A 72089-nucleotide genomic window follows, 5' to 3' on the forward strand; every position below is an offset into this window, starting at 1 on the left:
AGCATCCCTGCCATGTCAGGCAAACTAACTGCAACTTAAAAAACATTTTCTGTAACTTGGATGGAAAACTGTCCTCGTGGTCTGCACAACGGTGCAACGAAATCCTAACAGTCCAGACCATCTCCTGATGGCCGGTAGCAAGGGGCCCCACCGCCGTGGAGCTCCTGGGATGCAGGGAGTGTCCACAACAGTCCTCTTTACAGGGGTTCACCTTCTTCGGGCTCCGCCAGTACTGCCACTGCATAATATCCGCGGGGGCAGTATTTTTTATTATAGGAAACTAAGTCCCCTTCCTTCAGAACCCGGCCATGTCGTATGGAGGCCACATTCACATACACCTTCTGGCCAGTCTTATCACGGATGAAACCATACCCCCTGTCGACGTTGGTGTATACCAGCCGTCTCCGTGATCTCTTCACCGCCATGCCAGCCTCCCCCTTTGAGTGGAGCAGGCTCCATACCTCCTGCTCCCGGACCTTCTTCTGCTTGATCACCTCCGCGACCCAAACGGAGGGTGCGCGCCAGTCCCAGAGATCAGGCGGGATGACTCAGGGATGGGGGCAGGGGCCTCGCTCAACTCCGCATAAACCATAGGACCCTCCGCGGCCAGACCTTCCGATACGCTGGCGGCTGCATGCCGCGGCAGAATTGTGGGGGCCGCTTGTGAAGCCGCCGGCAGGGCCGGGGGAACTCTCACCTTCCCCGGCGCCGCGGCCTCCGTCATGTCACCACGCGGCTCTTCCCGCAGTCTCCGCTCCTCAACTCGTTGTCCCGCGGGCCTAGCCTCCAGGCTCAGGGACTCCGTGGGGAAGTTCTCCGCCGGTATCTATGGTGGCCGCTCCGCACAGGCTCCGCTTCCTGCTCGTGGATCTGAAGATGACGTCTTCTGGCGCAGCTCAGTCTCCCGCCGCCATTGCCACTCCAGGCGGCCGATGCCCCGACACCCGCAGCGTCTCATACCGTCTGGTGGGCAGCAAGCGAATGCCACCAAGCAGCCGCACCCAAGCTTTTCTTCGGTGTCACTCCCTCTGTGGGGTGGGGCGCTGGCAGGCCTCTCCACCCACCTGTCAGGGTCCAAGACATGGAAGCGTCGGTCTCCGGGCACATACCGCTTCCCTTTGGGGTACGTTGGAGGGGGTCCCAGTCTATTCTGAACAACTGCGAACACCCGGACCTCTCCTCTACGCTGAAGCAATACTGCCATGTTGCACAGTACCTGGTACCACCCCGGATCCTCTGCTGGCCACACAGATCCGCCACAGCGCTCCCCATTTGTATTCCACATGTAGGTAATTTGTAGTCCACTGGTGATTGTAATCCAAGCAGAGTAGTCCAAGTCTTTTTCCATTCTTTGAGGCAGGTCTGCCTCAAGATGACGTATTAGCGGCGTTGATCCTGCCGACTACGCCAAGTGTAGGGTCGAGGGCCGGACTGGAGGGTGGTCCCTCTTTTTGCCGCTCAGAGACGAAACAGAGACAAGATGGAGGCAGGTTCTGGGTGCATCAGGTCCAAGTTTATTCCACTCGCCATCCGCCTGACGGCCTCTGAAGTACACCGCACTTCTCTTCACCTCACGGCCCTCCGTTTCTAGGGCCCATTCTACACACCGTACTTTCACACTAGGGACGTACATGCACATACCGCCCCTTCTTCACTTTTTGATGCTCGTGACAGGTCCGTCACTGTGGCCGCCTTAGGCCCGTAAACCAACAGCAATTTTACTGGTCAGGCGTCGTGTCAAATACGATGTCCCACACCCGGTGTCTCATCTCTTCTGCGGTTCTTCCTGTCAGGACCACCCCCCTGACGTTCTCTCTCCTCAGTCCCTCTGGTTCGGTTCTCCTCAGAGTGCACAAACTGTCATAGTCCTCCTGTCACCTGAGCTCCCCCTGGGGACTGGAACTTTCTGGAACCCTCCCTCAGTATTTGTACCTTTCCTGGTTCCCTGTAACTCCGCCCCCATGACCAGCGGTTTTCTAAGCCCTAAGCTGATGTCAAGTCCTTTGCTCACACTCCTCCCTGCCCTCTAATGATCAACCCAGGTACTGCACGTCCACTACACTTTCCTAGCTGTTTCCCCACTGTAGTAACTGACAACTATCTGAACTGTGCAAACCTTTCCTTCTCTATACTGACAGGCCCGTCCGTCCGTCAGGTCACCTTCCCTACACTGCTGAGCATCTACTACCCTGTGCTCTGACTGCCATGCAGTGCTAGCTCCATGTAGGCCCAGCAATCCTGCAGTTCTAGCGCCATCACGCTTGAGTTCCTTCCTAGGTCTGATGCCCAGCAGACACATGGGGTAGACAGGTCAAAGAAGAGAGCACAGACAAGAGAAGTCAGCACATGGGGTAAGAGAGAGTGGATAGGTGGGTGAGCACATGGGGGGAGAGATTCTCAACGCTGCAAAGCCTGCCCCCATCGTGACATTACCACCCCCCCACGTCGGGCCTCCATCTAGTCTATACATATTTTTCTCTAAAGACTGAAGTTTTAAAAAAAAAAAAAGGCTTATGTAAGTGATTGTCCACGGTCATGTTTCACAGGGTTAGTGACTGTGTGGGTGGTTTTACTAATTAGATAGAATCATAGAATCATAGAATCGAAGAGTTGGAAAGGACCTCCTGGGCCATCTGGTCCAACCCCCTGCTCATAGCAGGATTCGCTAAATCATCCCAGTCAGATGTCTGTCCAGCCTCTGTTTGAAGACTTCTATTGAAGGAGAACTCACCACTTCTCGTGGCAGCTTGTTCCACTCATTGATCACTCTAACTGTCAAAAAGTTTTTTCTAATATCTAATCTGTGTCTCCTCCCATTCAGTTTCATCCCATTTCTTCTAGTCTTTCCTTGTGCAAATGAGAATAAAGATGATCCTTCTACAATGTGACAGCCCTTTAGATATTTGTAGACAGCTATTAAGTCTCCTCTCAGTCTTCTCTTTTGCAAACTAAACATTCCCAAATCCTGCAACCTTTCCTCATAAGACAGGGTTTGCAGACCGGTCACCATTCTGGTTGCTCTTTTCTGAACTTACTCCAGTTTGTTGATGTCTTTTTTAAAATGTGGTGCCCAAAACTGGACACAATATTCCAGATGAGGTCTGACCAAAGAGGAGTAGAGGGCAATAATGACTTCACGTGATCTAGACTGTATGCTTCTGTTAATACATCCTAGAATTGCATTTGCCTTTTTTGCTGCTGCGTCACACTGTTGACTCATATTCAGTCTGTGATCTATTAGTATACCCAAGTCTTTTTCACATGTGCTGTTGCTTAGCCCTATTCCTCCCATTCTGTATATGCTTTTTTCATTTTTATTGTCCAGATGTAGTACTTTGCATTTTTCCCTGTTAAAAACCATTCTGTTAGTTGCTGCCCACTGCTCCAGTTTATTTATATCTTTTTGAATCCTCTCTCTCTCTTCTCTAGTATTAGCTATCCCTCCTAGCTTTGTGTCATCAGCAAATTTAATCAGTTTACCCTCAATTCCTTCATCTAAATTGTTGATAAAGATGTTGAACAATACAGGGCCCAGGACAGAGCCCTATGGTACCCCACTTGAGACATTCTTCCAACTGGATGTGCAGCCATTTACGACCACTCTTTGGATCCAATCACTAAGCCAGTTATGAAACCACCTAACAGTTGCCTTGTCCATTCCATACTTAGTCATTTTTTCAATAAGGATTGTATGAGATACTTTGTCAAATGCTTTGCTGAAGTCAAGATATACTATATCTACAGCATTTCCTTGATCCACCCAATCAGTGATTCCGTCATAGAAGGAAATTAAGTTAGTCTGACATGACTTATTAGTTACAAACCCATGCTGACTCTGTTTAATCATTTCATTCTTATCCAGGTACTGACATACATGTTGTTTAATAATTTGTTCAAAGATCTTTCCTGGTATAGAAGTCAGACTCACCGGCCTATAGTTGCCTGGGTCCACCTTCTTCCCCTTTTTGAAGATAGGAACAACATTTGCTCTTCTCCAGTATTCTGGGACTTCTCCTGTTCTCCAAGAACTTTCAAAGATTATGGAGAGGGGTTCAAAAATTTCTTCTGCTATCTCCTTCAGTACTCTTAGGTGTAATACATCTGGACCTGGAGACTTGAATTCATTTAGGTTAGCTAAGTGTATCCTCACTATCTTTCTGTTTATAGATATCCTGGATTCTTCTATTCCCTTAATAGGACAGTGAAGAACAGTTGATGTTACATTTCCTTTCTGAGAGAAAACAGATGCAAAATAGGAATTTAAAAGTTCGGCCTTCTCAACATCCTGTCTTACCATTTCATCATTTTCATCCTGTAAAAATCCTATAGCATCTTTGACTTTTCTTTTACTTTTGACATATCCCCAAAATCCTTTATTATTGCTTTTGACATCTCTTGCAAGTCTCAATTCATTGTCAGCTTTAGATAATCTGATTTGTGCACTGCAGGTTCTGCAGACATCATTATATTCTTCTTTAGATATGCCTCCCTTTTTCCATTTTATAAACATTTGTTTCTTCCTTTTTAGCATGTGCTTAAATTCTGTGTTCATCCATCCTGGTTTCCTTAAATGCTTCCTATTCTTCCCTCTCAGCCTGCCCTAAAAAATGGACATAGAGTAGTCTGTCATTCAATTATTTTCTCCCAACAGTCAAAAAGGTAGTCTGTCATTCAATTATTTTCTCCCAACAGTCAAAAAGGTGTGATACATACCATTCACTATGCCAGGGCTAGTTGTGACCATAAAAATACAATGAGGCCAAATAACAAACTGGATGGAAACTGGGTTGTCTTACAATACAATGGTGAAAACCAAAAAGTTTTTAGTCCAAACACAAATAGACGCTTGAAGACAACACAAAAACACATAGTCTACAAAAAAGTTTATTGAAGAAACATTATACAAGAATTACATTAGCTGTTTCTTTGCGGAGATGCAATGCCTCATATTTGTGTCTATAAAATTTAAGCCAAGGTGCAGTACCTCAAAGAGTTTGTCAAATGCTTGGGTTGAATTCTGACAGAAAACAACAGACTTCTCCGGGTGCTGGTGAAGGTCCATGCACAGACAATGAACATGCCAGGTACGTCTGCTGACTGGGGGGTGGTCCCTTTTCCGCCGCTGCAAACAGACTTGAGACAGAGACTGATGTGCGTTCAACAGGTCCTCTTTATTGGCCATCCTCTTGACGACCACAGCACCACACAGCAGCTGCAAGCAGCACCACACAGCAGCTGCACGACAACTTCCACGCACAGGCCTGGGTACCTTTCACTTTTCTTCTCTTTCCTCTTACAGTGACGTCACTTGCGGTTCTTTCACTGTGGCTGACATTAGGCCCACGGCCACAGCACTTCCCCTACCCGAGTCCGTCCGTCTGGTACCCACAGGGCTTTCTCTGTCCGCGGCTCTCCTGTCAGGGCCACCCCCCTGACCGTCTTTCTCCTTAGTCCCTTCCGCAGCTTCCTCTTATGTCAGTCTCTCTCTTCCATCTCTTCTTCTCCTGAGCTCCTCCTCCTGGACTGGCCTGCTTCTGGAACTCTCTACCACTATTTATTCCCCTCCCTGGGAATTCCCCTCTAGAGCTCCTGTAATTCCGCCCCCCACAACTCTGCGGTTTTGTAGCCTTAAGCTGTTGGTAAGCCCTCTCCTCACTGCTCCCTGCTTCCATCTTGTGGCCAAAGTACAGTACTGCACTGTCTTCTTTCCCTGCTGTTCTTCATTTCCCCCTAGTGGCCAAACCCAGTATCTTACCATCCTCTACTGTCTCCAGCTGTCTCCCCACATACATATACAGCAGTCCACATCAAGCACTTTTGTGACACATTGTACATTCACCTTCCTGCTGCAGACAGGTCTATAGGTCAGTCCACTTCCCTACACATGACTTTTCACGTGTGTCTTGGCTTGCAGACGATGCCAGGTGCTCTAAGCCTCAGTTCCTGCACTGACTGTGCTGCAATAGTTTCTGTGTGTGCTTAGGGCATGCGCGGCCACACCTCCCCTGCTTTTATCAGGGTTAGTGTGTGTACTTGAAATGCTGTCCCCAGTCAATTGCTGAGGGGCAGCTTCTATAAACTTCCCCTTCCCTGCTGGACATTGCGAGAGCTACTGACTACTCTCAGAGTTCCTGAACCTTGCCATGTGTGTTTTGTGTCTATGTTCCTGGATCCCTCCTGTCTATGTTTTGGTACCAAAGTTCTTGCCTTGATTCCTGCTTTGTCCTGTTACTGTACTCTGCCCTGGAGGCAGTATTTCCAGGCCTGAATCCTTGATCCTGTACCTGTCCTGTACCTGACCCTGTCTGAACTGTATCTGCTATGTTTTGGTACCAGAGTCCTTGCCTTGATTCCTGCTTTGTCCTGTTCTTGCACTCTGCCCTGGAGGCGGTATATTCAGGCCTGAATCGTTGATCCTGTATCTGTCCTGTACCTGACCCTGTCTGAACTGTGTCTGCTGTTATGTTCCTGGAATCCCTCTGTGTTTGGAGCCTTGCACCCTGTGACTCTGAGTCTCTTGTAACCAGTGTTCCTGCTGAGCATCTACTACCCTGTGCTCTGACTACCATGCAGTGCTAGCTCCATGTAGGCCCAGCAATCCTGCAGTTCTAGCTCCATCATGCTTGAGTTCCTTCCTAGGTCTGATGCCCAGCAGACAAGGGGGATAGCACATGGGGTAGACAGGTCAAAGAAGAGAGCACAGACGAGAGAAGTCAGCACATGGGGAAAGAGAGAGTGGATAGGTTGGTGAGCACATGGGGGGGAGAGATTCTCAACGTTGCAAAGCTTGCCCCCATCGTGACATTACCACCCCCCCGATGCGATAGCATCGGGCCTCCATCTAGTCTATACATATTTTTCTCTAAAGACTGAAGTTTTTTTAAAAAAAAGGCTTATGTAAGTGATTGTCCACGGTCATGTTTCACAGGGTTAGTAGCTGTGCGGGTGGTTTTACCAATTAGATACTCTCAGCCTGCTCTAAAAAATGGACATAGAGTAGTCTGTCATTCAATTATTTTCTCCCAACAGTCAAAAAGGTGTGATACATACCATTCACTATGTCAGGGCTAGTTGTGACCATAAAAATACAAAAAATGATGAATACTCATTGAGGCCAAATAACAAACTGGATGGAAACTGGGTTGTCTTACAATACAATGGTGAAAACCAAAAAGTTTTTAGTCCAAACACAAATAGACACTTGAAGACAACACAAATACACATAGTCTACAAAAAAGGTTATTGAAGAAACATTATACAAGAATTACATTAGCTGTTCCTTTGCGGAGATGCAGTGCCTCATATTTGTGTCTATAAAATTTAAGCCAAGGTGCAGTACCTCAAAGAGTTTGTCAAATGCTTGGGTTGAATTCGGACAGAAGACAACAGACTTCTCTGGGTGCTGGTGAAGGTCCATGCACAGACAATGAACATGCCATTTAGTAGCCCTTTGTGACACTATGGAATGAACTCAGAATCTATCTCCTCCTCCTATATTCTGCTGGCCTACGTCACTGGTTGCCAAACCATCTTGGCACCATGGGCACGGTCAGCAGGCATCATAGTGTAAATAGGAAGTTTTGCTTTAATTCTTTGTACATTTGGGTATGTACCCCCGTTTCCCCCCATTTGGGCTGTACACCTTGTCTACTTAACTCTCCGCATGCAAGTGTAAACACAGTCAAGCCAAGGTCCTGCTCTGCCCCCATCTATTTTGTGGCCTATTGTCGCATACTATAGATAGGGATCATCCTGACTGGATACACTTTGTCATGGTGAGATGGCTTTTCTGCTTTTTCTGACAAAAAAAGTCAACTAAGTACCTAATGTTTTACTTACTGTAGGGTATATATTCATTTTTTTAAGTTGTATTTGACTGAATAAATAATTGGCAAGATATAAGACTGCTTTCACACTCAAGTTTTAAGAACAAACAAAAGGTAATACATTTTAAGGTCAAGTTTTTATACATATTTTAGGAAAAATAGATAACACAAGCACATGGGATGATAAGCAGATAATAGGGAGCACAGGCAAAAACGGTTGGGTGACAAGCAAACAAAAGTATACAAACATCATGAATGGGAGTCAGACAACTGAGCAGCGTAACTCACATGATGAGAATAAGATGGCAGAGGACACTAGCACAGAGAGTGAGAAGCAGATGAGATCACTGAATGAAGAAGTAAACATACAATAATAATACAATAATGGACAATATAGCAGGTAATGAGAAGTTGGTAACAGAAGGCACTATTATAGAAACTATAGAAAGAGATGCTTAGCCAGCGCCCTTAAGACATTTGTCTGAGACTTCTTCTCCATCTTTTGTGGTAATTCCCATAAAAAATGTACTGTATATACTCCTGTATAAGCACAGTTTTTCAGCACTTTTTTTGTACTGAAAATGCCTCCCTTGGCTTATACATGAGTCATTGTCCTAGAAGCCAGTGGGGGAGGGGGAGCGGCGGAGCAGCGGGTTACAGAGGTAGGAGCCGACAGCTGAGGCTAAAGCCTGTGCCGCTGCTGTTAGGCTGTGTGCACACGCTGCGGATTTTGCTGCGGTTCCGCAGCGGTTTTGGCCGCTGCGGACCCGCAGCAGTTTTTGCTGCGGTGTACAGTAGCATGATTCCCTATGGGAATCAAAAACCGCAATGCAGATGGTGCGGAATTTTCCGCGCGGATTATCTGCGGTTTTCAATCCGCAGAAAGAATTGACATGTCAATTCTTTCTGCGGATTCTGCTGCGGTTTGCCATCTCCTCCATTGAGGAGATGAAAAACCGCAGGGCAAAACCGCAGAGCAATCCGCAGGTAAAACCGCAGGTATTTTGACCTGCGGATTTTACAAAATCCACGCGGATGAATCCGCACCTAATCCGCAGTGTGTGCACACAGCCTTATAGTGCACAGTGCCAGCTGCAGCCGCCGGCTTCCAGCACACATCCTACTCACCTACTTGCGCGCTCTCGCTGTCACTGCACCTCGTCCGTTCTGGCGCCAGGAGCTCTTCCGGCCTAGAGATCACATGGCCCCGCTCATTAAGGTAATGAATATGCATGCCTCTCCATTCCCATAGGTGTGGAGTGCATATGCATTACCATAATGAATGGGGCCATGTAATCGCTTGGCTGGAAGAGCTGCTGGAGCCAGAACGAGGTGCAGGGGCGTGCAGGCAGGTAAATAAGATGTTTTTGTTTTTTTGAAAAGAATCATGCATACAAGGATAGGGGTTAAAGAGCCATACATACAAGGATAGGGGATAAGGAGCCATGCATACCAGTGTAAGATGCTAGCAGGAACACGGGATGCAGTGACGAGCAGGAGGCAGAGCAAGAGTTAGCGGGTATTTTATAAGGAATAGCAATAACAGTGAATACTCCACGCAGGGAGAGATAATAAAGATTTACAAGGAATATACCATAATAGAGTAATAGTAAAGGTTAACTTATCAGTCTGTGCTTCCCAGACAGCGGAGGCTGGAAGATCCCATGGTGGCATCGTAGGTGACGCGTGAAGTTCCCGAACTGATCCCCAAGGAAAGTGAAGCACTGTCTCTTAACGGTGGTGACATATTCCGGTCTCCTCACACTTAGTCTTGTGGTCCTAGAACAAGGTCCTGCCCGAGTGGCAATCTGTGGCCCCGTGGTTGATGAGCTCAGTCCCGAAGTGGAGGCCGCGGTCACGCTTACGCCTTCAGCGTGCACTGTCTGTTGAGTCCCGTGTCGCAGGTCTGAAATAGTCAGCGGTGAGGAATGGTTTGGACTAGTCAAGTCAGAGATGACAGGAGTACAGGTCTCTGGAACTACACAGTCTGTATGCACGGGGAAATGCAAAGCAGAAAGCGGGCTTAAATGTTGACGTAGGTTTGCTGAGAGGGAGTCAACGTTCTCCTATCGCACACGCTGTCTTCCCGCCAAAAGCCCTGCACTCCCGTGCCCCATCCCTTTTATATCAGACCCGCCCCCTGCAGTCAGGTCCAAAGGTCTCTTCCAGTCAGAAAGTCCTTCCCCCGGCACCAATGGTGACAATCCCGACAGTTCTGGCCCTGGTACAAGAGGAACACCACCAGCCTGTTACATTCCCCTACATCTTAACAGTGGCGGGGGAGCCATGCACACAATGACAGGGACGGGTGAGCCATGTATACAATGACAGGGACGGGGGAGCCATGCATGCATTGATAGGGTCTGGGAGCTTATACTCGGGTCGGCGTATACTCAAATACTGTATATACGGTATATTTTTCAAAATCAGCAAAATCTTAATATACTATGTCTACCATACTGTCATCCACCAGCATCACAATTATAATAAACATGTAAAATGGCTGCTGCAGTTAAAGGTATCCCAATGATGTTATATAATTGAGTAAAATAAATATAATACTGGACAACCCCAGCTTCATCAATTCAGGACCTAAATAAAAATAAAAACAGTGTATATCCACGTGCTGCAGTAGCGTTGATCCAGCGAAGTCGGCGCCACTGTTCATGATCGGTGGACACCGCGTCTTGAGGAACGTTTTCCCTAAACATCTAAGCTGTCTAGCTTACTATTCCTTTTGAGAGACGGATCTCCCTAAGGTTTAAAAGCACAACAAAATTATTTGATAGATTTCTATCTGCTTGCTGCATACTATAAAGAGCACGTAACTGAAGAAGGTCACATCGACCGAAACGTCTTTTCCTTTACGTCAAATCAATAAATCTTCTTGCCAACGTAGTTAAGTTGAGTGCTAGGTTTATACTTATTGCTCATATGGTTTGGGAACCTAACCTTAGCACCATCTTATAGTTGTTCTCATGGTGTTTTTCTACGTGACAACCACTCATCAACAGCAGGTCAACCATATTCCATCAGAACGGATGTCTGCTCTGATGAAATTGAAAAAGCTGCAACTCATGAACAGATTTTTCAGACACAGAATGAACCAAAACCAGCAATTCAGTCACTGTTTTTAACTATTTATTTTTGCACCTTGACCTTGTGGTAAAAGCAATAAGACCACTTTGTTCTTCGGATTGGTACGATTCCAGTGACACCAGATTTAGGCTGGTTTCACATTTGCGTTTTTTAGCGCTGGAAAAAAACGCATATGTGCGCATGCGTTATTTCCCCTATATTTAACATGGGTGCGCATACCTGCGCGCTTGTAAGCGCATGTATGCGATTTTCATGCGCTGCGTTTTTTTGGGGTGTGCGTTTGTATTTTCCAGACGCAGAATGTTGCATTTTTTGGCCCTGCAAAAAAGCGCATGCGCACATATGCGCACGTTTTGCGCTAAAAATGGCCATTATAGCCTATGGATGCGCATATGTGCGCACTGGCATGCTCATGTATGCGTTTTTTTGCATATGCGTTTTTTTTTTTTAACCATGGAATTTAGGGGTTTGGGTTAGAGTTAGGGTTAGTTAAGGGGGTTTAGGGTTAGGGTTAGGGTCAGGGTCAGGGTTAGGGTTGGGGTTTGGGTCAGGGTTAGGGTTAAGTATGGTTTGGTTAAGGGTTAGGGTCAGGGTTAGGGTCAGGATTAGGGTTAAGTATGGTTTGGTTAAGGGTTAGGGTCAGGGTTAGGGTTAGGGTTAGGGTCAGGGTTAGGGTTAGGGTTAGGGTCAGGGTTAGGGTTAGGGTCAGGGTTAGGGTTAAGTATGGTTTTGTTAAGGATTAGGGTCAGGGTTAGGGTCAGGATTAGGGTTAAGTATGGTTTGGTTAAGGGTTAGGGTCAGGGTTAGGGTTAGGGTTAGGGTTAGGGTCAGGGTTAGGGTTAGGGTTAGGGTCAGGGTTAGGGTTAGGGTCAGGGTTAGGGTTAAGTATGGTTTTGTTAAGGGTTAGGGTCAGGGTTAGGGTCAGGATTAGGGTTAAGTATGGTTTTGTTAAGGGTTAGGGTCAGGGTTAGGGTTAGGGTTAGGGTTAGGGTCAGGGTTAGGGTCAGGATTAGGGTTAAGTATGGTTTGGTTAAGGGTTAGGGTCAGGGTTAGGGTTAGGGTTAGGGTCAGGGTTAGGGTTAAGTATGGTTTTGTTAAGGGTTAGGGTCAGGGTTAGGGTTAGGGTTAGGGTCAGGGTTAGGGTTAGGGTTAGGGTCAGGGTTAGGGTTAGGGTTAGGGTCAGGGTTAGGGTTAGGGTTAGTTAGGGTTTAGGGTTTGGGTTAGGGTTAAGTATGATTTGGTTAAGGGTTAGGGTCAGGGTTAGGGTTAGGGTTAGGGTCAGGGTTAGGGTTAGGGTCAGGGTTAGGGTTAGTAAAGTCATGGTTTGGGTTAGTGTGAGGGGCCACCTAAAAATGTTGGAAAAAAACGCAAACGCGGTAAAAACGCACTAAAAACGCATACAAACGCATAAAAACGCTGCGTTTTTTTCATGCATGCTCATAAAAATGCTTGAAAAAAACGCAGCAGTTGTATGCCTTTGTATGCGTTTTTTCAATGCGTTTTTTTGCGGGAAAAACGCGCTGCAAAAAAAAGCAAGTGTGAAACTAGCCTTATATAGTTTTTTTTATGTTTTTACACACTAAAAGCAATATTTTACAAAAATGAATTTGTTTTTGCATCATCATATTATGAGAGCTGTAACTTTTACATTTTTTCCTGATTGAGCCAAATTAGGGCTTCTTTTTTGCAATACTGTTTGGGATTTGTATTAACACCATTTTTTTTATTAAAATATTCAGAATTGAGAGTCCTCAGTGGTTGATACCTTTAAATGGCTAAGGCTGCAGTCACACACAAGGTAGAAAAATACGGACCGTATTTTACGTCTGTAATACACATAAATGGTCCCTAAATAGTGCTCCTTATGTCATCCGTTGTCAGGGTGTGCGTATTTTTCTCATGTAAGCATCCGTATGTAATCCGCATGTGATCCGTATACCGCTTGTTTCTCGCAACCTTGCAAAATGGACATTTAATTGTTTTGAGGCCTGCACATAATTTAAATCAACAGCACCAACCCTATTTATTGCCTCAACATTAGGTGGCAGCCTCCAATCTGCCCATTTTGGTGCTGTGCTTGTGTTGGTATCTTGCTGGTTGTTAGCAAACATGTCTGACACACTTCAGTTCACCCCAACTGACTGTGTTCTCTTCAACTGGGCTTTGTCCAGGCGCTTTGGCCAGCCATACCCACTGATTGTGGATCCGAGGAGGAGGAGACGCATGTGGGTCCATCCACTTTTGAGGCAACGACTCACAAGAGGTAATTTTCAGCCCCTCTATTCTTCTCTGCGGGATCATCCTGAAAAATTTTACAAATACTGTCGCATGAGCCTTGCAACATTTGATCTACTCTTGGAGACAGTGCACCCTGGGATCCTGGGATACCCTTTCAGGACACAAGGATTCGCAAAGCTATATCTGCAGAGGAGCGACTTCTGCTCACATTACGGTATGTACTACACAACCACATTCTCTATGTTCATGATGTGTTGCCCAAAGTATGTTTTTTATTTTGTCCTAAGTTTAATGCCATCATCTTATTCCAGATATATATATAAACTTACAGACAAGAATGTTATGTGTAATATGTACTGAACATCACGTAGTGATTGTGCGACCAAATATATGTGTTAGTAGATATGAATCACTAACAAGTTTGGTATGTATGTACCTGGTGTTTTGTTAATTTGTGCATTCTAAAATGTTCCATTTCTGTTATTCTTCAGCTTCCTGTCCACTGGCCTGTTTTATGCCGCCCTCCAGCATGAGTTTCTCATTGGAAGATCTACCATTTCTGGCATAGTCAGGTCGACATGTAGTCAAATATGGTCAAGACTACATCAACTCGTCATGCCCCAGCCCAGGATGGAAGACTGGTTGAGGATATCAAGGGACTTTGAGGAGGAATGCCAGTTTCCTAATTGTATTGGGGCCCTTGATGGCAAACATATCCGGGTGCGTAAGCTGCCAAACTCTGGCTCACATTTCTTCAATTATAAACAATACTTTCCTGTTGTATTGTTGGCTCTGGCCGACCCTCAATACAAGTTTATAATTGTTGACATTGGGACCTATGGAAGGACTGGAGACTCTAGAGTCTTCAATACTTCCATTATGGGTCGGCGGCTACGCACCAACCAGTTGGATCTACCACCACCACGCCAGCTACCAGGCTCCACTCAAGAATCAGTCCCTTATGTCCTTGTGGCAGATGAGGTGTTTCAGTTAACGCGCAATGTCATAAGGCCATATCCCCTGCGCAACCTGGACCACCCACGCTGAATTTGTAACTTGCGCCTATCACATGCTCGGCGACTGGTGGAGTGTTCCTTTGGCATTCATTGGGCCAAATGGCGGGTCCTACAGTCTGCCATTCAGCTGAGTGAACAAAATGTAAATGAAGTAATTAAAGCATGGGGCATTCGCCATAACTTCACCAGGATACATGATTGTTCCTCCTCTGCTGGTGTTGTGCGTGGGTCAGACAATGTATGTAGGGCGAGACCACCTATCAACCCTCAATGTAAACCGCTCTCTGGGCTCAAAGTGCGTGATATTTTCACAAATTACTTTATGTCACCTGAGGGGGAAAATTCTTGGCAAGAGCATGCTGTGTCTATGTTGTAAATTTTTCTTTTTTGCCTTTGGGAAACTATATATATTACAACCCCTTATGTCTTTTCTCTGCTTCTATATCAATGTGTAAGCATATGGCAGCATGTCGTGATGTAAGTGCATCATTGATAAAGACGACAACAATTGAAAGTTAAAACTTTTTATGTATCCTTTTTTTAAAGGCCTTGTGAAGCCATATGTTATTTAGCAAAATGGCCATAATTGGCCTTAGAACCCCCAAAAATTGTTAAAATGTTAAAATACAGCATTTAACCACAAAAAACACACAAACTTATAAATTGTAGTATGTAGGGGGGAGGCGGCAGCCCAGCCTGTGGTGCCTGATGGCTAGTTTGGCTTCCTTGGCCCTCGGCCTGTGTGGGGGCATACTCTTGCCTATGATGGAGGTAGTGGGCCGGCTCATGGGCTTGAGGTGGATACTGGGCACTATGATATTGGAGACTACTCTCCTGTTGAGGCTGGTAGGGCCGTGAGTCTAAACCACCAAAATGGCCATGTCGTCCCCAACCAGATTGGGACCAGCCTCCAACATTGGCTGGGAACAAGTGGCCATATTGGTGTGCTGGGTTATACCCTGACATTTGGGAATGATGTTGCCAATGTTGGGTAGGGGGGAAGGGTGTGAGGTGTAGGCCCACGTGTAGGAGGATCCTCAGACCCTGATTGAGCAAGCACTTGGGGGTGTGGGTTAAGATGCATGAGATTCCTGGGTGACAGCTGCCACCTCTCCAGAAACTCAAACACCTCATAAGGGGTATTGGGGGGGTGTGCTTGCATCAATTAGGATCTGAATGGATCCTCGCACATGTAGCCGCACCTCACGGGGAAGGGAACGAAGATAATGGGCAAGGTTGCGTGAGTACTCCTCCTCATCAGTGGCAACTCTGGTACGAGAATTTTGGTCCCCTGTATCCACATTGGTCCTGGTATCAGTGACAGGGATATGGCGCCTTCGTCTACATCGCCTGGATGGCACAGCAGGCTGGGGGGAGCCCTCTAGCCAAACAGTTGGGCTGCTGCTGTTGCCCTGTTCATCCTGGATGTCGGGTGGTGATGCAGCTGACGGTCCTTGAAGTGGCTCTGTTCCTGGTGGTGGTGTTTCTGGTGGCGGCCCAGGTTCTAGGGCAGGATCAGGTCGAGCAGGAGAAGTCACTTGGGCCTGGCTCCTTGGAAGGTCACAAGATGTGCCAGACACCTCAACCCCTCCACCTACAGGATCGATGATGGCCTCTGATTCAGACCCTGCCCCTTTCAGTGAAGTTAGACTGAGTTCTGTGATTAAATATAAAATGTAGAAAAAGGAAATTTTTGATCGGGCCCTATAAAGCATTTGTGTCATGTGGTGTTTTTGGTATACTTACGGTCTGAGATCCATAATTGGAGCGAGGAATGAGAGGCGGTCAAAATAAACATATTTCCAATTTGTGTGGGCCCCAGAACCACTTCTTGCCCACTGCTGGCGCTCACGGTGATACTGGTCACGGATGCTGCGCCAGCGTCTCATCACATCTTCGACTGCAATGTGACAAAAAGCAATGAAAAATTACAATTTGCCTAAAACAAGTTTTTGAACTAGTATCAAAGTCATGTGGCCTACAAGGGTGTGAGTTCTACCCAGGTTGGCATATAGCATTGGTGCAACCAGGCCAGATGCACTGGGTCACAGTAGCTCATGTGTCAATTAGCAACTCTTTAAACTGTTTTTGCTAGGCATTATGAGGAGCTTGGGGACAGGGTAACATTTTCTCTGGGTCAAACAGTGGGTCCAAAAATAATTTACAAGCCACAAGAGCCCAATATCAGAAGCACAGGATGTGGGAGGCCTACTTGTAAAATATTTTTTTGATGGCAGGTAATTTGACATACATAATTTATGTGCACGTACTTATGTGCTGCTGCTCCTCACGTGGCCGATCACCAAAATCAGGGAACATTTTGCGACATATGCGCCTCCATGCAGCCTCCTTTCTTGCCCGGTCGGCATAATGTGCATCCCGTTGGTCCCATAATTCCGGGTGATCCTGCACAAGAACAATTAGCAGCTCCACATTCAGATTATGGTAGGGTGCCATGTTGCTGTACTCCGTGGAGGCGTACTTCCTGGATGTCTGGAGCGCTTTTTGAGCTAATTTGCATGTCTTTGCTTCCTGATGATGGATTGGCCCATTTCCTGTCACCAGGAAAAGTCATGCGTATTTCTCGCAAGTCACACGGGTGGTCTGTGTGTAATGCGATTTTTTTGCGCACCCATAGACTTGCATTGGCGTACTACGGTCGTAATAGGCTGACAATCGCAGCATGCTGCGATTGGCACGGACCGTAGAAAATATGCGAGAAAAATACGGCTGATGGGAGCTACCCCATAGAGAATCATTGGGCCGTGTGCAATGTGTTTTTTTTAACGCCTCTCACTCGTCCATATTCCTCTCTAGTGTGACGCCGGCCTAACTGAAAAGATGGTAACAAATTGCAAGCTTTAGAGTCTACTCAGGTCTCTTCATCAGGCATTGACTAATACAAAATCTGAAGAATCACATATTTATGCACAACACAGCACAGATATAATGCAATAGATAAGACAAGTGACGTGGAGCAGACCTATCATTATGGGAGAGTGATAGACAGTTTTGGCCATAAATATTGGAACAGTTCATAGATAAGGAGTGTGAATGTTTTATTGTCCTCTGACTGAGATCTGGTTCTGTGTTGTGATGCCCCCACAAGGTCTGGCTAACACAGTACAAAGATATAAATCTTTCTTGTATCACTGTTTTTTTTTTGCATATGACTTTTTGATTGCTTTTTATTCTATTTTTTGCATGTCAGTATGATGAAGAAGCCTCATTTTTGGTGTGTTTTTTTACGGTGTTCGCTGTACGGAATAAATAATGTAACAATTTAATAGATTGTGTAATTCTGGACACTGCAATACCAATTATGTGCACTTTTCTTTTTTACAATCTGTGTTTTATCAAAAATGCATTTTCAGTGGCAAAACGATTTTTCATGATTTTTGTGTTTTTTTTTCTTACACATTTTTCCTTTTTTTTTTCACTTATTCACTAAGTTCTACTGTGGAACATGCATATTTCTTACCCTGTCCGATGGTCTCATGCATTGAAGTAATCATATACTGCAGTGCATGAGACCTGTCATAGTCTCACGGACTGTGCCTGTGAGACCCTGCTTATAGCTGGATTTCACTGACAACTGTACCCTGGGGTCGTCAGATGACCTCAGGATAACATCGCAATAATCAGTACCTGTGATTATGATCACAGAGTTGCGATCGATCCTGCCATTGGGGGTCTTTTAACCCCATTTTCACCACTTAGATACCGCTGTAAATTTTCAGCTCTATTTAAGGGGTTAATTGACCTTGACTGGCTCCAATGGCCTCCAATTCTCTCTCAGAATCATCCTTACCCCACGAGACGAGATCTTGCATGGAACCCCAGACCGAGAAAGATTGTCAGTCATCTTGTATTTCTTCTATTTTCTAATAATTGTGCCCACAATTGTTGCCTTCTCACTAAGCCGCTTGCCTATTGTCCTCTAGCCCATCCAAGCCTTGTGCAGGTCTACAATTTTGCCCCTGGTGTCCTTAGACTTCTCTTTGGTCTTAGCCATGGTGCAGAGGTTGGTGTGTGATTGAGTGTGTGGAAAGGTGTCTGCTATACAGGTATCGAGTTCAAACAGGTGCAGTTAATACAGGTAATAAGTGCAGAATAGGAGGGCTACTTTTCCTGAAGTTTTGAGGCTTGTCTCTGTGCTGTTTTGCGTATTGTAGGCGAGATACTTTGTGGCATTTGTGCAGGAATGGCTTTCTTCTGGTGACTCCACCAGACCATTTTTCTTCAAATGCCTCCTTATTGTGCATCTTGAAACAGCCACACCACTAATTTTCAGAAAGTCCAGTTTGTTGGCTTTTCTTTGCATCCCGAACAATTTTCTTTGGCATTTGTCACAGGTCACAGGTGAGGATGTTACTTTTAGTAGCCATTCAAACCCATTTGTGTCAACTTCTGTGCATGTTATCAGGCCAAAGTCACCAGGGTATAAAATCTTTTGATCGGGGTCATTTGGATGTTTAGGATTGTCATTATGATTTAAAAAGAGAAAACACAGTAGTTTGACAATAAATGGCTTCACCCAACCACTAACCATGAGTGGAGAAAAAGTTTTGGTGTAATCATTCATATTCTCTGAAAAAAGGCCAAGAAAGCAAAAATTCTGCCGAGGTATGTAAACTTTTGAGCACAACTGTACAAATGTATCACTTGAACCTACAACTCTCAGTATGTACTTAACAATAGTAAAGAGATACTGGGAATTATTGTTAACCATCATCAGACTGGTGACGATACAGGAGCAGTACTGAGATACAGACAGTATCACAAATGAAAAATTTAGCTCCAGGTACCTTATACATGACATCTCTAATTGGAGACATTCCCTTTCTATAAGATCCAGAGACCATGATGACTTTGGACATCCACAGCTCATCTCTGCAGGCTTCCCTCTTCTCCAGTCTCCTACAGCACATCCCAACATCGTGCTGCCCTTAAAAAATAATGATGTTATTATAATGTCCCTGAATAATAATATCTTGCTTATGATATGCTCCTGCCAAAATATTTGCCTCTCACTGTGCTTCCTGCACTATTTTTGCCTCCTCCTCCTCCTCGGCATACTGTCCACTTCTTGCTATGCTCTCCCCACTACTCAGTTGCTAGGCACCTTTCACATCAATGGGAGAATTATCTAAATTGCCATAAATGGTTTATATATTAGACCCTCCTATCTGGTATTTGAAATTACCAAATTTCTCTAACTAATGTCATTATGTGAATCTTAGCAACTGGTGATCATATATTTTCCCATTTAGGCTATGCGCCCACGTAAGGAGAATTTTCCTGAGCAAAACCTGACTCCTTCGCAGGAAATCCGCATTTTTTTTGCTTCTTTTTTCTGCATTTTTATCTCATTTTTTGCGCTGATTTTTTGTGTTTTTTCCGGTGCCTCCTAATACAATATTATAGTGGCAAATCTGGAGATTTTCCGCAAAATTAATGAACATGCTGCGTTTTTTTCCGCAATGTGTTTTTTTGCGGAAAAAAATGCAACATGGGCACAAAAATTGCAGAATGCATTCTAATAATGGAATGCTTAATGTATGCATTTTTTAAGCATTTTTGCAGCGAAAAAACGGAGCAAAAACATGAAAAAAACACAAAAAATCCTGAACGTGGGCACACAGCCTTAGGGTTCACTTTGTCTACATTCACACATTTATTTAATATGCTTGCTTGCTTTGTAGCACCAATATAATAGTTTGCAGTACTTGACAGCGCTTTTACCATTATTGCAATCACTCATCATTCTCAGTGGCCTCACAATCAAATTCCTTGTCATCATGCCATTATCGAGTAGGAAGAAACCAGGGTACCCCACACAAACTTGGGGAGAACATAGAATCTCCATGCAGATATTGACCTTAGGGCGGGGTCACACTAATGTGACACCCCAGAGTATGGTTGTCACAGTGACATCACCTCCCTCTAAGAGGTAAAGTCATGCTTGGAGGCAGAAAGGGACCCCCATGCCAGGTAACCTTGAGTAAATCACAATTCCTGCTGCAGGTCAGAAAAGGGAGCAGCCTTATAAATTCTGGCCAGCAGAGGGGGTTGGTGAGTCAGCTAGAAGTCAGCTGAGGGGGTTGTCATGGAAACGAGAGCAGCTGTGACCTGTGAGGAGAAATGACAAGGCAGTTAATACCGTGAGGTAAAAAGATCCTTCTGGAAGGTCCAGTCAGTTCAGGAGGGAGCTGATCTGAGAGGAGTTGAAGACAGGGAGCTGATCTGTGAATAAGGAAAAGGACATGAGCAGGGATGGAGAGGCTCTGGGAAAGCTAAAATACTGCATATAGCAGACCCCTGAGCTAAGCACTAATAGGGAGAAAAGGGACATCAGAGTCCTTGGTGGACAGGAGCTGTATGTCCTGCCGTCGAATCTGAAAATACAGGGAATTGTAAATTCCTGTGTGACATTGAACACCTGAGGGCACGGCAGCAGATAAGGAGCCCGGGGCCGATGGTGAAAAGTATGGTACCCGTGGAATAGGCTCATGCTGACAGCCGTACAGGTTAGTGAAATCATCACGCAATTGAGGGTCGCAGCATAGTTATAAACAGCGGAGACCCACACACATAGCGCAGAAAGGAAGGTCCTAAATCCCCACCTGGCAAGGTGCATCCCCTGAATGCCTCCAGGCGAGCCAGACTCATTCTATCACCTGTATGTGGTACTCCAGATTGCAACCAATTGCCAGTAAAAGGTAAAGAAACTGCACCTCTCTGTGTCCTTCTCTCATTTCTCTGCACCCCAAAGTTCACAGCCATTTTGACTATTAATTTAACATCTTTGCCCTGGAACTATTGCTCTACCTGTGGAGAGCTATTTTCACCTCAGCTTCGACACACCAACAGTCTCAGGGGAACAACACCGCAGCGCTGGTCACCTCTGACCAGAATACCACAGGTGGCATCACGCATTTAACCATCTATAAACTTTATCTTCATTTTTACCACATAAATGCCACACAACTTTCCCCTATTTTATTACTGGACGCCTCTGGGCCATGGATCGGGTCGCCGCTGCCGTGACACCGTCCCCAATTGAAGTCAACGGGCCCAGTTCCGAGTACCCCCAGGCCCCACGGGGCGCTCCAACTGGCACCACGAACAGGATTTAGCGAGCCTAGCAAAGTTGGGTACAAGGAGCCTGACAAAGTTGGGTACTGTGGGCCATAGACTTTATTAAATTAAGTGCTAAAGACTTTATTGAGCTTTCAAATAACCGCCATAACTGCGTCACACAGTGAGTGCGAGCAGAGAGGGGCGTGCTAGTGAAGCTGGAGCTGCGCTCTATTGTGAGCAAGTGGAAAAACAGGAAGAAAATGCTCAACGCGGGTGAAGATTCAGCGGCGGTCGCTGCCGCAGCCTCAATAATGCCTTTATCAATGCCATATATACCAGGACCAGCCTGGTTACCACAGTACTCAGGGGGGTCGCACACCCTGAGCGATTTTAAAGAAAGACTATGTAGTTTGTTCAAAGTGTACCCCCTGTCAGAAAGCCAAAAAGTCAGTATCCTAATTGGACAGTTAACTGGTGCGGCTCAGAGGGAAATAAAGTCCTGGCCGGACACTGATAAAAGAACTGTCAAACAAATCTTAGCCAGACTGAAAGACACTTTTGATACCCGTACTGCAACAGAGATAAAAATGAGATTTTTTTGGGTGCAAACAGAGAGTGCAGGACAGTATATGGGACTATGCCCTTAATCTTCAGGAGGCACTACGGGCTGTAAAGCAGGTTGATCCTGAGAGCGTGCAACATGAAGATAGATTATTAACAGAGCAGTTCATAGAGTGACTCCAGTCTATCAACCAAAGGACACAGCTGCGCATAATGGCCCTACAAAATCCTGAATTGGACTTTGCACACTTTAAGGATAGAGCCATCAGAGAGCTGCGTGAACCGAACCATAGCAGCACAGAGCCCTCTAAGCATCCTGCAATTACATACCAGCAGGAGACAGCATCCTTTCAAAAGACCTCTATTGAGACTGAAAGCCGTCCCAAGATGATGATTCTGCTGCAGACTTACGTCTCCAAGTCAAGGAACTAACTAAAAGTGTGGCTACACTCACAAAAACTGTGCAGTCCCTGCAAGTGATACCAAAGAAGAAGATCCAGCTGGCCTCCAGTCCAGAAGACGTCCCATGGCAACAGCAGAAGAGGATCCCGCCGACCAGAGGGAGATACAACGATCGTTACGACGAGGACGGACAGCCCATCTGTCGCCGCTGCAACAAGGCAGGACACCTAGCAAGATACTGTCATTTAAATAAGCAACCCCTGGGGCAAAGGGCCAACCCCCAGGAGTAAGATGACCAGGCCCACCAAATTGGCGAGACAAGTACGTAGGAGGACGATCAGTCTTGCCTGTTGTGATTGACGGTTTTCCGATGAACGCTTTACTGGACACCGGTTCCCAGGTGACAACGATGCCATATGTTCTTTTTAAGCAGTACTGGGTTGATTCAGACATTACTCACCACCCAGATAAAGCCCTTGCCATTATTGCCAGCAATGGTCAGCCCTTGCCTCAGATGGGATATAAAGAGGTGACCATCAAAATTGGCCGAGTAGAATTGCAATCGCAAGGTTTGATAATAGTTGATATTGACAAATGAGAATGCCATCCTATGATCACTTTAGGCACGAATGTAATTGAAAATTATCTTGGCGAAAATATTGTTTTGTTACAACAGGTAGCTGAGACCGCCAGCTCCAGTCAGCAACGGATCCTGCAAAAGGAGATCAGAGCCCTGATGCAGAGACAACAGGTAGAGCTGTCTGGTGGAGAAGTCGGCAGTGTCAGAGTAAGTGATCCTTTCCCCTTTGCAGTACCTCCCAGAAGTGAAATGTTAATTTGGTGTCGGGCAGCAATAGGCCTAAGGGGTCAAGATTACCAAGCCCTGGTAGAACCCATGTATTCTGATAGTAGGCCCACTATCCTGACAGCCAGAGGGGTAGTTGATGTCCGCAAGGGGAGAGTACTAATACGCATCTTAAATTGTGGGGAGAGAGAGGTCCAGTTACCTTGGTATGCCCCCCTTGCTAAGCTGTTCACTGTCAGTAACAATACAATAGAAGCACTAGAACCCTTGCTTCCATCTGACAAGGTGAAAGAGAATGGCTCTGAAGGGCAACAGGAGGATTGGTGTCAGCAGCTACACGTAGGCACTGACTCCACCCCTTCACACCAAAAGCATAGGGCTTACCGGGTGGCTCGAGAATTGAACGGGTCTTCAGCAAGCATCCTCTAGATTTTGGGCAGGCAAAAGGGGTTCAACATCATATCCCCACAGGAGATCATACACCCATTAAAGAGAGACACCGGTCTGTACCCCCAGCACACTACCAATGTGCCAAGAGTATGTTACGAGAGATGAAGGAGGCTGGGGTAATCAGAGATAGTTGTAGCCCCTGGGCAGCTCCATTAGTCCTCGTTAAGAAGAAACACGGTACTATGAGAATGTGTGTAGACTACAGGCAGATTAACAGCATTACACATAAAGACGCGTACCCATTGCTTAGAATTGAGAAATCACTAGCTGCACTGACAACTGCTAATTATTTCTCTACCTTAGATCTCACCGGTGGGTATTGGCAGGTTCCTGTGGCAGAGGCAGACAAAGAGAAGACAGCGTTTACAACACCAATGGGCCTCTGCGAGTTTAACTACATGCCGTTCGGGCTCAGCAATGCACCAGGAACATTTCAGCAGTTAATGGAATGCTGCCTTGGACATAAAAACTTTGAAACCGTTCTGATGTACCTGGATGACATCATCGTCTTCTCCAAAACCTACGAAGACCATTTGAAGCACCTAGCCGAGGTATTCGAAGCCCTGTCAAACTTTGTCCTGAAAATAAAACTGTCCAAATGTCACCTTTTGAAACCCAAGGTGCAGTACCTAGGCCATGTGGTGAGCGCAGAAGGTGTGGCACCCGATCCTGACAAAGTCACCATTGTCCAGGACTGGAAAAGACCCAGCACTATCCATGAAGTGAGGCAATTTCTTGGGTTAGTAGGCTACTATCGAAGATTTATCAAGAACTTCACCAAGATAGCAGCACCGCTGCAAGATCTTCTAGTGGGCCAATCCAAGAAGTCCAAGATAAAAAATCTTCTGTTCGAGTGCAACAAAAGGATAGAAGAGTCCTTCACCAAGTTGAAATTGGCCCTCACAGGAGATGAGGTCCTGGCCTACCCTGACTATGACCAACCATTTGTACTTTACACTGACGCCAGCAACGTGGGATTGGGAGCAGTGCTGTCACAAGTGCAGAAAGGCAGAGAGAGAGTGATTGCCTATGCCAGCAGGAAGCTTCGTCCCACTGAGAGGAACCCCGACAACTACAGTTCCTTTAAGCTGGAGTTCCTCACCATAGTCTGGGCGGTAACAGAGCACTTCAAGCACTTCTTGGCTTCCGCAAAGTTCACCATCTACACGGACAATAATCCGCTAACCCACCTTGAAACCTTGAAACGGCAAAGCTTGGGGCACTTGAGCAGCGATGGATGGCCCGGCTGTCCAACTACGAGTTCACCATCAAGTACAGAGCAGGACATAAGAACGCTAATGCTGATGCGTTGTCCAGGATGCCCAATTCACCAGATGGGGGAGAAGATCCAAAGCAACTCGAAGAAATCGAGTTACCAGCCCTCCACCATCCAATTGAAGACCAGCGCTCCCAAGGGGTGAAGAATAAGCGCTTTATCGTACGAGAGGTAACGTTGAACCCATTACCCCATCATGAGTGGGCAGAGACACAAGATAGTGATCCAGCTGTTCGCCTAGTAAAGGAGTGGCTGGCACAAGCTGATTCACACCCTCGTCCAGATGATCCACAGGAAGCACAGCAGCTATGGAAGGAGAGAGGCAAGCTGTTCATTTACGAGGGTAAACCGTGTCGGAGGAACATCAACTCGCGCACACACGAACTGGTCTGGCAGGTGGTAGTCCCGAAGAGGGATGCTCCAATGGTCTTGGAGGCATACCACAATGAAGCAGGACACTTCGGTTGGAAGAAGTTGGAGATCCTACTTCGTTAAAGGTTCTACTGGGTTGGCATGAGGAGCTCCATTGAGAAGTGGTGCCGAGAATGTGGCCCATGCAACCTGCGCAGAAAAGACTGTAACAGCCAGCAAGCCCCATTACAGCAGATCATCACAAAACAACCGCTTGAATTGGTAGCCTTGGATTACGTGAAGTTAACTCCGAGTAGGAATGGCTACACCTATGCTTTGACCATCGTGGACCATTACTCAAGGTTCTTGGTAGTTGTGCCTGTTAAAGACCAAACAGCGAAGACAGCAGCCAAGGCATTTCAGCAACACTTTTGTCGACCGCACGGATACCCTGAACAAGTGCTCACCGACCAAGGTCCAGCCTTTGAGGCAGAAGTGTTCCAGGAGTTCTGTAACATGTACGGTTGCAAGAAAATCAGAACGACACCGTGACAACCACAGACAAATGGCATGTGTGAGAAGATGAACCAGTTGGTCATTGACTTATTGAAGACCTTACCTCTGGAAGAACGAAACCAGTGGCCAGAGAAGTTGCCAGATCTGGTAGATCTATATAATCATATACCGGTAAATTCCACCAATTTAACTCCGGCCTACCTGATGAGAGCAAGACCTGGCAAGTTACACATTGATTTAGACATGGGAGTCTTAACACCTGAGACGACATCACCAGATGCAGACTGGGATACAGAGCGGCAACAACAATACCGCAAAGTACAAGAATGTGTGGAGAAAAGTTTGTCCCAAGCAAGACAGAGGCAGGAAAGAAATTACAATCAACACGCCCCTGCAGTTCCCTTGACACCAGGAGAACAAGTACTTAAAAGAAAGAGACGTGTTCACAAACTAGATGACCAGTGAGAAGCAGAGCCATACACCGTGATACCTTCAGACTTTAATAACACCAAAGTATGTATCATCAGCAAAGATGGAGGAGAAACCTTCGAAGCAGTCTCAAGAGATCATCTAAAGATGTGCCCTGATCAATTGAAGGACAAGAAAGAAGTCCAAGACACTCCACAATCCATAGTAGAGGTGGAAGAATAGATTCAAGCTATACTTTGAGAATTTCCTCGGACGTGGATACAAGTAAATCAGGCAATAGTAGTACCAGTACTAACCTTTCATCAGCCTACTGCACCAGATGAAGAAGAGACTCTAAATGAAATGGCTCCAGTAACAGATACCACATCTGCAGAGGAATGTGGAAATCTGTCCCCTGCTAACAGCAAATCTGACAATCTCATGGTGAGTCTAGGAGTAGAGAGAAGGCAGTCTAGAATACCTATCTTACACAAGTCTACTTATAGCGTAGTGACTAATGTACCAACAGTAGACATCAGAGAACAGGTCAGCGCATCAGAAATACCTATACTGCGTAGATCCACTCATAGTACTAGAGGTCAGATCCCTGCCCGTTACAGAGATTACGTAATGTAAATAAAGTAATAAGAATGTATAGTAGTAACAGTTAAGCATGAGAGCCTACAGAGACTTACTGTAAGAACCTTTTTAAGTATTCGCAATAACCAGTTAAAAGACAATTGGGCCACAGGACTATGTGTGGTCGGAACTTTTATTTGTAAATAGTTACCCCAATTTGGCCTTGAAAAATAAGCCGCCGGCGTGGACGAAAAACAGGCCCATCTACAGAGTGCCTTGTAGCCATGCTCAGGGACGACACACAAAGTGGGCTAGTTCCCACCAACCAAACTCCAGGTACAAGCACAAAGGCAATTCCTGGACAGCAGCGTAAGGACTGATCGCTGCAGTAACTGTGCTATTGTTTTCTTTTTCTTGTCTGCTTTTTGATAATTTTTACATTTTTAAGACTTTGAAGGTTTGCATTAATTGTTGCTGTTAACAATTCTTGTTATATTTTCCTCAGTCCAGGAGTACTGAACTTAACTGGGGGGAATGTGACACCCCAGAGTCAGGTTGTCACAGTGACATCACCTCCCTCTAAGAGGTAAAGTCATGCTTGGAGGCAGAAAGGGACCCCCATGCCAGGTAACCTTGATTAAATCACAATTCCTGCTGCAGGTCAGAAAAGGGAGCTGCCATATAAATTCTGGCCAGCAGAGGGGGTTGGTGAGTCAGCTAGAAGTCAGCTGAGGGGGTTGTCATGGAAACGAGAGCAGCTGTGAGCTGTGAGGAGAAATGACAAGGCAGTTAAAAACGTGAGGTAAAAAGATCCTTCTGGAAGGTCCAGTCAGTTCAGGAGGGAGCTGATCTGAGAGGAGTTGAAGACAGGGAGCTGATCTGTGAAGAAGGAAAAGGACATGAGCAGAGATGGAGAGGCTCTGGGAAAGCTAAAATACTGCATATAGCAGACCCCTGAGCGAAGCGCTAATAGGGAGAAAAGGGACTTCAGAGTCCTTGGTGGGCAGGAGCTGTATGTCCTGCCGTCGAATCTGAAAGTACAGGGAATTGCAAATTCCTGTGCGACATTGAACACTTGAGGGCACGGCAGCGGATAAGGAGCCCGGGGCCGATGGTGAAAAGGACGGTACCCGTGGAATAGGCTCATGCTGACAGCCGTACAGGTTAGTGAAATCATCATGCAATTGAGGGTCACAGCATATTTATAAACAGCGGAGACCCACACACAAAGCGCAGAAGGAAGGTCCTAAATCTTCACCTGGCAAGGTGGATCCCCTGAACGCCTCCAGGCAAGCCGGACCCATTCCATCACCTGTATGTGGTACTCCGGATTGCAACCAATTGCCAGTAAAAGGTAAAGAAACTGCATCTCTCTGTGTCCTCTCATTTCTCTGCACCCCAACGTTCACAGCCATTTTGACTATTAATTTAACATCTTTGCCCTGGGACTATTGCTCTACCTGTGGAGAGTTATTTTCACCTCAGCTGCGACACACCAACAGTCTCAGGGAAACAACACCGCAGCGCAGGTCACCTCTGACCAGAATACCACAGGTGGCGTCACGTATTTAGCCATCTATAAACTTTACCTTCATTCTTACCACATAAATACCACACAACTTTCCCCTATTTTATTACTGGATGCCTCTGGGCCACGGACTGGGTCGCCACCACTGTGACACCGTCCCCCATTGAAGTTGACGGGCCCAATTCCGAGTACCCCCAGGCCTCGCGGGGCGCTCCATTTAACATATGGAATATCAGTCCGAGTCTCCCTGCCGAGAGTCGCACAAGTGTTCTCCATATTTTTATCTGTGAGTAATGGTTTGCAATGCAATGATGCGATTTTCTCGCACCTATGTATCCGTATGACATGCGTATGGCTTTACATTTCTCACTGATTTTCCCCATTGAATTTAATGGCTCAATGGGCTGAAATGAGGAAAATGTGTGCGTATTTGTCGCAAGCTAGACGAATGCTCAGCATGGCATCTGAGTTTTTCTCGCACCCATAGGCTTGCATTGGCGAGTCTCGGATGATATACGCGTACAATCGCAGCATGCTGCGATTTTTTCACGTAGAATACGTCCAAGAAGAAATACGATGATGTGATCTGCCCCATAGATTAACAGTGGTCCGAGTGCTATGCGATGTTTTCTCGCATAGCACCCGTCAGTAGTCTACGGTAGTGTAAATCCCGGCCTTAGGCTGAGACTTTATGGAAACTTTATAGACACAGGTTGCACGGCCATAAATCATTCCATACAGGTAAATAGGGTATTGTCACATTTGATAAAAATTGCATAGCACATTGTAGTTTCCATGTTCTCATATTAACTCTGTTGTGTATAAAAACTTTGAGGATAAGTTAACAATTTATTGGTAAAACCGTACATTTTTCATTTTTATATGTCAATGTCATAAAATTATGTGATGTACTTTGTGGGTTAAAATTGCTCACCCCCACACCACCTAGTGACACATCGCTGGAATCAGGCTCTCTGCCCCTACATCACTCAGCTCTCAGATTATATAGCAAAAACCTGCTGACAGATTCCCTTTAGTAATAAAGTGAACTGTAATATTGGAATCTGCTACAACAACTGAATCCATTTTGCTTTACTCAATGATTTATTAAGGCTAATTGAGAAGGTTTCTATGAAACTGATGGGAAAATATCTTGTATGAAGTGATTGGAATAACAAGCAATTATATTTTATATGTAGCATACATTGTAAACCAATTAAAATGCAATGGAAACAGCTTAATAACCCATTTTAAACATCATTACCCATAACAACTGTGAACCCCAATGTTCTTTGATTTGCAAAAAATAAAAAATACAATTCTACAATAAAATATGATGGAATTTGTTGGAAAGTAAAATCAAGATGCAATATAATGGATCTTTTAAAGGTATTCTTACATTCAGAGACAATATGCCAGCCTTTTCTCCAGAAGAGACTTTGTTTGTGTTTGAAATGATCAAACTTGACAAGCAATTTCAACCTAATGTTCACAGCTATCACTCTGACAATTGACCATCTGTAGGTGAGAAATCCTATTTTCTGCTACTGACAAGATAATGTACAAGGATGCAGAGGGCCCCAAGGTCCCTCACTGGCTAAATCAGGGTGAGACCCACATTGGGGATTTGAGTTTAGGTTTAATAGCTCTCTATATATTGGCTTCACTTGGCTTGGTGAGCATAACATACTACACATGCAACTGTGGCATCTTATGTCATTCAATATTAAGAGATAAAGATGAATACTGTACTTGATTTGCCGGCAGCGTAATATTAACTAAATGTATTTACATAAAAAAAGAAACAAAAATGTGATAACTTCATGTATTCCACTATAAGTGACTGAGTTCAAAATTTATCAAAGTGTTTTTACCAGAATTCTGGCGTAAAACAGTTTAAAACACAACAAAAGAACACAAAATGACAAATTTGCAAAAAATACTCTGCAGTAAAAAACATGACAGTAATCAGCAAGTGCTGTATAACAAATACAGGGTATTTAGTCGATACGTTTTTTGCAAAAAATGTATACCAAGCCGCTTCACCACGTCACGGTAACCCTTCACGAAGCAGTCCCTATCTAATGTATTTAAAACCTGAACATGTGAACAGTGTCTAAATGAACAGGATACAGACAGGCGCCTCCTAGTATATGGGCTTGTGGTGTAAGACAGCTCATTTATGTGCATGTCACACATGTAAAACAGTTTAGTAGCATTTTTGGTGGTTTCACGCCAGTATTGTTCAGCTCCGCCTAAGGCTATGTGCACACATAGCCATCTTTTCGCAAGTGCTTTTTTTTAGAGGAAACTGAGCAGAATCTCCAAATTTTTGAGGAATTTTGGATTTTTGAGGACAATTTAAAGAGTCTCCTCTCAATTTCTTCTCCGAAAACATATCAAAATACCATGTATGGACATTACCTATGTGGAAACAACTTATGTGCAAATAACGTCTTTAAGGCTATGTGCCCACGTATGCAGAAAATTTCTGCATTAAAACCGGACTCCTTCCCAGAAAATGCTAGTTTTTGCGCATTTTCCGCGCGTTTTTTGCACAAAAAAACGCGCATTTTTAATGCTTTTTTTCCGCGCGTTCCCAGTCTCATAGAAAATAGCTAGAAATGCAGATTTTTCCACAAAATTAATAAGCAGGCTGCGTTTTTTACCGCAATGCGTTTTTTTCGCAGAAAAAACGAATCAATATGCACAAAAAGTACAGAATTCATGAAAATGAATGGGATGCTTCTTGTATGCGTTTTTAAGCGTTTTTGCCAGTAAAAATGCTTAAAAAACGTGAAAAAAAAACCCTTACGTGTGCACACAGCCTTCGGCCTGTTTCACACTTCCGTTTTTTCAAATCCGTCAAAATCCGTTGGTTTCCGTAAAAAAACGGATCCGCCATTTTTTGCAGGATCCGTTTTTTTTGTCCCATAGACTTCCATTAGTGGTTACCGCGGATCCGTCAAAAAAACGGATCCGTTTTTTTTAAAACGGATCCGTTTGCATCAGTTTCCGTCAAAAAACCGGAAACGGATCCGTTTGGCGGACACAAAAACGGAAGTGTGAAACAGGCCTTCAACTCAGGCAAACCAGATGAGTTTTTCAAGCAGACGACACTTCAATCTTTTATGTCGCTTTTTTGAGCATTTCCTGAGTGTTTTTCCGATGGTTTTAGATGCCGGTGTCTTTTGTAGGGTTTTTGTGAAGTCTTTTTGAGGCTGTGTGCCCACGATGCAATTTTTAAGCGTTTTTGCGGCGATTTTCGGCGCGAAAACGTTTAAAAATCGTGTACAGAACGCACCCCATGCATTCCTATGGCATACTGCACATGCGGTGCTAATGCTGCGCTTTTTTCCGCGGCAGAAACGCATCACGGAAAAAATCGCAGCATGGTCATTCTTTTGTGCAGAATCGCAAAGAATTGCCACGATTCCGCACCCATAGGAATGCATGAGAATCACTTACTTCCCTTCTGTGGCTATGCCCACCATGCGGGAAGTTAAGCGTCTCATGTGTGGTTGGTACCCACGGTGTGGAGGAGAGGAGACTGTCCTCCAGGCCCTGGGTACCATACCCCTGTAAAAAAAAGAATAAAAAATCGGGGTATATTTACCTTCCGACGTCCCGCGCTGCATTCCCGGCCTAAGCATTCCCAGTAATGCCTTGCGGCAAGGTCCTGTGATGACGTAGTCTCGCGTGACTCTAGCGGTCTCACGAGAGTGCTATAGTAACGCGAGACCAACGTCATCACAGGTCTCGCAGGGCATTACTGGGAACGCTGTGGCCCGGGATGGCAGCGTGGGACGTCGGAAGGTAAATATACCCCAATTTTTTATTTTTTTATCATTTTTCACATTTTATCTTTTACTATTGAGGCCGCATAAAAGCTGCTCACACTTGTCAAACACTATGTTTGATGAGTGTGACCAACCTGTCAATCACTTTCCAAGCGATGCTTCAAATCGCTTGGAAAGTGCTTGAGAAAATCGCGGCAAAATCGCTAACAGAATCGCCGTAAAATCGCGGTGAAATCGCGTGGAAAAAACCGCCCGATTTCTGGGAAGGAGTCCAGTTTTTAGTGTGCGTGGGCACATAGCCTTACTCTAGTTTTCTGTTATTTTGTTTTACTCCATTGAATAATGAAGAATCTGTTAGTGTTTTTTTAAAGCAATACTCATGGCAAAATACTCCAAAAACTGTCTGGTCATCTTCTGGGCTTCTTTTTTGCTTCCCTGTTGATTTGAATTATAAAGTATGTATCATCTTCTAAGTGAAAAATGCAGAAGAAAGGACATGTCACTTTTTTAACTGTTTGAAAAATGTGATGTGGTTAAAAGATGTTCGAAAGCCTGAACATATGCACAACAAGTTGTTTTTACATATGTTAATTCCTGTGAATGTTTTTCCGTAGTTTTTTCAGCAGGTTTCCACAACAGAATGCGCTTCAAAAACAAGTGCACATATAGGAAAATAATGACACAAAAGATGCTTAAGGGTAAAGCCTCCAGTGTTTTCTGAAATATGTTCTGCATGAAAAACTCAATTTGCCTGAGACCCTTTAACAAGCCTTGTTACATGACTAAGGACAGAGTCACACTGCCGTATTTTTCGTCAGAGAATTGGATTGTAAAACTTGCACTGGCTATCTGCTCTCCTGACCTGAGCTTGACAGCTGCATAGTAATCCATCATGCTGTGATGCTCAGGTCAGGATAGGTGCCGACCATTCGACCCGCCTCCTCCTCCTCCTCCAGAAGCGAAAGCTCGTCCACAGAGCGCAGTCGCACGAGCACTCAATCCGCAGCTGCCAGTGTTGCACACGAGGTGTCCCACTATCGAACAGCTAGTGGTAAGCGTCAGCAAGCTGTGTTGAAGATGATGTGTTTGGGCAACAACAGACACACCGCGGAGGTACTGGCCGACTACTTGTAGCGACAAACTGAGTCATGGCTGGGCAGTCTACATCTTGAGGCAGGCAAGGTAGCTACGATAGCGGACGGAATTTTGTGGCAGCCATAGCCCTTTCAAAACTCCGACACATACCTTGCCTGGCTCACACCTTGAACCTGGTGGTGCAGTGCTTCCTCAATAATTATTCGGAGTTAACAGGCCTGCTCCAGAAGGTCCAAATACTGTGCTCGCACATCCGCCGGTCGCCCGTACACTCCAGTTGTATGCAGAAGCTGCAGCGATTGCTCCAACTTCCCAAGCACCGCCTAATTATCGACGTTGCAACAAGGTGGAACTCCACCCTGCACATGGTTGAGCGGCTGTGCGAACAGAGGCAGGCCATAATGCATTTGTGGGAGGATACACGGCCAGGCACTTTGATGGCAGACATTGAGTTGTCGGGTGTGCAGTGGTCGAAGCTGAAAGACCTCTGTAAAGTCCTTCAGTGTATTGAGGAATGCACACGACTGGTAAGCGCAGACGACGCCATCATAAGCATGAGCATCCCACTTATGCGTCTGCTCATGCAAACTTTGACGCACATTAAGGAGCAGGCGTCTGCAGCCAATGTTGACAAGGAGGAAGAGGAGGAGGGAATCCTTGATGACATTCAGCCATTGTCTGCTCCGGGACCTCTCCTGGACGAGGTGGAAGAAGAAGAGGAAGAGGAGGAGGATGATAATGGGGATGATTATTTAGGGGAGGAGGATGCTTCTCGTGGGGCAAGAGAAAATGTTGGCATGGCAAGGTCAGGTACAGGGTTTGTACGTGACTGGAGGGATGTGGATTTGCCAGAAAGTGCTCCTCCACCTAGCACTCACAGTGCATAACTGACACCTTGAACATTGGCCCACATGTCAGATTATGCCTTGCAGATCCTAAAAAGGGACCCGCACATTGCCAAAATGATGAACGATGACGACTACTGGTTGGCCAGCATCCTGGATCCACTCTATAAAGGCAAATTCCAAAACATCATGCCACAGGAGAACCTTGACCTAATATTGGCTAACAAACAAGCAACTTTGGTAAACTGTTTGAGGCATTCCCAGTGCACAGCAGCGCTGATGGTTCTCCAACGAGCCGTAGGGGGCAACATGGAAGAGGTCTTCGTGGTGCACACATCAGAAGTGGCGTTGGAGACAGGGGTTTCATGACCATGTTGTGGACTGATTCTTCAAGTCCCGCTCACATGACTGGTAATAATGCATCGACTGAAAGTGACAGGAGACAGCAGTTGTCAACTATGGTTACAAACTACTTCTCGTCCCATATCGAATTGGCACAATATGCCTTACAGGAGCTCGTTTGCCCTGCTGCTAGTGTGCTATCGGAAAGAGTCTTCAGTGCTGTTGGCTCAATCCTGACAGAAAAAAGGACCCGTCTGTCGACCCAAAATGTTGATGATCTAACCTTCATTAAAATGAACCATGCATGGGTTTCAAAGAATTTTGTCCCACCTTCCCCTGATGACACATAGGTTGCCAGAAAAATGGCTCGCTTTTGTCCTCCTCTTCCTCGGACTTCTCCAATTCCTCCATTTGCAGCTGCTGAATGTCCAACATCAACATATGCCATTTTTTAATCTTCCCTAACTGGGCTGCCTCCCCCCCATGGCCGGGGTCACCACCTAGCGCACGCAACCGTGTGAGTGCCATTGCCCTGGACAAGTGGGTGGGCCGACACTTGGGCGCCGGCACTGGCACAAGGTCCCTCATAGTGCAATCAAGTGTCTCTGATGGTGGGGGTGCACACCCGCCGTCAGACACACCGGCGTACTATGAGGGGCCAAGTGCCAGTACCGACGCCCATGAGTGGGCCCCCCTTGCTTGGCAGGGCCCCAGCATTTGCAATATTTACCTCTCTCTGCTCCTCCGCTGTGTAGTCTGGGCTGTCAAATCCTTCCCTGGAACTGCCACTACAAATTTGGTGAACTGATAGATGATGGTTAAGACATTGCTATGCCCTGTCCCGCTGGCTGGGCTCTAGCTTCAGATGATCAATGGCTTCCATTTCTTATGGACGTCGACTCTCAATGAGATGCAGTGGTGGTTTATCATCAGCTTTCACAGTTTTCCTACTCACAGACATGTGACATTCCTGCCCACATTTTTAAATGTGCCCTCTCATGCCAATCCAATAGAATCGCCTACAGCCTGTGGCTTCTGTCTTTTGCACTCCAAAGTTACCTGACAGATCAAGATAGGCAGTGAGGACCAAGTCTACATCTCTCCCTGTGATCAAAATTTGATGGAGATGAGTAACGGTGATGGGATCAATGGTACTGCGATACAGCAACCCTTTCTTCACAGAGAACTGTTTTCGCTGTCTCCACACACAAAGTAATTGAGGGTCAGCATCGCCTCTGAGAATTCTCCCGGGAGTTTTTCCCGTGATTAGTAATTCCTAAATTTCTGCAATCACTCGACTTTATGTCTGTTCTTTTATCCATCTCGTTTTCTCTTGCGGAGAGTCTGGACTGTCTTACTGAGACAGAAATATATATGAAGATTTAAAAATACCCCAACAGTGTATACCGGTGTACGCTTCAAAAACATTTCCTTTTTTTCTGCTTTTTAGATTGTTGTCTAATCCATACTGAGGCTGGGAGTGTCTTTGTCGGACTCCGGAAATAAACACAGAGAGTTTAAATGTTTAAACTATGCTATATATACCTGTTATCTGGTGATACTGTACCCTTTCTCAACTTTCTGCAATCTTGTCAAATCCATACTGTGCCTGAGACCATCTGAGTCTGCCTCCTGATTACAGATGAGTGGTGTTTGAGTGGAACTGTTGGCCAAGTTCAAATTCTAGCTGTTTTGGGCGATGTTAGATCTGTTCGTCGAACTACAACACTTTGATTAAAATTCGGCTGTTCGAGTTTCCGTTCGAGAACATTTCATTAAACAAAAGCGTATTTTTTTTTAACATTAATAATGGTTTTCAATGATAATAGACAGTTTTAGGGCATAGTAGCGGTGTCTGGTAGCCAGCGGTGTAGTACACCTGTGAAGGAGCTACACCGTGTGTGTTTCTAATAATTTTTTACCGCATATTGTCCTGAAAATCCTTTTGGGCCTAGTAACTGTGTCTGCTACTCAGAAGAGGAGCCCACCCGTGAACCGAGCTATGCCACCTTTTTATGAAAGAACCAGTTTTTGACTGCATTTACACCACTTAATACTTTGGGTCTAGTAACTGTGTATGCTACTCAGCAGATTTGGCCACCCGTGAACCAAGCTATGCCGCCTGTCTATGTAAAAACTGTATGTACTCAGCAGAGGAGCCCAGCTGTTAAGCAAGCTACAGCACCTGTGGTTTGGACACTTAATTTTTTCACATTCTTTCTGGAACGCCATTTAGGCCTAATTCCGGAATTACGGTTGACGTGCACTTACTGGGAAATGCTTGTTCACGGGGAAGAATTGTTATCCCAGATCCCCATCACTAACGGGGTTCAGCGTGTTATCCGCACCTGTAAGCGATACACGCTGGTCCTTTCATTGTAGCACGCGTGCAGCCCCGGACATGTAAGGGCATGACAGACCTGTTATTGGCCGATCTCGCGTGCCAGAGCCTCGCGTGTCCCTCTAGTAAGCTGGACGCGGACCACGGGGGCATGCCTGAGTCTCGTTCATTAACGGAATTAAGCTTGCAATCTGTGCAGCTTTTTTGTGGATGGCATGGTTGAGGTTGCCCGTGTTGAGTCCAATTAAGCCGCAGGCTCCACTCCTGGTGGTGCCCTTCTGGACATTCCTTTAAGGTTCAGCTTTGCAACCATACTGCCCCCAGAAACCAAACACTTTTCCTGACAGTGACATTCTGGTCAAAGAGCGCGATGACATCACGTCTGTACGCCCTCTGCCTAAACAGTCCAAGTGCAGAGAGATGGAAGATGGGGAGGACGAGGAGTCCAGAGTACAGGGATTCCTTAGCGAGGAGACTTATTTAATTGTTTTAAAGGTTGGGAGCAATTTTTGGGGAGCACGATACTCTGGAGATTGATATCTGGGGCCCACCATACACTGGAGCATTCCAAAGGTGGACATCAGTCACTGGAGCAGCATTTACAGGGCCCATTATACACTGGAGCATTAGAAATGGGGCCCATTATATATGGAGCCTTATTTGGGCCCATAAGACACTGGAGCTTCATTCATGGTGAACAACATATACTGTAGCATTATGTGGAGCTCATCATATACTGTATTGAACATTATATGGGACCAATGATTCTGTATGGAGAAATATATGGGCCTCATTACTCTGTATGGCGCACTATGCGGTGGCCATAATACTGTATGGAGGGATATACTGTCTGTTTTTGGAGCTATTGGAGAATTTAAAATGGATATCAGTCATGTGATGTAAGAATTGAAGTATTTTTCATTGTACTATACCGCTATTTCTCTGCCGCATCAAAGGATCATGAATTGTGTCATGTGTTAAAGGAGCCCAGTGACACTCTTTGGCCCTGGGCCCATGAAAATCTGGAGCCAGCACTACCCCCCCACAACTTTAGCCAAATAACCCCCAGTTTTCAATGCCTAACTATTATTATAAAATAAATTAAGGTTGACAAGCTTAAGTAATAAGAATTGATGTTTTTGGCATTAAAATGGGCACTGTAGTTGTGTTTCCTGTCCTCCACTCACTGCCGACTTTTCTTCCCCATTGACTTACGTACATTGGGTTTCATGTTTCAGTCGGACTTCGACTTTTCAAGATAATCGGCCGATTTCGTTCGACCCGACTTTTGCGAAAGTCGGGTTTCGTGAAAATCGACTCGACCCGAAAAAAGGCAAAGTCGCTCATCTCTAATTGCCTCAAAAGGTTATGCAACAAAATATTAAGTTAAGGGTACCATCATTTCTGTCCAGGACTATTTCATGAGTTTTATTTTTTTTAAATTCTGTGGAAGCATAGTTGAAAAGCAATGTCTCACTTTTGTTTGTTCATTTTCATAGATATTTGATTTATTATTACTTGACCTTTTGATGAAGCATTTCCAAGTGAAACGTGCATCAGGTGTGGTGGGTCCCCGGGTCTTACAGGTAACTTTACTTTCATACATGTCATGCAAGCATTCCATATTGTGGTATTACACTATCTGTATGTGCATATTATATGTTGCTACCAACTAACCCACGGAGTTATGTTGAGACTATAATCTTGATATTTACTTAGTGTCATGTTGCACAATTTAACTAACTGTTTGACTAATTATACGTATGTAAGATGGTAACTTTGTTTAGCACTAGCCCCTCTGGTTTTTTAAGGCATTGAGAACTGAGTATATTGGTCCATTTGACTTTTTATATCTTGTAATATGACTGGTGAATTACGAGTTGTACTTATGCACCTGCATAGTGTTAGCATGTATTGATTAATGTTTTGGGCCCTTTTGGGTGACCCACCCTCTTATACTGTACCTGTGGTATCTTTTTCTACCCTTTTTATATACATTTTCAATAAAAATATTATTTTAATTTGAAGTTGAACTTGGTGGTCTATAAAGCATTTCTTTGTGTTATTTGATAGCTTTCGCTTTATGACTGAATTTAAATAGGATTAGAATTTGGTGTGTGGTTTTATAATTTATTATTATTATAAGCTATTTCTGTGACCATTGTGAGTTTTTCTGTCATTAAACGAGGGTACCAACAATTTTGACCAAGTGTGTATACTGCAGTTTCATAGTTCAATGTGAGGTGTGCAAATTTGTTTAGCATTGTAATACAGACTTTTTTTTGAGCTGTTAAATTTAATATTGCATTTATTGTGCTACAGTTGGGCCTCAAAACCTCCCACCCAAAAAATCTTTTGTTAAATAAATTGCATTGCTGTATTTACTGTAGTCACATACATTCATCTCAATTGGGCAAATTTTGCTGGCATTGTAATATTGCAATCTTTTTGAGCAGTGAAATTTATCATGCTAAAGTTTTGCCTCAAACCCCCCCAAAAAGAAATTGTTTGTTAAAAAAATCACATTGATATATTCATACTGCAGTCACATATGCCCCTTTTTTAGCTGTGAAATTTTATACAGCATTTAGCCTGATACAGTTAGGCCTCAAATCCCCCCCCAAAAAAAGAAATTGCTTGTTAAAGATATCGCATTGCCATAATTATACTGCAGTCACATCCATCCATCTGAATTTGGCAAATTTGGATGGCATTAGCCTTTTTTAGAGATGTGTAATTTTATGCAGCACTTAACATGTTGTAGTTGGACCTCAAAACTCCCCAAAAACAACATTGTTAAAACATTGCATTGCTATATTTATACTGCAGCTTCATATGTTTGTCTGAGGTGTGCAAATTGGCCTGGCATTTTTTTTGAGCTTTGAAATTTTATATAGCATTTAGCATACTAAAGTTGGGCCTCCAAATCCCCCAAAAAAGAAATTGCTAAAAAAGTTGCATTGCTATATTTATATTGCAGTCTCATACATCTGTCTGAGGTGTGTAAATTTGCCTGGCATTGTAATACAGCCTTTTTTTGAGCTGTGAAATTTTAAATGCCATTTAGTGCATTATGGTTGGGCCTCAAATCCCCAAAAATGCAAATTGTTAAAAAAAAATTGCATTGATATATTTATACTGCAGTCTCATACGTCCGTCTGAGGTGTGCAAATGTGCATGGCATTGTAATACAGCCTTTTTTTTGAGCTCTGAAAATTTTATCATGCTAGAGTTGGGCCTCAATACCCAAAAACAAGTTTGAAAAAAAATGTCATTGCTATATTGCTACTGCAGTTTTATATACTACGTCCATCTGAAGTGGGCAAATTTTGCTGGCATTGTAATACTGCAATTTTTTCAACAATGACATTTTATACGGCATTTATCATGCTAGGGTTAAACCTCACAGCACAAAAAACTTTGGTTATAAATAGCATTGCTATATTGTTACTACAGTCTTATACTTCCATCTGTAGCAGGCAAATTTTTGTTGTCATTGTAACACTGCCTGCAATGTTTTCTCAACAGAGATTTATTGTGTGCAATTTAAAATGGGCAAGGTGAGAGGTAAAGGATGGAGAAGTGGACGTGATGCTGATGGTGAGTGCAGAGGCTGGGGTTGTGGGCAAGGTGAAATTGTGCCTGCCACGGGAGCACAACAAACACACAAATAATGTCAATCTAGCTTCCTGTCCCACGTTGTAGGGGAACACGGAACACCACTCTTGAATAAACACCAGTGTGAAAAGGTTGTTGGATGGATAGAAGATAATGCTTCCAGTCACTTAGCCACCACCCTGTCTACGATACGGTCCAGTCTCAGTAGCCGTGATTCTTGACAACATAATCCTCACCCTGATCCTCCTTTCTGCCACCATGATGAGTGTCGGGAGACAATTGATACCACACTAGTACACTCCAAAGAGCTGTTAACATTTCCATTTCCATTGGGTACAGAAAGTATTCAGACCCCTATAAATCACTCTTTGTTTCATCGTAGTCATTTGATAAATTCAAAAAAGTTCATTTTTTTTAATTAATGTACACTCTGCACCCCATCTTGACTGAAAAAAACAGAAATGTAAAAATTTTTGCAAATTTATTAAAAAAGAAAAGCTTTCTGTATCCACTGTATAGATTCTTGCCTATTGCCCTGCCCATTCCAATCAGACATGAGTAGATTGCATGTAGCAATGCTCAAATATTTGAGCAGCTACTCTCACAGGAAGATGACAGTGGGAAAATGCATTTTGCAAATGCATTGTCACAAGAGCTGGATGATGATGATATACAATTGACAGCAAGTGGTGTTGTTATGTCAGCAAGTCAGGATTAGGGCCAGGGTACGGAAGTGGAAGATGACGTCGTGGACAATGAAAGCACTGACCCAACCTGGGAAGGTAACAGGACGAACAAGGACAGCAGCATACAGGGGAGGGATCTAAACCACCACAACCGGCTGGAAGAGGCAGTAGTATGACCAGAGACACAAAGTGGGGAACTGATCCCCAGAGCACCAACACGGGTGAAATTGCCAAGCCAAGGGTTAGGTGTTCGCGAGTCTGGCCCTTTTTCAAGGACAGCCCAGTTGACCCAAAAAAGTCCATTTGCAATATCTGCCATGCCAGCATCAGCAGGGCAGAACAACTACCAGCCTGACTGCCACCAGCACGCTCAGGCATATGAAAGCAAAGCACCAACTTGAGCCGAATGCCAAAATACCCAGTATCTGCAGGTGACACCACTGCCTCTTCCCATGTTCTACAGGCACGCAATTCCCCTGTCCATGATGTAGGTTAAGATGCCTCCCACCCTGCACGTGTCGTTGCATACTTGCAACCACTGTCAGCAACCACGTCCTTGTCCCAGCACAGTGTTCAGTTGTCCCCAACCCAGTCCTTGAAACACAAGCGTAAATATGCAGCCATACACCCACAGGCTACCATGCTAAATGGCCACATTTCCAGACAGGTTGACCTGGAAATGTTGCCATTTAGGCTTGTGGTGATGGAATCTTTCCACAACCTCATGGCAGCAGCCTTCCCTCGGTACTCGGTCCCCAGCAACCACTATTTCTCCCGGCGTGCCTTACACAAGAAGGTCTCCTATAACAACAGTCATGCCCTGACCAATACTGTGACTGGGAAGGTCCACTTAGTCACGAACATGTGGACAAGTGCTTGTGGCCAGAGATGCAGGCACTGGTCAAAGTCAGGGTTTCCCCCATCTTCTACAGCAGTTCCTGCACCTCCTCCTCCTCCTCACCCCCATCTCCAAAACATCAACATCAGTCGCAAGTTGGAAGCACTGCAGCACTTGACTCAGCCAAGAGGCACAGGCTCTGTTGAAGCTAATCTGCTTAGGTGACAAACCGCACACCACCTCGGAGATGTTGACAGGTCTAACTGACTAGACTGATCTGTGGCTATTGCCCCTGCACCTACAACCAGTTATGGTCATAAGTGACAATTGTCGTAACCTGGTGGCAGCTATAAAACTTGATAACCTCGCATACGTACCATGCCTGGCCCACGTGCTCAACTTAGTGGTTCATAACCTACCAAGATCTTACTGAGCTACTTGTGAAAGTACACTGTGTGTGCCTATTTCCACAAGTCAACTACAGCTGCTGCCACACTGTCAGTGCTACAGCAGCATTTGCAACTTCCAGCTCACCTATTGGTGTGTGATGTAATCGCACATTGGAACTCAACGTTACATATGTTTTCAAGGTTGTGTGATCAGAAGAGGGCAATAGTTGAATACCAGCTACACTATGCCCGTCGGTATTCCGGTCAACATTGGCTCACAACAGCTCATAGTAGGCATAGATGTCTGTCATCTGTGTCATTCTCCAAATCTTTGAGGACTCAACGAAAATAGTGAGTGGTGATGAGGCCATAATCAGCGTCACCATCCCGCTTGTCTATCTACTGAAACACTCGCTGCTTGCGGTGCAAGTTGAGATGAAGCAAGAAACTATACTGGGTGATGCTACACAGCCAAGCCTCATCTCATATTCTCAACACAAATTGGGTGATAATGAGGAGGAGGAACTTTTGCTGGTTGCCTGCATTACAGACGGTAGTACCCACACCACCTTCATCCTGTAATTTAAGTGTGATGGCCTGAAGACAAGGAGAGGGAGGATGAGGAGGACAGCATGGACAGTCTTCCTCTTGATGGGGATAAAGAAGTCTTGGCTGTTGGCAGTCTTGCTGATTTTATGTTCCCCTGCCTTTCCCATGACCCTCGCATTGCATACATTTTGCCCAACACTAATTACTGGTTGGTCGCCCTTCTCAACCCACAGTACAAGGAGAACTTTACATCTCTCCTTCCCATGGTCTAATACAATGTTGCAGTACCAGAAGGTCCTAGTTGAAGAATTATTAAAAAAATTCCATCTTACAATGCTGGCGGTAGAGGTCACAATTTCTTGGACAACCAAAAGGGGAGACTAGGGAGACACACACCAGATGCAGCAGAGGTAGTGGTACACTCTCAAAGGTCTGGGACAGATTTCTCAGACCCACCCAGCACACAGGCCTTGATGCGCGAGTTAACTTGCCAACCGTACCAGCGTCCTCCGTTATTCCTCAGTGCCTTACAACTAGTGGGTATCCAAGCTAGACACGTTGCATGAACTGTCTGTCTAAGCCTTGAAGGTCCTGGCCTGTCATGCTGCTAGTGTTTTGTCAAAGCAAGTTTTAAGTGCTGCCGGGTTTATTATAACCGATAGGCCCATCCGTCTGTCAACTGAAAATACTGACAGGCTGACAATTATCAAAATGAACAAGGGCTGAATTAGGACAGACTTCTGTACACCACCGGATGACAGCAGTGGAACATAAACTCAAATTTAGTGTTTTTTTCTGGCCTATTCACATGCACCCCTTCCCACCCATACATGGGTGCACACTTCAGGATTTTGTCTTTTCAGTGCCATCGTCCTCCTTGTCCTCCCCCACCATATCAACAGGGTGATAATGCTACCCTCACTATAAACTTTTTAAGAGTGTTTATGATGCCCACATTAACAATTTTTAAAGGCCTACCTCAAACATTCAATATTCCTATATACATACCCCATTTTTCGGACTATAAGACACACCAGACCATAAAACCATAAATGAGTATTCATTTTTCTTAATTATCGGCACACGTGACTGCTGGCAGCAGCAGGAAGGCTCCGGCTGACACTGTGTTCGCTAGAGAGCAATGAATACTCATTGCTTTGTGCACACACAGTCGTGGCATGCAGAGCACTGAGTATCCCAGCAGCTGCCTTTTGGCTTGCAAGCAGTGCATGATGTCTCTGCCATGCGCTGCTTACAAGCATTAGCCAGCTGCTGTCATCGGAGCAGGGTGTTGAGAGGGATCGCTGGGAAGGTAAGTTTAATGTATTTTTTTTTAATGGTTTTTCATGGGGCCATGCATATCAGGATGGGGTGGGGGGCAATCATACCATAGTAAGGAAAGGAGGGACCATGCATACCAGGACCTGGATGGGGCCCATCATACCAGGATGCCATTAAAGAGAAATGAATATTCATCGCCTTCCACGCCCATGGGCATGAAATGCAGTGAATATTAATTTCTCTTTAGCAGCAGGCACAGGAGTTAGCCGTAGCATCCAGCTCTTTCCTCTGTGACCTGCTCCTCTGCCAAAATCGCTACCCCACTTCGTCCAACCCAGCCGGTACATCTGGACTATAAGACATACCCCCCGTTTTCCTCTAAATTTTGGGGGGAAAAAGTGCATCTTATAGACCGCTCCAGTGGTAAATGATTTTCAGCCCATATACTTAGCATTAGCAGTCTAGGGTACCCACTCCTCAATAATGGGAAAACAAGTTCTGTGTCCCTCCACTACATCTCTTCAAAGGGGTGTTAGAGTGCCTCCTTGTAATTTTTGGCATCCCTTGCACTTAGTGCATACACTTCACCAGTGTAGGAGACCCACTCATTAGTAATGGGAAAAAATTCTTTGCTGTGGATCCACCTTCTGGTTGAGAGAACATTTTTTTAAACCAAAAGAGCAGATGGATTCTATTAGCATATGATCCAGTGCTTTGTTGTGGGCTGTCGAGTAGTCTTCACATAGGGAGTTCTTACACTGCATACAGGATTTCACAGCCGGGACAGGAGACTTTGTACAGTAAGTACAGAAGGTCCTGGTCTCCTCCATATCAGGCTGAGTAGATGCAAAACGCTCAACTGTATTACCCAGCAGGATTGATTAAATAACAATCCTTGATGCTGCTTCATTAAACTAATCACTTTTTTGGGCTATTTCAAATAGATTCTATTCTGTTATAATAATAACCCTATTATCTGCAATTCGTCTACGGTGAAGTGTTGCAGTAGATATAGCGTATGACAGGTATGTAATCAGGGATTATTACCTTATAAATTGTAAGCCTTGTTGCTTTTTTTTTTCCATGCAGTTATATACTAAGTCATGTTTTTTACGTTTATCTGTACTCAGATATTCATCAAAATTAGCAGTTTTACTTGCATTACTCCAGAGTTTGTTGCTGCCATGTACAAGAAAAAAAGTTTCAGGGCCAGTACAATTCCCTTCTATATTCTAAAATAATAGTGCTCTTATCTGCAATTTGTCAACAGTGAAATGTGGCAGTTGAAATAGCATATTATATGCATCTAGTCAGAGACTATTGCCTTTTAAATTGTAAGCCTTGTTTGTTTTTTTCATGCACTCATTGACAGATTCATGTTTTTTACAGTCATCTTTACTCAGAAATTCATCAAAGCAGGCAAAATTAAATAATTTAATGTGTACATTCATAGTAGCATCTGTATGTAAGAGGTAGTGGTGGAACACTTTATGGTACTGGAGCTAGAATTACCATTTCTGAACTTTCCAGTGCTTTGTTTTCATCTATTTCTGGGTGGTTCTTAAAGTATGTTTGGGGTCATTATCCTGCTTGAAGACCCACGACCTACCACAATGCAAACACAGCTTTCTGACAACAAGGAAGTACATTGTGACCCAAAATACTTTGTGAATCTTCACATTTCAAGGCACTCAGGGCAATCCCAAAATATATTTGACCCTCCACCATATTTAACTGTAACTACTGTGTTCTTTTATTTGTAGGCCTTATTCCATTTGCACTAAACAGTAGAGTTAGGGGCTTTACCAAAAAACTCTATCTTGGTCTCAACTGTCCACAAAACACCTGTTGGCCCTCTTAACAATAGAAAGGCTCTCTACAAAAAATAATGTGTCTGATCATGTCTCACACACAACACGGCCATATAAGGTACTAAAATGATAAAATTACATTTCCTGTTGAATGTTTTTCACCATTGCAGGCAACGCAAATGTGCAAAAATGCAGCAAAACACTACGTGCGAACTTAGCCCAAGGTGTGGTGGAGCACTTTTTTCCTCTTATTTATTTTGCCATATATACAATTCATTATCTTGGAAAGAATGTTTCTGATCATTTTTTCCAGGCAAATCCATTTTACGTGCGGTTTTGTATGTTTATTGTCAGTCTGTAAAAGTAGCGTAAAACTCTGACAGCACCTACCTGGAATTTATGGATGCTTCCAGGGGTGCTTCCAGATGCTGTTTCCATGCCATATCGGTATGGGGCTCCATACAAAATCTTGCCATGTGGGATACGGATGATTCTGAGAAAGGTCAGTAATCAGTCCAGATTTACAGGGGAGGACCTTGCCAATGACCTGAAGAGAGGTGGGACCACAGTCTCAAACATTATCATTAGTAACACACTATGCCGTCATGGATTTAAATCCTGCAGCGCAGCAAGGTCCCCCTGCTCACGGCAACACATGTCCAGGCCCATTTGACGTTTGCTAATGACCATCTGGATGATCAAGAGGAGGCATGGGAGAAGGTGATGTGGTCAGATGAGACCAAAATAGAACTTTTTGCTATCAACTCCACTTATAGTGTTTGAAGGAAGAAGAAGGATGAGTAGAACCCCAAGCACACCACCTTAACCATGAAGCATTGTGGGGGAAACATCATCCTTTGGGAATGCTTTTCTGCAAAAGGGACAGCACTAAAGATGAGCAAATCTTTCAATGTTACAGACCTCCCCATTCTTTTTAGGTGAGAAAACTTGCAAAATCTGCAGTGTATCAAATGCATATTTTCCCCACTGTAAATATTACTCATCTCACCACTCAACAGTCAGACCTGTGCAACCCATCGTCTGATGCTTTGCACCTCTTCTTTTCGTGCGTACCTATTTCGCCCTTCTACACTCAGGGCAGGTGAGTATTATAAATTATTTTTATTTAAACCTTTTGCTGGCCCTCTACAGTTCAGCAAAATAACGATCACAGCTGGTTTCCATATTGCTCAGTTTGCACAAAGTTAATTGCAAAACATCTGTCTTCTAGAAAATACTAATTTTTGTAAAATTCAAGGAGTATTCAATTCCACTTGAATAAATTTGTTTATTTCTACTACATAGCCCTAGCAACAATTTCATGCACTGAGGTTTAGACACTTATGTGTCAAGCACGAATGTGCACCAAGAACCATCACATAACCCAGTATAAGACTTAATCTACTGTTACAAGTCAAAAGAGAAATGAATACACCTTTTTCATCTATCCATAATTTGGAAGCAATTGAAGCTATTGACTATATCTGAATGTGCCTGCATGACGTGTCTTTGAATCTTTCAATAACATACTCGCTACATGTGTATTAGAGTTTTAAAAACTGAACACACACTCAATTCATATTGACCTTGAGTTATTTTTGTATTGTGACTAACAGCCTCTTGCTGAGTGCTATACATGATTGCACATTGAACCATTAATTATATACTCTGTATTTTTGCCTGGAAAATGTGCTAGAAACAAATAGTCAAAGGGAACACAATGAAGCGAAAAACAACTAAAATCTGGTTGTACTTGCCTATTGGTAAGTTGCGTTGAAAGTTTTCTGTTAAAGCTGATTACAACATTTACAAATAGAGTTGAGCGACTTTAGTCGGATCGGGTTTCATGAAACAAAATTCGTTTCAGATGAAACTGGTCTGACTAGGGCAAAAAAAGTCGGAGTTTTGTCCGAAACCCGACCCCAGTGCATGTCAATGGGGAATAAAAGTCGGCATTGAGTGGATGAATGTCAACCGCTCAATGCCGACTTTTATTTCCCATTGACTTGCATTGGGGTCGGGTTTCGGACGAAACTCCAACTTTTTTTGCCCTAGTCGGACCAGTTTCATCTGAAACGAATTTTGTTTGATGAAACCCGATCCGACTAAAGTCGCTCAACTCTACTGACTACTAGAGATGATCAAATTTATTTGATGTAAATTGAATTTGTGTAAAATTTTTGGAAATTTCATGCACACGGCAAATTTGATCAATTTGCAATTCACTTTGAGCTAATTGTCAAAACTTTCCCTCATTATTTTGCCCAATGCAGAACAATGCATCAGCAAGAGAACACTAACATGATCTCAGGTGCTGGCACGTAGGCTTCCCTATAATACCTTGCAGCTATCATATCACATGGTATAGCGTAACCAATTAGGAAGGCCTATCATAACCTTTATGAAAGCAAAAGCAGGAAATGTAGCAGTCATGTTATGGGCAGCACGGTGGCTCAGTGGATAGCTTTGCAGCGCTGGAGTCCTGGGTTCGAATCCCACCAAGGTCAACATCTGCAAGGAGTTTGTATGTTCTCCCTGTGTTTGCGTGGGTTTCCTCCGGGTACTCCGGTTTCCTCCCACATTCCAAAGACATACTGATAGGAAATTTAGATTGTGAGCCCCATCGATGACAGTCATGATAATGTGTGCAAAGTGTAAAGCGCTGAGGAATATGTTAGCGCTATATAAAAATTAAGATTATTATTATGGGGATTCTGGAGAGTTAGAGGAGGTAACTAGAGATGAGCGACTTTGCCTTTTTTCGGGTCGAGTCGGATTTCATGAAACCCGACTTTCTCAAAAGTCGGGTAGAACAAAATCGGCCGATTATCGTGAAAAGTCGAAGGCCGACTGAAACACGAAACCCAATGCAAGTCAATGGAGAAGAAAAGTTGGCAGTGAGTGGAGGACAGGAAACACACCTACAGTGCCCATTTTAATGCCAGAAACATCAATTCTTATTACTTAAGCTTGTCAACCTTAATTTACTTTATAATAATAGTTAGGCATTGAAAACTGGGGGTTATTCGGCTACAGTTGTGGGGGGGGTAGGGCTGGCTCCAGATTTTCGTGGGCCCAGGGCCAAAGAGTGTCAATGGGCTCCTTTAACACATGCCACAATTCATGATCCTCTGATATGGCAGAGAAATAGCGGTATAGTACAATGAAAAATACTTCATTTCTTACATTTCATGACTGATATCCATTTTAAATTCTCCAATAGCTCCAAAAACGGACAGTATATTACTCTATACAGTATTATGGCCACCGCATAGTGCGCTATACAGAGTAATGAGGCCCATATATTTCTCCTTACAGAATCATTGGTCCCATATAATGTTTGAAACAGTATATGATGAGCTCCTCATAATGAAACAGTATATGTTGGTCCCCATGGATGAAGCTCCACTGTGTTATGGGCCCAAATAATGCTCCATATTTAATGGGCCCCATTTCTAATGCTCCAGTGCATAATGGGCCCTGTAAATGCTGCTCCAGTGTCTGATGTTCACCTTTGGAATGCTCCAGTGTATGGTGGGCCTCATATATCATTCTCCAGAGTATAGTGCTCCCCAAAAATAGCTGTCCCAACATTGAAAACAATTAAATAAGTCTCCTCGCTAGGGAATCCCTGTACTTGTCTGGACTCCTCGTCGTCCCCATCTTCCATCTCACTGCACTTGGACTGTTTAGGCAGAGGGCGTACAGACGTGATGTCATCGCACTCTCTGACCAAAATGTTACTGTCAGGAAACGTGGAAGACGTCACGGCGGTGGAGCAGGGATAGGTAAGTATTTCAAATTTGCAAGTGCCGTTGCCCTGGACAGGTGGGAGGGCACACTGTTTGGCGATGGCACTGGCACAGGGCCCCTCATAGTACACCGGTGTATCTGACGGCAGGTGTGCACACCCAACATCAGAGACACTTGATTCTACTATGAGGGACCTTGTGCCAGTGCCGTTGCCAAACAGTGTGCCCTCCCACCTGTCCAGGGCAACGGCACTTGCACGGGTGCATGCGCCAGGTGGTGACCCCGGCCCTGTGGGGGGAGGCAGCCCAGTTAGGGAGGTGGAAAAATTGGCATATGTTGATGTTGGACATTCAGCAGCTGCAAATGGAGTAATTGGAGAAGTCCGCGGAAGAGGAGGACAAAAGCAAGCCATTTTTCTGGCAACCTACGTTTCAGCAGGGGAGGGTGGGACAAAATCCTTTGAAACCCATGCATGGTTCATTTTAATGAAGGTTAGATCATCAACATTTTGGGTCGACAGATGGGTCCTTTTTTCTGTCAGGATTGATCCAGCAGCACTGAAGACTCGTTCAGATAACACACTAGCAGCAGGGCAAGCGAGCTCCTGTAAGGCATATTGTGCCAATTCAGGCCAGGTGTCAAGTTTACTGGCCCAATAGTCAAAGGGGAATGACCGGTGAGGGAGAACATCGATATGGGAGGAGAAGTAGTTTGTTACCATAGTTGACAACTGCTGTCTCCTGTCACTTTCGATCGATGCAGTATTACCAGTCGTGCGAGCGGTACTTGAAAAATGAGTCCACAACATGGTCATGAAACCCTTGTGTCCAACGCCACTTCGGCTGTGTGCACCACAAACACCTCTTCTATGTTGCCCCCTACGGCTTGTTGGAAACACATCACCACCGCTGTGTGCTGGGAATGCCTCAAACAAACGGTTTACCAGAGTTGCTTATTTGTTAGCTAATATTAGCTCTAGGCTCTCCTGTGGCATGATGTTTTGGAATTTGCCTTTATAACGTGGATCCAGGATGCTGGCCAACCAGGAGTCGTCTTCGTTCATCATTTTAGCAATGCGAGGGTCCCTTTTTAGGATCTGCAAGGCATAATCAGACATGTGGGCCAATGTTCCAGGTGTCAATGATGCACTGCGAGTGCTGGGTGGAGGAGCACGCCAACATTTTTTCTTGCCCCCTGAGAAGCATCCTCCTCCCCAAAATAATCATCCCCATCATCCTCCTCTTCCTCTTCTTCCACCTCGTCCACGAGACTTCCCTCACCAGACAATGGCTGACTGTCATCAAGGCTTCCCTCCTCCTCTTCCTCCTCGGCTGCAGATGCCTGCTCCTTAATGTGCGTCAAAGTTTGCATGAGCAGACGCATAAGTGGGATGCTTATGCTTATGATGGCGTCATCTGCACTTACCAGCCGTGTGCATTCCTCAAAACACTGAAGGACTATACAGAGGTCTTTCAACTTCGACCACTGCACACCAGACAACTCCATGTCTGCCTGCAAACTGCCTGCCCGTGTATCCTCCCACAAATGAATTACAGCCTGCCTCTGTTCGCACAGCCTCTGAACCATGTGCAGGGTGGAGTTCCACCTTGTTGCAGCCTCGATAATTATGCGGTGCTTGGGAAGGTGGAGCAATCGCTGCAGCTTCTGCATACGACTGGAGTGGATGTTTGAGCGACGGTTGTGCGAGCACAGTCTTCGCACCTTATGGAGCAGGGCTGTTAACTCCGGATAATTATTTAGGGCTATGGCTACCACAAAATTCCGGCCGTTATCACTAACTACCTTGCCTGCCTCAAGATGTAGACTGCCCAGCCATGACTCAGTTTCTCGCTGCAAGTAGTCGGCCAATACCTCCGCGGTGTCTGTCTCCCAAACACATCATCTTCAACACAGCCTGCTGATGCTTACCACTAGCTGTTCGATAGTGGGACACCTTGTGTGCAACACTGGCAGCTGCAGATGGAGTGCTCGTGTGACTGCGCTCTGTGGACGAGCTTTCGCTTCTGGCAGAGGAGGAGGAGGGTCGAACGCCTACAGCCAACTGTTTCCTACACCGAGGGCTAGGCAGCACTGTCCCACCGCCGCTGTCCCCTGTGGAGCCTGCATCCACCACATTAACCCAGTGCGCAGTGATGGACATGTAACGGCACTGGCCATGCCTACTGGACCATGAATCTGTTGTGAGGTGCACCTTTCCGCTCACTGATTGCTTGAGTGCATGGACAATGCGGTCTTTCACATGCACGTGGAGGGCTGGGATGACTTTTTGCGAAAAGAAATGCTGACTGGGTAGGTCATAGCGTGGTACTGCGTAGGCCATGAGCTTGTGGAAAGCTTTGCTTTCAACCAACCGGTAGGGTATCATCTCTAACGTGATTAGTTTGGCAATGTGGGCGTTCAAAGCTAGTGTACGCGGATGAGAGGATGAGTACTTTCTTGTCCTACTCAGAGTCTCTGGTAGGGTGAGCTGGACTTGAGAGCTGCATATGGTGGAAGTAGCAGTGGACATGGCGGACTGAGAGAGGGTTGGTGATGGTGATGGTGTTGGTGGTGTTGCTGATGGCCTAGATTCAGTCTTTTGTAGCAATAACATTGTGATTCCATGACAGCTTTGCCCTTGCGACGACACCTCGACATTTGCTGCTGGTGGTGTGCTAACCGGTGGGCTTACAGTGGGGGAAATGATGTAGCGTTGCTGACTACCTTCATTCGGAGCAGGTGCACATGTGGTACGTGAGGTTTGGTAGTCCGTCCACGCTTGCAAGTGCATGGTGGTTAATGTCTAAGCATGCAACTGGTATTCAAATTTCTCAGATTTTTCCCTCGGGTAAAGGTCTTTGCGCACTTCTTACAGATAACTCTTGCCTGATCATTAGGATTTTGTTCAAAAAAGTGCCACACTGCACTCTTCCTACTATGGAAGACATTTTGAGACCTTGCACGCTGTGCTAATTTCACCGTCTGGCCAAGCTGCTCTGCAACTCTTTTGGTTTTTGTAACACGTTTTTGGACTGCTACGGTCATGCCAGATAACAGCTGTTGCAAAGTCGTTGCCTGCTGCGGATCCTCCTCCTCCTCTTCTGAGTTATTGGCAGCGGCACCCTCTTCCCCCAATGGATGCCAAACTGGGTCATCCATGAACGCCATTGGAGTGCCCCAATGGGTGGAAGAAATGAAACCAAAAGTTGAAGAGCATCAGGGGCGAACTGGCCGAGGTGAAGAGAAGGGCTGAAACCACGAGCGGTCGGCCTGGGACGGGCTCAGCACCTGGGGCCCTCGTAATCCCCGGGGTGGTCAGTCCCTGTGGCACGGGAATGCTTTGAATGTGGCGAACTGGACCACTTTGCCCAAGAGTGCCCGCGGCATGAGAGATACCCACTCCGGCGGCCATTAAATTAGAGGGCTCTGAGCTGGGGGGACGCCGCTCGGAGCCAGAACCCACGATGCGGGGTGGTGAAAGTCCCAAAAATTTGATTGCAAAGTGTCCGTTGATAAGGGCAGAGTTTGAAGGACGTGCAGTGCGCTGTCTGGTGGATACGGAATCGCAAGTCAAGACCATGCCGGAGACTTACTTCCGGCAGCACTTTCCCGAGGCTGTGAGGGCCCAGTGATGGTCCGTCATAAGACTACTAACTGCTAACCAGCTACCAGTCCCTGTCGTCGGAGTAGCCTGGATGCAAATTTCGTTGTGTGGCAAGCAACTCGGCCGCCGAGGTGTGGTTCTGACCCAGGGAGATGCAAGCGAAAAACATTCTGTCACCCTGGGTATGAAAATATTGAGGGAGTTTGGCCGTTTACTTCTTAGTGAGCCTACACAAGAGACCCAGAAGCAATGGGGCTCCCACACTCCCCAAGGGCAGGTTTTCCAACAGCTGGTACAGGGATCGCGGGTCCTATAGGACTGCCAGGAGGGAGAGGTGCTGGGAAGAGTGATCACACCGGCAGCCCCTCAGCTCGTGCTGCCACCAGGGCAGACCGTGGTAGCCCTACCTGTCCGGGCCCATGTACCTCTGGAGTGAGTAGAGGTGCAGGTGGAGCCATGCTTCTCGGAGCGCTTACCACCTGGAGTCCTAGTGGCTCATGCCTTGGTCACCGTGAGGAAGGGGAAAGTTCTCGTGTGCTGTGTCAACCTCGAAGATGAACGACAAGATATAGAATAAACGGGCACCAACCACAATATCAATTTAGGTGGGATCACCTAGTGCATATAAATGGATTGACATGAAAACACATGAAAAGAAGAAAGTATATGCACACAAATAGGGATCACCACAAAGATATGAAAAAAGTATCAATTTTATTAATGGACACAACAAACAGACACTTTGTGGTTAAAAACAATTAAAAAGTCTGAACAACCAGACATTAATAACAAAACAAAGACAATGGGTCATTTTGATAAATAGTTAAATGCTATGGGTCCCAAGACCAACCATACAGTGTAATGCCAGGTATCTGCTAGTTACCATAACCTAGGGTCTATCAAATCAATTGTTATGACAATCATGACCTTAAATCAAAAAAATACCATATTATCAATAACTACTATGGTTACATAGAAATTCTACATATACCATGGACAGAAAATTGAATGCTTATCATGTTGCCAACACAAATAAACATACATTAATAAGTCCCTTTCCCTAGCATGATATCACCTGGTTTCTGAGGATGAACAAGCTACCGGGTAGGTTACATGGGACCCCCAAACCCACGCGTATCGACACAGTGATGTGTCTTTCTCAAGGTCCAAGGGACCCATAGCATTTAACTATTTATCAAAATGACCCATTGTCTATTAATAAAATTGATACTTTTTTCATATCTTTGTGGTGATCCCTATTTGTGTGCATATACTTTCTTCTTTTCATGTGTTTTCAAACCTCGAAGATGAAGACATCATCCTAAAACCAGGCGCCGAACTGGTGAAGCTGGTGAAACCTCTGGAGGAAGTGCTTCCGGCCCCGGCATAACAGCTAAAAGTGAAGGCGGGTGACCCATGGGCGGTGACTATTTGTTCCATCCAAGCCGCCGGGTCCTCGCTCGAAGAGAAGGGCTGAACTATCATAGAGAAAATGCGGGCAGAACTCTCTGGCCTCACCTCAGCCCAAATACATCAAGTAGAAGCACTCCTGGGCCAGTACCGAGAGGTACTCGCCGACCACGTAGATGACTTCGGGTGCACCACGGCCATCACGCACGGCATTCCCACTGAAGGAATGGCCCCTATCAGGGAGCAATACCGACAAATTCCTCCGCAGCTATATCAAGAGGTAAAAACATTACTGGGCCAGATGCTGCGAAAAGGGGTTATCCAGGAAAGCCAAAGTCCTTGGGCGTCCCCCATTGTGTTGGTCCAAAAGAAAGACGGCACCTTGCGGTTCTGCGTGGATTACCAAAAATTGAATGCCTGTACCATCAAAAACTCATACCCGCTGCACCATGTAGAGGAGTCCCTATCAGCCCTGGGAAAGGCGATGTACTTTTCTACCCTGGATCTGGCCAGCGGGTACTGGCAGGTGCCAATGTTAGAGGAAGACCGCGCCAAGACCGCGTTCATCTTGCCCATGGGACTGTTCGAATTTAATTGCATACCGTTTGGGCTAGCCAACACCCCCGAGACCTTCCAACGGCTAATGGAGCGATGCCTGGGATACCTCAACTTCGAGGCCACTTTGATATACCTGGACGACATTATCATCTACGCTCCCACGTTTGAAGACCACTTGCAGTGGTTGGGGCAGGTGCTCGGTCGGCTGCAAAAGTTCGGGTTGAAGGTAAAACCCCAGAAATGCCACCTGTTCCATACGCAGATCGAATACCTAGGGCATACCATCTCCGCCGACGGTGTAAGGCAGTCTATGGAGAAGGTCGCCGCAATCCAGGAGTGGTCTACTCCTGAGACAGTAAAAGATGTACGAGCCTTTCTGGGGTTGGCCGGATATTACCGTCGCTTCGTATAAAACTTTGCCCGCCAGGCCCGAGCCCTGCAGACCTGTTGAAGGGAGCCCCTGCCGGGGCCAACGGTTGGAAAATCCAGTGGCGAGAACCCCAGGAAGAGGCCTTCCAAGATCTCAAAACCGTGCTTTCGGAAGCCCCAGTGTTGGCCTGCATGGATTTCTCACAGCCGCTCATACTGCACACTGACGGGAGCTTACATGGGCTGGGAGCTGTATTGTCACAAGTCCAAGATGGCCAGGAAAGAGTGATCGCTTATGGTAGCCGATTGCTCCATGACTCTGAACGCAATCCCGACAATTACCGCTCTTTTAAGCTCGAGCTTCTCGCGGTAGTGTGGGCCATGACGGAGAGGTTCGTGGAGTACCTGGCAGGCTCTGAGGTAGTGGTACGGACTGACAACAACCCGCTGGCCCACCTCGAGAGTGCCAAATTGGGAGCCCTAGAATAACGGTGGATGGCCCGGATGGCCAAATTCAAATATAAAATCATCTACAAATGGGGAGCTGTTGTGAGTTCATTTTCCCCTTCACTACTGAGGCCCGAGGAACTCCCTCTTCTGGTGAAGAAAGGTAGTGAGCCTGATTGTCAAACACCTGGGGCTGATGATGATGATTGGCTGAGTGGAGTTAATGACTGGATATAAGGCTGCCGACGCCCTTCTGGCCTGCGGGTGATTTCTCTGTGGACTTCTAGGAAACCAGTCTGATTCCTGCTCATCTAAAGCTAAGATTTCTGCTTTGCCTTTTTGCATTAGTGTTTTGTTTTCCTTGCTTTTCTGGATTCTGCCATTCCCTGCTGGGGTGAGCTGAATCTCCTTTTGCCTGTTGCTCTGTCTTCAGAATATTCCTGAGTACTGACATAGCTTTTTTGAAGCCTAGCGTCTTCAGGGCCTTTTTTACTGTCAGTTTGTTGGCTCTTATTTTCATAGGGTTTTTCACGGATTGCAGACAGCAGCCTTCCTGTCCTTTCCTATCTAAGCTAGCGTGGGCCCCATCTTTGCTCAGTCTATCTTTCTGTTTGTGTTTTGTTCTTTCTTCTTGCTTCTCCGTCATTATATGTGGGGGCTGCCTTTTACTTTGGGGTCTGCTCTGGGGCAGTTTAGATTTCCCTTTCTGTCTTTAGGCTATGTAGTCCTCCGGCTGTGATCGAGGGGCCTAGGGCATCGTAGGAGCCCCGCACGGCTACTGCTAGTTGTGTTGATAGGTTCAGGGGTCTGCAATCCGATAGCTGCCAACTTCTCTGGTTTTCTGGACTTAGCTAGCATTTCTATTTTTGCCTCCTATGGTGACTCAATCATAACAGGGAGCAGAGAATGTGCATGCCGATGCCCTCTCTAGAATTCGACACATGGCCCCTGGGCAAAGCCGAGAAGAAGAGCTGGAAGGAGAAGAGACGTCGCTCTCTCTGGCCCCCACTGGAATCACAGCCGTAACCCGAGAGCAATCCCATACAGGACCCACTAGGGGCATGTTAGAACAATCCCGGGATGAATGGATCCAACAGCAGCAGGAAGATGGAGAGATTGGCCCTTTGCATCAATGGGTAGCTGCAAAACAGCTACCCAACAACGCCCAAAGAACGACATTGACTCGAAATACTCTGCTAATGCTGCGCCAGTGGGAGAAACTGGTAATCAAAGGAGGACTATTGTACCGAAAGGCGGTGCTGCGCACAACATCAATGACAGTCTGGCAGGTGGTAGTAGCGGGAGCCCAGCTCACTGAACTTGCACACGAGGCTCACGAAAAAGGGGCTCTTTTTGGGGCACAAAAGACTTTTCAGTGGTTACAACAAATAGCCTATCACCCCCGCTTACAAGCCGAAGTGGAAGGAGTTTGTTGAGCATGCCACCTTTGTGAGTTAACTAAACCACCTGAGCAACAGGCTCCCGTACAAACAATAGTGACAGTGGCACCCCTCAAACTCCTGATGATAGACTATTTAACCACCAGCCCCGCTCACCAGGGGTATGGGCATTATCTAGTCATGGTGGACCATTTTACCAAATTCGCCGTGGTGACCCCTACTCGAGATCAAACAATTGAATCGGCCGCCTTTGCGATATGTAAGAACTTTATCCAAGTATACGGCTGCCCCCAGCGAATCCATTCAGATCAAGGGGTGTGCTTCCTGGGGAAGGTAATGGAAGAATTTACATCGCTTATACGGTATCGATAAATCACGAACCACACCATACCACCCCCAGGGTAATGGGGCCTACGAGCGATTTAACCGGACACTAATCCAAATGCTGTACCCTAGAGGACGACCGAAAAGCCCACAGGCCCAAGTACATCCCCAAACTGGTCTGGGTATATAACAACCGGGTACACCGAGTCACCCGCTATACCCCGCATTCGCTACTGTTCGACCGGGAAGGCAAGGGGTTCACAGAGGTGGAGTTGAATCCGGAGGAGGAACAATCGTGGACGGGAGTCTCCTCCTGAGTCCGGAATCACCTGTATCGGCTACAAACCCTGCACCGGATTGTTCATACAAAACATCAGGACCTGGAACATCCGGGGAAGATCCCGTCCTAACTCACCGAATTCCAGGCAGGAGATCGTGTACTCGTAAGAGATCAGCGTCCCCAAAACAAATTGGGACACTGCTGGGATGAAAGCCCCTACCGAGTACTGCGACGAGTAAGCCCAGATGGGCCAGTGTGCGAAATACAATCTCAAAAAGAAGGGGACCACCCCGCCCGAACAGTACATCGTAATGTGTTGCGACCTTGTACTTCCACAGACTCTGAACGACCCGAGGCCCCTCCTCAGGCCTCAGAACCTCCGCTAACAGTATAGAATGAGAACGATGAGGAAGACCTTCTGGCAGTACAAATGGACACTTCAAGAACCAATGCCCCAACAACCCTAGTCAATCCACCATCTTCCACCACCCCAGAAAATTCCACCACAGTCGAACCACGGCACTCCGAGTGGTCCACAGCTGGCAAACCCCCCAAACGCTATGAACAGGACCAGTTTGTGTGGCAGAAAAGACTTGTACACCAAAAGGCAGAGCCCGTCCCCTCCAGGCCCTCGCCCGAGGATTGGCGAGCTTACAGGATGGGGGAGTGTAGGAGGGAGAGTCCCTGCTGTGTAACCGGATCAGAACCAAGGGGACTGCCACCAGGGTTCCTAGGGAGACTGTTTCCGGGGGACATACTTGGAGGATGGACGGGAGATAGTTCTAGAAGGAGAAGGGAAGGAGTAGGTATAAAAGGGGCAGAGAACGCCAGCAGGGGGCACTCGACATAGTGGGAGAGAAGGAGCAGGAAGTGTAGGTGGCGCCAGAGAGTCAGAGCCGGAGGGAGAGAGCGACAACCAGAGGGACCAAGAGAGACTCACCACAGACAGAGAGGAGGCAGCACCGAGCAGCTCTGAAGTGGGACACTGACCGAACGACCGCGCTCATGTCACTCCAGCAACTACTTGTCCACTGCTACCCGTGGCCGCCACTGCTTGACTCCAACCGGCGGCCTGCCACTGCCGGCTGCAGCCGCCACTGCTTGACTCCAACCCACGGTTGCAGCCGGCCTGCCGCCTCCCACGGCCGCCACTGCTTGACCCCAGTCCGCAGTTGCAGCCTGCCTGCCGCCACGCGCGGTCGCCGCTGCCAAACTCCAGCCCATGGCTGCGGCCTGCCCGCTGTCACCTGCGGCCGCCACTGCCCGGCCCCAGCCCGTGACTGCGGCCTACATGCCCCGGGCCCCGGCTGGCTCCAGTCCACCTCCACCAGGAGGCGCAACGCTGAGGAACTCTTCAGGGGCCTGTTGTGCCCAAACTCCACCTGGGCGTAGGAACGCCAGAAGCTTGCGCCAACTCCTGGGCTGGGCCCAGCGGCTGAGATGCCAAAGAGACAACGACCACCACTCTGCCGGATGTCAGAGGAGGATAAGTGACACGTTATAATTGATAGCTCATAGTTCCCGGACCCGTAGTCGGCCGTACCGCGGCCTCATATTTACCAGTTCCGACCGGGTAGTTATTATCGTGTTACCTGTGTATTATTGTTCTGATCCCTGAGAGGATAACTGCTGTTAGCTTGTCGGTTACTCGAGATAGCCCTTATCGATCCAAATATATATATAAAAGTTACATTCTAAAGTTCACTCCGGCTCCCGTCTCGTCACTGCATCCCGCGTACCTGCGATTACTACACTGGATAGGATTTGTTGCTCTATTCATACTGCAGTTATGAAGATCCATTTGGTACCTCCATCAGCAAATTTGAAAGAGAGAATAGTATTACATGAATTCTATTAGGCCTCATTCAGATGTTCATGATTTTCACATACGTAAAAACATGGGCACACCGATACCATTTGTGTGCAATCTGTGATTTTCATGGTCTCATTGACTTGTATGGGTAATTTTTATCTGTGAATGAGATCATAAACAGGCATGCCTCCTTGAGTGGACCACCCATGTGAGCAGCTTCCTCGACTATAATGAGCACATGTTCTATCCATGAACACGCACATAACTTGTAGACATCTGAATGAGAAGTTGTTAGGTACCAGTCTATCACTGCTTACTGAGAAAAAAAGCTTTTTTTCTACATTATTTCAGGACTGGTGCATCCCATTATAAACATATAAAATATAATTTGATCATAACATTAGCTCAGTGCATTTAAGCAATGTTGCACATTATGTACGGTTAGGATTGTAATGAACCAAGTGGATTAAATGTTGCCTTGAAGCACGTTATACTTTATTTAATTTAGTAGTTTTTAACTAAATCTGCATATTAATAAACAACCATTAAGTGTTAGGCACCTGGTGTTCAAGGAGATACTAATTAAAATGCTTAAAGTGGTTTCAGATTGACAAGCAGTGAATAAAATTAGCATCTTTTCAAGAGAGTTTAAGAAAGTGATGTCTTTTCATAAGAAACTTGGTACTTGGTATTTATTTGAAATGCATTAAAACATTCTCTACAGTTTCATATAAATGAAGAGGAAACATTACAAATGTCGTTAAATGGTTAAGAGTGATGGCTGGTGACAAAAGCTCACTAATCCTCTTTTAGAGGAAGATGAACCAGTGGTGATGACCCTCAGTGTCACATAGATGTTATTTGTGATGGCTCGTGTCTGATGACAGAATATTACAAAGTTCTTGTAAAAAAAAGCAACTATGTAATTTACCTCCTATTACAAATCCACTCCATTCTATAGAACAGAGAGTTTTTTTTTTAATTTTATAGTTACATAAGGAAATGGACACGCTGCCCATGTTCCAGCTTGAAGAAATAAGTTTAAATGTTTTGTGGTGTAATGTGAAATGTGATGTATAATGTGAATTGTTATGTGCATTAAAAGTGTTAGTAATATTGATAGCTTGTGTAGTTTGACAGTAGGGATATTGAGAGCTAATGTTTGGGATTAGCCCAGATTGAAAGAGGCTAACTTGAAGGGAAAGTGACAAGTTCCTGGCAGAGAGGCAAATAGGACCTGGAGTGCATAGAAAGAGGACTTTAGAGCAGTGTCACATTCTTGGGTGTCCCTAAAGTGAGAGGTAAAGAGAGAGGAAACGGAAAGAAAGAGATAGCTACATATGGAGCAGAAAAGAGGAAATTGACGGAGAAGGAGACTCCTTCCAGAAAGGCCCAGAGTTTATAACTCTTCAAGGTAACCAGCCTAGACAGGACTCAGATTTGCCTGGGTTGAAGTTCCAGAGCATCAGACCATACTGGCATTCTAAGGGGAGAGAATACGCAGAACCGCAGGGCAAGTAAAGGGCTCTTGCAAAGCAGGACTGTAGAGTTTATCTGGGTTGTGGTGCATTAGTGGGAAACAGTGGAGACAGAGGACAAGTAAAGAAAGTAAAGACAAGTAAAAATAGAGGACAAAAGAGAAAAAGAGGAAGGAAACTTTGTAAGGGAAACATTCATAAGACTGTGTACCCGCTTTTTCTTGAATGTATTCCTGGCCAAGTTCTCATTCAGTGAAGAGTTTGTTTTTAAATAGTGGTCTCACTCATTGAACTGTGAAACATTTGGTCCTAGCAAACCAGCAACATAGGTTAAATACAACCTGCATGTTTGTACCGCAGCACAAGTCCACACACCCAACTAGAACTCCCACTGTCAAATAATGTGCCAGGGCGCAGGAGATGAGTACCTGGCTCAAGGCTATCGTCCCGAACCACCATACAGTTAAATGCTTGTTGGCTCTAGAGTCTGTCAGAGATGGTCTGTCTCAGTCAGAAGGAGGCACTTGAAAGCTCTTATGATTTTCCATTTTTGCACTTTTGCTTTTTCCTCCCCTGCTTCCAAGAGTCATAACTTTTTTTATTTTTCCATCAATATAGCCATATGAGGGCTTGAATTTGGTTAAATTGCAATAAAAGTGAAATTCCACAATTGCTTTTGTGGATTTTTATTTATCATGTTCACTTAATGGAAAAACTGATTTGGCAATATGATTCCCCACTTCAGTACGAGTATGAAGATACAAAACATGAATATTTTTTTTTTATTAACTCTTTTCTGACATCAGACATAATAATCTGTCCATTTGACCTGTGTTTATCTGACCAGGGATGGATTATTACGTATGTGCGATTGCCCTTGCAGCATTCTGGGAGCTGGTAGAAGGCTGACAGCCCCTCTGCCTTTGGATCAGAAACCCCGCGGCATGATGCGGGGTCCCAATCATTGCCATGGTGAACCGATGTCGTCTGGCATCTGGGTCACCAGAGCTTGAATACTTGCTGAGCTGACAGTTTGTATAGCATAGGGATGCTGCTGCACCCCCATGCTGTAGAAGCGATCAGCCTGTAAGAAATGATTGTCCCATAGTGGGACAAAGTAAAAAAGTTAAAACAAAATTGTAATAATTGGCAAAATATTAATTAAAAAAAATCAAAAGATATTGTATCTATAAATAAATATTTGAATGAAAAAAATGTAAACAATTAAAGTACACATATTTGATATTGCCACGTCCGCAACTACCCGATCTATAAAACTGTCCCACTAGTTATCTTATAATTAATCCATCCTCAAGAGTCAGTTACACATTGATGTACACCACCAGTGAATTATGAATACAGTATAGAAAAAGAAAAAGATAATGTGTAACTAAAATTTAACTTTTATTCCATATATATTAAAATAGTATGTGTAAAATTACCGTATATACTCAAATATAAGCCGAGATTTTCAGCACATTTTTTTTGGCTGAAAGTCCCCCTCTCGGCTTATATTCGAGTCATATACTCCAGGGGGTCGGAGGGGGAGGGGGGCGGGGGTGTCAGGTCATACTTACCGGCCCTGGCACGGTCTCTGCATCCCCCAGCTTCTCCGCGATCTCCCTTCCTTCAGCGGTCACATGGTACCGCTCATTACACTCATGAATATGCACATATTCATGAGGTGTAATGAGTGGTACCACGTGACCGCTGAAGGCAGGAAGGGAGATCGCGGAGAAGCCAGGACCAGTAAATATAGCGATACTCACCTGTCCGGGTCTATCGCTGCTTGCTACTGTCTGGCACGTCATTTGTCAGTGACGTTCAGACAGCAGAGGGCGAGGTGAGTATGTCATTTATTTATTTTTAAATGCAGCAGCGGCAGCACATGGGGGCATAATATATGGAGCATCTTATGGAGCAGCACATGGGGAATAATGTATGGAGCATCTTATGGGGGCAGCACATGGTGGCATAATCTATGGAACATTTTATGGGGGCAGCATATGGGTGCATAATGTATGTATGTATGGAGCATCTTATGGGGGCAGCATATAGGGGTATAATCTATGGAGCACCTTATGGGGGCAGCATATAGGGGCATAATCTATGGAGCATATTATAGGGGTAGCATATTGGGGCATAATCTATGGAGCATCTTATGGGGGCAGCATATGGAGCATATTCTATGGATCGTCTTATGGGGCCATAACCTTTATGGAGCAGCATATGGGGCATATTATTCTAGGGAGCATCTTATGGGGCAATTATTAACCTTTGTGCAGCATTGTATGGGGTGTATTTTGTATGGAGCATCTTATGGGGCCATCATGAACTGTATGGAGCATTATATGGTGCTCCTGATTCAATATGAATATTGAAAAACATTTAACCTACTGATGTCTCAATTAATTTTACTTTTATTGGTATCTATTTTTATTTTTTAAATTTACCAGTAGCTGCTGCATTTTCCACCCTAGGCTTATACTCGAGTCAATAAGTTTTCCCAGTTTTTTGTGGCAAAATTAGGGGGGTCGGCTTATATTCGGGTCAGCTTATACTCGAGTATATACGGTACTATACATGCATCCAATGAGGATGTATATTGGGTAACAAAAACAATTTATTTGAGTGACCCACTGATTCCTATAGGTGAAAGGATGTGAGAGATGCATAACCAATCAAAGGGATTATGACTGATGTCCAAATGATTTAACAGTCAAGCTAATCCACTGGAAAATATGTCAGGATCATATGAGACAGGTAAAGATATACTCTTAAGTGCCAGTTAATAACTTGTACATGCACTAAAGAAACTTGAACATATAAATTGTGAAAGATGTAACCACTAGAGATGAGCGACTTTGCCTTTTTAAGAGTCGAGTCGGTTTTCATGAAACCCGACTTTCTCAAAAGTCGAGTTGAACGAAATCGGCCGACTATCGGGAAAAGTCGGAGGTCTGACTGAAACACGAAACCCAATGCAAGTCAATGGGGAAGCAAAGTTGGCAGGGAGTGGAGGACACCTACATGCCGGACCGCTTTTTTTAAAGTGTGCAAAATCTCTCTCTCTCTCACGCTCTCTCTCCCAGGACGCTGCACATGTCATCTCGTTGCCCACAATGTGCATCCTTGCTCATTGGCTGAGAAAAGGCGCCTGCAAGCATTATGGGAAACGTGACTTTGGTGCTCGGGTCGACGACCGCATGGCCGACCTCATGCTATGGTCGGGTTTCACTTGGCGAAACCCGACTTTGGCGAAAGTCAGCGACTTTTGAATCTGATCGACCTGTTTCACTCAAATCTAGTAACCACATTTAGAGTGGTGTATAGCTCATCAATTTGAGCCTGCAATGAAACAGCTAACAATTGAGAACCGCCCTGGGTTAGTATGTTAAAAGGTAATAAAAGGCAATAGCACCCCGTTATAAAATTAAACCTATAGATTGTATTGGCTTTGCGGTGCACATCCAACAACTGCTTGAAAGCTGCTACTGACAGTACTGTCCTGCAACAGCGGTAGTGTGTATGTACTGCGCAGAGTTTCAGGTGCGATCTCTCCCTAATCATGCTGTGACACATGCAGTGCTAGCAGCAGGAATGGACACAACTGAAAACATCATCTTGTTCTGCAAAAAACAAGTCACCACACAGCTCTATCAGCGATAAAATTAAAGTTATAACTCTCAGAATAAAGCAATGCAAAAATAATTGTTTTGTCTATAAAATAGTTTTTATTGTGTAAAAGCAACAAAATATAAAAAAACTATATAAATGATGTATCACTGTAATCATACTGACCAGAAGAATAAAACTGCCTTATCAATTTTACCTCACGAGGAATGGCATAATTCCCCCCTCCAAAAAAAAAAAATTCCTGAATTGCTGGTTTTTGTTCATACTGCCTACCAAAAATCCAAATAGAAAGCGATCAAAAAATGTCATGTGCCCGAAAATGGTACCAATAAAAACGTCAACTCGTCCCCAAAAAAACAAGCCCTCGCATGACTCTGTGGGCCAAAATATGGAAAAGTTATAGCTCTCAAAATGTGGTGATGCAAAAACTATTTTTTTTGCAATCAAAGTGTCTTTTAGTGTTTGACAGCAACCAAACATAAAAACCCTATACAAATCTGGCAACGGTGTAATCGCACCAACCCGAAGAATAAAGTCACCTAATCACTTATGCTGCACGAGGAACAGCATAAAAAATAAATAAAACCAATTCTTCACATGCTGTTGATTTTTTCATTCTGCCTCCCAAAAATAGTAGTGGCTTGGTGCACATTCTGCCTCCCAAAGCTCTTAGTAAGGCTCAGTGCACATTTATCCCGCACTCTGTGCTGAGCGCTTGCATCTGGGTTTCCTTGTAAATCTCTGAAATACGTGTGTCACGCCGCTGCCGCGGTCGCTGCCGGCTGTCACGCCTCCACCGCCGGCCTCACCGCCGCACCCCGTCACACTTACCCATCATCCCTGCGCGCTCCCGCTTTGTCTCCTGCTCCCCGATGGGCACGCGCCCCCGCTCTGCTTCCTGCTCCCTGACGGGCGCGCGCTCACACTGTGTTTAGGAGCGCACATGCACTCCGTCCTTCCTGAGGGCGCCTGCTCTTGTCACGCTGCCCTGTGGGGGTCCTTACCCGGAAGTCCTTGGCACATTCCCCATATCAGGTCACCTCTTCCTTCTGACGGTGCCTAATTGTCATTTGTGCCAAACAAGTGATTCTGGCCCCACGTCCCGCTGCGCGTGTCCCTGCCTGCAGCTTCTGCTCCCCATGTCTATATCTTTTCCTCTTTCTCCGTTCTCCTCTCTCCTAGTGCCTGGCTGTCCGTGGTTCTGTACTGTCTGGTTCTAGTGTCCCAGCTGTGTCCTCCAGCCCGTGCCTTGACCCTGCTGCCTTGTCCGTGTTTCTAGTCCTGCCTGCCATCCGTGTTCCTGTTCTGGTGGTCCTCTGCCAGCCTCTCCGGTCTCCCACTGTGACTCCTGAGTCCTTCCCCTGGGTACCAGCTGCCGTGGTGATAGTCTCCTGTGGGTCTGCCCCTAACGCTCCTTGTATAGGGGGTGGTCCACCTGGTCAGCTCGCCCCATGGGAGGTTCGTTGCCACGGTCCAGCGGGTCCACTCCAGGAGTACCTCCAAAAGTCTCACAGAACAATCAGGCCATGGACCCCGCTGGTACCTCTGCCACTGCCCAGAAGGAACTAGCGCTCCTGCGGGAAAATCAGTCTCGGATCATGGCTTTTTTGAAGACCATGGAGTCCCATCTCTCGGCTTTACTGCCCTTCGATCCAGGGAGCGCGTCCCAGCTCTCCAGTCTCCAGCAGGAGCTCGCCCAGCAGCGAGACACCCAAGCCCACATACTTAATTACATGGCCTCGGTGGACAATCGACTGCTCTCTCTACAATCCGCCGCCTCGGCTCCGGCTCCGGCCCCACATCCGTCACCCTGTTTGGCTAAACCTCCGCGGTGTAGCGTAGATCCCAAGCTATGTCGGGGGTTCCTTAACCAATGCCAGCTGCAATTTGAATTGTCGCCACAGCAGTACCCCACCGACAAAGCAAAGGTGGTCTTTGTGGTATCCCACTTGGAGGCTGAGGCGCTGGCCTGGGTAAACCCCTTGTGGGAGCGAGACGATCCTCTGGTCTCCCAGCTCGCAACCTTTCTGGAGACTTTTCGTAAAGTCTTCGACGAGCTCGGTCGCCTGGTCTCTACCACCGAGTCCCAATTCAATCTCCGCCAGGGTACTCTCTCTGTGGGCCAGTACGCCTTCCAGTTCCGTACGTTGTCATCCGAGCTAGGATGGAACAACGAGGCCCTGGAAGGAGCTTTTTGTCGTGGTTTATCCGCTCGAATTAAAGACAAGTTGGCTGGGCGAGACACATCAACATCCTTGGATGACCTCATTTCCCTGGCAACGCGTATCGACCTACATTTCCAGGAGCGTTCCTGAGAAGCTGCCCGGGAGAGAAGACTTCCTCTTTTGTCTCCCTCTACATGCAGTCCTCCCCGCTCGTGATTTTCCACCGTGGCTTCAGCACCAGAACCCATGCAGGTGGACCGACTCAAGCCGGCTGAGCAGCGTCGCCAGGAGAGACTCGCACAAGGTCTCTGCCTCTATTGTGGCAGCGCCACCAATCTCCTGCGTTCCTGTCTGGTGAGGCAGGGAAACGCCTCCGCCTAGGAGAGGTAAGAGGAGAGGCCTCCATAGGTGTCAGTGATACCTCTCTACCCTTGACTCTCTCTGTCTTGTTAAACCGGGGTTCTAAACGTTTTTCTGAGGTGGAATATATAGATTCAGGGGGTAGCAGGGAACTTCATCCAGCTCAAGGCGGTAAAAAAATTGTGGATACCTGTCAGGTCCTTGGAGACTCCTCAGCAGTTAGCTTCGGTTGACAGTGCTCCCCTGCGGGAGACCGTTACCTTGGTCACCGAAGAGGTGGAGTTACAGATTGGAGCCTTGCACCAAGAGAAGATAGCCTTCTTCGTGCTGCCATCGTTATCCCATACATTTTTGTTAGGTCTTCCTTGGTTAAGGATATATGAACCTGTCCTGGATTGGCGGTCTGGAGACATTCTTCGTTGGGGTCAGTCCTGACAAACTAAGTACCTCCTTCCTGTGCAGCTTCTCAAAACTTCGCCACCAGCCACGGTGCCTGTAGGTTTGCCCTCGGCCTATTGGGCCTTCGCCGACGTCTTCAATAAGAAGGAGGCAGAGAGTCTTCCCCCGCACAGGCCATATGATTGCCCGATCGATCTTGTTCCAGGCTCTACTCCATCCAGGGGTCGAATTTATCCTCTGAATCCTCTTGAGTTCCAAGCCATGCCCGAGTACGTCCAGGAAAACTTGGCCAGAGGCTTTATCCGGATGTCGTCTTCACCCGCTGGCACAGGTTTCTTCTTTGTCAAGAAGAAAGACGGGTCTCTTCGTCCTTGTATCGACTACCGGGGTCTTAATGAAATCACAATCAAGAACAAGTACCCGCTACCTCTCATCCCAGAGTTATTTGATCGGCTGCGGCGAGCACGAATCTTTACCAAACTAGACCTTCGTGGAGCCTACAACCTCATCCGTATTCGCTCCGGAGATGAATGGAAGACTGCTTTCAACACCAGGGATGGGCACTATGAATATCTGGTCATGCCCTTCGGTTTGTGCAAAGCTCTCGCAGTATTCCAAGAATTTGTAAATTATATTTTCCAAGACCTTCTGTACTCCTGCGTGGTGGTATATCTGGACGATATCCTCGTCTTCTCTCCTGACCTGTCCACCCACATAAAAAATGTCTGTCAAGTACTGCTGCGCCTGAGGGAGAATCGCCTGTATGCTAAGCTGGAGAAGTGCGCCTTTGAGCAGTCGTCCCTCCCGTTCCTGGGTTACATCATCTCCGACTCAGGCTTACACATGAATCCAGAGAAAGTGTCTGCTGTGCTCAACTGGCCGCGTCCCCACGGCGTTAAGGCAATTCAGCGATTTCTTGGCTTCGCGAATTACTACCGGCAGTTCATTAATCATTTTTCCTCTTTGTCTGGGCCCATCTCCTCTTTGATCCGCAAGGGAGCTAACCCTCACGCCTGGCCATCCGAGGCCGAGAACGCCTTCCTGTCTCTGAAACAAGCCTTCACCATGGCACCCGTGCCCCATTGCCCAGAGGCTAACAAACCTTTCATCCTCGAGGTTGATGCTTTGGCAACCGGGGCCGGAGCAGTGCTTTCTCAGAGATCCTCTGGCAGGCTTGTTACTTGCGGTTTCTTTTCCAAGACAGTCTCCACTTCGGAACGGAACTATTCCATCGGAGATAGGGAACTGCTGGCCATCAAGTTAGCCCTGGAGGAGTGGAGGTACTTATTAGAGGGAGCCGTACCTCCATTTACAATCTACACGGACCATAAGAACCTAGCTTACATCCGATCGGCACAGAGACTCAACCCCCCCGGCAGGCCAGGTGGTCCCTGTTCTTCGGCCGTTTCTATTTCGACCTTCACTTCCGTCCCGGATACAAAAACCTCAAGGCTGACACTTTGTCCAGGCCTTTCTTGTCTGCAGATACTGAGGATGAACCCACGCACATCTTGGACCCTTCCAGGCTCATCACGGTGGCACCTGTCATGCTAACTTCGCCACCTACTGGTAAAACTTTCGTGCCAGAGAAAAACCGGAGGCGGGTCTTACGCTGGGGGCATGCCTCAAAACTTGCAGGTCATGTTGGCCTTAAAAAGATGCTTGTCCTTGTGTCCCGCTACTACTGGTGACCTACCCTTCTCCAGGAAGTCCGAAGTTTTGTTGCCTCTTGTCCGTCCTGTGCCAAGAACAAGATTCCTAGGCAGCTGCCCTCTGGTCTTCTACACCCGCTCCCAGTCCCTTCGGCTCCCTGGCAGTACATCGCCATGGACTTTATTACCGATCTACCTCGGTCTGCAGACTGCACCGTCATCCTTGTGGTCATAGACAGATTCTCCAAGATGGCACACTTCATCTTTCTCCCTGGGTTACCCTCAGCACCTGACTTGGCGAAAGTTTTCATCCACCATATCTTTCGTCTCCATGGGCTGCCTCAGCATATTGTTTCGGACAGAGGAGTCCAGTTCACCTCTCAATTTTGGAGAGCTCTATGCCAGTCTATGAACGTCACACTTGACTTCTCCTCATCGTACCACCCACAGTCCAACGGTCAAGCGGAGTGGACTAACCAGAATTTGGTGAATTATCTCCGTCATTTCTCTAATGCCCACCAGAATGATTGGTCTGACTTACTCCCGTGGGCTGAATTCGCATATAACAATCATATCAGTGAGTCTTCTGCCAAGTCGCCTTTTTTTGTTGTCTACGGGTAACACCCGGGTGTACCCCTACCGGTTCCTCCTGTCTCGGGTGTACCGGCGGCTGATCTTCTGTCCGGGGATTTCTCCAGGATCTGGCAGGAGACCAAAACCGCTCTCGAGTTAGCACGTGACAGGGTGAAAAAAAACGCAGACAAGAGGCGCTTGGATTCCCCACTATATCGTCTGGGTGATAAGGTTTGGTTATCCTCCAAGTTAATTCGCCTAAAGATCCCTTCGCATAAACTGGGTCCCCGGTACATTGGACCCTTTGAGGTCTTGGCTCGCATCAACGATGTCTCCTACAAACTGTGCCTTCCCGCCTTGCTCCGCATCCCTAATTCCTTTCACGTGTCCCTTTTAAAACCTGTCATCCTCAATCAGTTCCATGCCTCTACTACCCAGTCACCTCCGCCTGTCTCCGCTGACGATGTGTTTGAAGTTAAAGACATTCTAGCCATGAAAAAACAAAAGAGGGAGGACCTTTTTCCTGGTTGATTGGAAGGGCTTTGGTCCCGAGGAGACATCCTGGGAGCCTTGGGAGAATATCCAGACTCCTCGAATCTTGGCTAGGTTTCTTTCCAGCCTGCGGAGGGGGCGCGTAAGGAGGGGGGTGCTGTCACGCCGCTGCCACGGTCGCCGCCTGCTGTCACGCGGCCGCCGCCGGCCTCACCGCCTCTCCCCGCTCCCCAGCACACTTACCCATCGTCCCTGCGCGCTCCCGCTCTGTCTCTTGCTCCCCGACGGGCGCGCGCCCCCGCTCTGCTTCCTGCTCCCCGACGGGCGCGCTCACACTGTGTTTAGGAGCGCACACGCACTTCGGCCTTCCAGAGGGCGCCCGCTCTTGTCACACTGCCCTGTGGGGGTCCTGACCCGGAAGTCCTTGGCACATTCCCCATATCAGGCCGCCTCTTCCTCCTGTTGGTGCCTGATTGTCATTTGTGCCTAACAAGTGATTCTGGCCCCACGTCCCGCTGCGTGTGTCCCTGCCTGCAGCTTCTGCTCCCCGTGCCTATATCTTATCCTCTTTCTCCGCTCTCCTCTCTCCTAGTGCCTGGCTGTCCGTGGTTCCGTACTGTCTGGTTCTGGTGTCCCAGCTGTGTCTTCCAGCCCGTGCCTCGGCCCTGCTGCCTTGACCGTGTTTCCAGTCCTGCCCGCCGTCCGTGTCCCTGTCCTGGTGGTCCTCTGCCAGCCTTTCCGGTCTCCCGCTGTGACTCCTGAGTCCTTCCCCTGGGTACCAGCTGCCGTGGTGATAGTCTCCCGTGGGTCTGCCCCTAATGCTCCCTGTATAGGGGGTGGTCCACCTGGTCAGCTCGCCCGTGGGTGGTTTGTTGCCACGGACCAGCGGGTCCACTCCAGGAGTACCTCCAAAAGTCTCACAATATGATTCAGATGGAACCCCCAGCAGAAAATTCCCTATAATGAGGCTGATAAAGGCACAGTGGACGCCGTCTGACCTGTGATCTGGCGGTGTCTGTATTTTTATGATTGAATAAAAATTCCGTCAGCACAGTTTTGTGCACTTCTGAAAAGAAAGGCACCCCTGAACAAAGGCTAGATGGAGTCCAAAGTAACTTTGCTGCCTCATTATAGTGAATTCATTCCTCGGGGTTTCTTCTGAATCATGCCACTCAGAGACTTAGATCGAAACCCCAAAGTAAGTGGTCAGCCGGATAACTGTGATCCAAAATGTTATGTAAAATGTTCCCAATAAAAGCTTCAACTCAAAACACAAAAAAATCAATTCCCCACTCAGGTCTGCCATCTTTTAATCAAAATATAGGAGTCTTCCACATTACTGGTAATACAAAGGCTCTGGTAAAGAAATTCAGCAAAGTCACGGCTCTAAAATCCAAATGCCCCCCTCCCTTACGAGCCCCCACAGTGTATTTAAATCACATTGTGCATCCACGTTTGGCATTTCTGAAGTGATGAGAGCCCACCTAGCTTACGAGTGCATGCCTCCAGAAGCACGAGCAGGGCATAACGTACTGGTGACTGCAACATACTGCTCACTACAGCGTACTGGTTACTACAACGGCAGTTTGCAATTTTCACTCGGCAACATTCATTGCTGCTTGTTTCTGGAAAATACCCATGGA

This window comes from Dendrobates tinctorius, unplaced genomic scaffold, assembly GCF_039654945.1.
Source record: "Dendrobates tinctorius isolate UK_male_01 unplaced genomic scaffold, ASM3965494v1 ptg000064l, whole genome shotgun sequence".
In the NCBI taxonomy this organism is placed as follows: Eukaryota; Metazoa; Chordata; class Amphibia; order Anura; family Dendrobatidae; genus Dendrobates; species Dendrobates tinctorius.